The sequence below is a fragment of the Cucurbita pepo genome, chromosome 12 (assembly GCF_057944985.1).
Source record: "Cucurbita pepo subsp. pepo isolate OVF chromosome 12, ASM5794498v1, whole genome shotgun sequence".
Classification (NCBI taxonomy): domain Eukaryota; kingdom Viridiplantae; phylum Streptophyta; class Magnoliopsida; order Cucurbitales; family Cucurbitaceae; genus Cucurbita; species Cucurbita pepo.
Window position 1 is genome coordinate 8,287,028 of NC_141809.1, and position 72,089 is coordinate 8,359,116.

General features: G+C 34.2%; 1 protein-coding gene and 3 pseudogenes across 1 annotated transcript; all 4 read left to right on the forward strand.

The window, feature by feature from the left end:
* The first annotated feature begins 27,142 nt into the window (after positions 1 to 27,142).
* On the forward strand, positions 27,143 to 28,770 carry LOC147789943 (exopolygalacturonase-like; annotated as a pseudogene).
* A 17,941-nt stretch (positions 28,771 to 46,711) lies between these two features.
* LOC147789944 (polygalacturonase-like) lies at positions 46,712 to 47,253 on the forward strand. The gene is made up of 2 exons (XM_087129414.1): positions 46,712 to 46,858; positions 46,945 to 47,253. The coding sequence occupies exons 1-2, from the start codon at positions 46,712 to 46,714 to the stop codon at positions 47,251 to 47,253; spliced, it is 456 nt and encodes a 151-aa protein (XP_086985540.1).
* A 368-nt stretch (positions 47,254 to 47,621) lies between these two features.
* On the forward strand, positions 47,622 to 48,383 carry LOC147789945 (exopolygalacturonase pseudogene; annotated as a pseudogene).
* Positions 48,384 to 69,018: 20,635 nt separating this feature from the next.
* Positions 69,019 to 70,473, forward strand: LOC147789946 (exopolygalacturonase pseudogene; annotated as a pseudogene).
* Positions 70,474 to 72,089: the final 1,616 nt, after the last annotated feature.

Here is a 72,089-nt window from a genome sequence, read left to right on the forward strand (position 1 = left end):
AATCTCATACCTAAAATTTGGACCTTGGGAATCCAAATTTGGCATCTGATGGCCCCCACAATTTCTTGCATCTTCAATGATATGGTCACATTAGTTACTTGTTTTGAATTGCTCCTAGGAGTGAAAACTATCTCTAAAAATCATGTTGCCTACTTTGGTGCTTCAAGCATAAGACTCAAAAGTTAAACGTGTTTAGTTTCGAACAATATTATGTTTGGCTACCTCTTGAAATTTTCTTAACAAACATGTGGGTAAAGACAAAATATGCTAAAAACAACTCATGTTGATCGGTAAGAATAATCACCCTGCTTAGAAACACTTCATGAGGAGTAAATAATGTGGTCATATTCCAAAAGATGTCACGAAAATGCTAGAGCCATTGGGTGTCAAATTCATACTAAAAAATTTGGTTCAAATCTTGTTCATGGAACATTACATAAATCGGTTTAAGAGGTTCTTGCTTTTTTTTTTTTTTTTTTTTTTTTTTTTTCTGGAGATGTAATCCATTTCATGCCTCCTAAGATGTACTCGGTTTCGAGAATTTTCTCGAGATGTAATCCGTAACACAGTCCCCTTTTCCGATTTTCATATCTTTCAATCTGTAGATCGGATCAATATGATTTCTTAGGCAAAATTCTAGATCATGTTACGGGGTACATCCTAGTATTTTTTTTGTAATTTTTTCTTGACTACCGGACGAGTTAAGAGCGTCGAAAGTTCACTCACCATTCTCAGACGATTCTCAGATCTCCGCCTTCGGGTTGAGGTCTTGGCCAAACTTCTTCACTGATCGTGCATAGAGTTGTTCCTAGGTGAATATTTCAGCATTTTAGGACTTGATTCACATAGGAAAAGCTCAGATCTGAGAAATGTCGTTCATAACCTTACCTCGCGAAATGTTCTTGGGTCTTGACGGAGCGTCGGCCTCACTAACCTCTCAATCCTTGTACAAGTCTCTTCCGAAGGTGGATTCCGACGGTGGTCCGTTAAACTTCACGGCTGACTCCTCTCAAATTTCTCTCTAACTCTTTTTTTCTTTTGCAGGGGGTGTGACGGGGTTCTCCTTGGACCCCTATTAGGAATGGAGGGGCAAAATGACATTTTTGCCCCTCAGTTGACTTAGCCCCCCCCCCCCCCCCCTTTTTTTTCTTTGTGTTACAAACTCTCCCCTCCTTAGGAACTTTCGTCCCCGAAAGTTCCTATCTCTTGGAAGAGTTCGGGATAAGCTTTCCTCACAACCTCTTCTCGTTCCCAAGTTGCCTCTTCCTCACGACAGTTACCCCATGAGACCTTTACCAAGGGAATATCTTTGTTGCGCAACCGCCTAGTGTCTCAAGCAAAAATTCTGCTAGGCTTCTCCTCGTAAAACAGATCTTCCTGAAGGGGAAGCATCTCATGCTCGATTACATGAGTATGGTCTGGAGTGTACTTTTGCAGCATGGATACGTGAAACACATTGTGCACGACGGCAAGGTTCGGTGGCAGGGCAATTCTGTAACTAGCTTGCAGCCTTTTTTTTTTTGTACAAAAGATCATAGTCGATTGTACCTTTGACATATCTCAAGATCCGTCGAGCTGCATCCAAATGAGGCTTCTTTGGACTTTGCATGTACCGACTCATAACCCCAACTGCAGAAGAAATATCAGGCCGAGTTAAAGTTAGATGCACTCTACATAGAACACCATTTTAACTGCTGTTTATCTTATAAATAGAACACCATCACCATTGTTATCCAACAAGACACCCTTTGAAGCACAATACAAAGAACCACATACATTTCACCATCTTAAAGTTTTTGGTTGTAAGTGTTATGCAACTGTAGTACACACCCTAAGCAAAAATTTGAACCTTGGGCAATTCCTTGTGTTTTTGTAGGATATCCTTGTGGTCACAAAGGTTACAAGTTGTGTGACATGCAATCTAAGATTTTTTTTTATCAGTCGTGATGTTCAATTTTGTGACGATGATTTTCCTTTTTCATTAGCTTCACAAACTTTGACGTTAGCTCCTTCAACTCCCATTTTACCACTTCATGATTCATCCTACTCAAACATCCATTCTAGTCCTCCCCCACCTTCTATTCCATCACCTACTACCTCGTTGTCTCCTCCGCCTTCTATTCCTTCTCCAGATACACCCACTAATTCTAATCTTATCCCACCTGATACATCAGTTCCACTCTGACGTTCTACTCGTACAAAACAGCCTCCAACTTGTTATAATGATAATGAGATGTCTTCTGGAGCCAATCATTTAACCTCTAGCTCAAGTCTGAACACTGGCACCAGGTATTCCTTTCATGATTACTTTTCATTCTCTCATTTTTCTCCTACTCAACGTGGTTTTCTAGCTCTTATTACAGCCGAGACAGAACCTAAAACCTATGATGAGGCAGTTGGCGACCCATTATGGCAGCAGGCTATGAATGATGAAATTGCAGCCTTGGAACATAATCATACTCGGTCTCAAAGAAATTCAACATCTCAAGACTAGTTTACTCGAGAAATTCCTTATCAAAGATTTAGGGAATTTGAAATATTTTCTAGGCATTGAATTTTCTAGGTCTAGAAAAGAAATTTTTATCTCCCAAAGGAAGTATGCTCTAGACATTTTTCAAGACACAGGTCTAACAGGAGCACGTCCAGAAAGATTTCCTATGGAGCAAAATCTGAAACTTTCTTTAACAAAAGGGGAGAAGTTGAATGATCCAAGTAAATACAAACGGTTGATTGGCAGATTAACATATTTATCAGTTGCTAGGCCTGACATAGTGTATTCAGTTCGTATGCTTAGTCAATTTATGCATGAACCAAGAAAACCACATTTGGAGGTAGCTCTTCGAGTTCTGAGATACATCAAAGGTACTCCTAGTCAAGAACTTGTACTACCATCTGAAAAAAAACTTAAGATTACAAGCATATTGTGATTCAGACTGGGGCGGTTGTCGAACTTCCAGATGATCAATTTCTTGGTTCTCCATTTTCCTTGGAAATTCAATTATTCATTGGAAGTCTAAAAAACAAATCAATGTGTCCAGATCATCAGCAGAAGCTGAGTATCATCAAACCATGTTATTCATGAAAGTACGAAACACATAGAAATAGATTGTCATATAGTTCGAAGAAAATTACAAGCTAGAATCATCAAACCATGTTATGTTTCGACTAAAATGCAATTGGCGGATATTTTCACTAAAAATTTGGGAAGAAGTCAGTTCGATTTTTTGAAAGACAAGTTCGGTGTGATTGACAGCCACTCTCCAACTTGAGGGGGAGTATTAAGATATAATATTAGGAGAATATATTATAATAATTAGTGTTGGAATATATCTTATACATTCTTAATTAATATTTTTTTTACTTTATGATTTGATTAGTAGTATATTTTATTTGACTCTCAAGATTTAGTTAGTTAATATTTTCCCTTAATTTTAGGTATTCGTCGGTAGCTTGTATCCTATTTAAACATTGTGAATATTAATGAAGATGTAACTTTCTGTCCCAATTCTATTTCTCATTCTTAACATAACTCCAAGTCAGAAATAGAACGGGCCTAATTACTTACAAAAGAAACAAGAACAAGAAAAGAAAGAGTGTGGTGTCCTAGCTTATCAAGGACACGATAAAGAGCCTACAAGTAGGCTACTTGCTGAGTCTTGTACTCCTTCCTTATTTTGCATTTTTTTTTTCAGGTAATAAGGAGCTAGTCGAGGTTGGGAGCGGACTCCGAAGCAGGTGTCATAGACAAGCGTCACCCGTCGTCTTAAACCCATTTGTTTTGAAATATTTTGTGTTCGTTCCTTATTCGGTGTTTTAACCATTATGTTGTGTTTTAATTACTCATGTATGAACACTGTTTTGTTTTAAGTAATGTTATGTTTTAAATACTGTTTGTTTTATTTCGTGAAAGTTTACTCACCTTTTTGGAGTATCGAGTCAGACCGGTCCTTACATATGATGACCAGATAAAAGCCTCGTTGGGCTAGGTCATGAAACACTATGAAATTAGTCTAGGTGAAGGACCCGAACGACCATAACATAAAATTAATTTTCATATTATAGTTTTACTTTTTTAATTAAAAATTTTAGAGAGAAATAACAGTTTCAATCATATATTTTTCCATTTAAAAAATAACAGTTATCAATCCCGGTTCTATTTTTATTATAAACTATTTAACAACAGTAAAAAAAATAATAATAATAAAAGAATTAATTAATAATAACTAATCCCTTCCCTCTCCCAATAACTACCACCCTAAAATACTCAACTAACTTCTTCTCACAAAACCATATGTTACAAAAAAGAAAATAATGAATTAGAAATACAAACAAATGGGTTAGTTTATTTATTTATTTATTTTTGGGTTATTACCAGATCAACGGTTATCTTCCATTACACTCCTTTTCAACTATAAAGAGTGAAACAAATCATGCACAAACAAATGTGTTCATACCCATCTCTTTTTCTCTCCCATTTCAACCACATGAGTTTATTTTCAACACTTGCACTTTCTCTCTTAATTTCATTATTCTTTGCTAACCAAGTGACTACCATCGAAGGATCATTCCTCCAAAACCCAAAGATTATGGTCAAGATAACAAATGCTCTAAAATCTAAAAATCAGCTCGCTGTTCACTGCAAATCAAGCAATGATGACTTGGGAGTCCACATGCTGACTCCTTTGGCCAGCTACGACTTCAGTTTTCGTCCAAATTTATGGGGCACAACATTGTTTTACTGTTCCTTCCAATGGCCTAGCTCGTTCCATTACTTCAATGTCTACATAGATAAGAGAGATAGAGATAATTGTGAAAGTATGCTATGTTCGTGGCATATGAGTGAGGAAAATGTCTGTATGTTCAACTATAAAACCGATAATTATGATATTTGCTACAACTGGTCAGGCAAAAAATTCATGTATCCATAAATTTGAAAGTTTGATTTTAATATTTAAATAAATAAATATTTTTTATATGTTGTTTATCTGGGATTATTATTATTATTATTACTTTTTTTTTTTTTTTAAAGCTTGACATGATTAGTACGAGTGAAATATAAACGATGTTAATTACCTATCGACATAAATTATAATATGAACATTTGTTAACTTATTTTGGTCACGATTGATAATCAAAACAACTATATCAGATGGGACATTGCATTAGAAGGATTTTGAGGTAGGGCAAAGGTGAGGTAGAGCCTTAGGCTTGGCCTAGAGTAGAGGCAAGTCGGTTAGAGTTGTTACATGTATGATTGAACAAAGTTTAGTTTCTATATAAGTCATGTTCGGTTAGTGACCAACCTTGTCTAAAGTCTAATGTAGCCATAAAGTCAGGCAAAAAAAAGATTTTTCATGAGTGTGACAAAATCGTACCCATAAAGTCAGGCAAAAAAAAGATTTTCCATGAGTGTGACAAAATCGTGACGTTGTATGGTTGAAAATGTACGACTGTGACAATATTTGAAAATGCTAACACAATGTACAGGGAGGTCCATCGAATCAAGTTCACAACCAATTGTTATTAGAAGACAGTCACGGGGTAGTAGTCCCATTTATTTAAGTTCCCAACTTTGGGAGAAATTAATAGAAAATGTTGGGTTTATATAAGGAAATGATAAAACAAATATATGATACAAAAGGCACTTTACATCATGTCATAAGGTAATAATACATACATTTTCCTTGAGAAATGACATATTAGAGGAGGGAAATACGGACTTACCCTAAGAAGGCATTTCGCAACTCGATCGTAGACGGTAAAATAACAATTTAAAGGGTCATTATTTTTTTAAACAAATTGAGAACGAGGAGTTTCCAAAATTTCTAAACCATTTTGGATTATAAAGAACAATAAACGGGGTTTGTCAAATAGTTATCAAATTGTTGTGTCATTTAATGAAAGAAAGTAAGAACTATTTCAAATGAACCCTATGTAGCTGATCTGGATCTCTTCGTGGTGGTTTGGTTTAAGGTTTTGTTTACGATGCTTATGAATGAAATAATTATGTTTGGTGTAGTATGGAAAATGTTATAAGAAAGAGAGGACCAATTCATCTTAGGATCATGTATTCATGATACGTAGATGTACGACATAGAGACTAGTAAAGAGTTAACCAATTCATCTTGGGATCATGTATAAAACTGTGATTGATAAATACGATTTGGGGAGCCAAGTGATGAGATATGATGTAACGCCCAAAAAAAATAAAGGAAATTAGCTCCAAAAATAACAAGCGCCCCATGTAAGATCCAAAGGATTCAAGGACTTGAAATTAAGAGGATCAAGCAAGTATGCTCTAGACATTTTTCAAAGAAATTCAACATCTCAAGACTTGTTTACTCGAGAAATTCCTTATCAAAGATTTAGGGAATTTGTAATATATTATAGGCATTGAATTTTCTAGGTCTAGAAAAGAAATTTTTATCTCTCAAAGGAAGTATGCTCTAGACATTTTTCAAGACACTGGTCTTACAGGAGCACATCCAGAAAGATTTCCTATGGAGCATAATCTGAAACTTTCTTTAACAGAAGGGGAGAAGTTGAATGATCCAAGTAGATACAGACGGTTGATTGGAAGATTAATATATTTATCCGTTACTAGGCCTGACATAGTGTATTCAGTTCGTGTGCTTAGTCAATTTATGCATGAACCAAGAAAACCACATTGGGAGGCAACTCTTCGAGTTCTGAGATACATCAAAGGTATTCCTGGTCAAGGACTTGTAGTACCACCTGAAATCAACTTAAGATTACAAGCATATTGCGATTCAGACTGGGGCGGTTGTCGAACTTCCAGACCATTAATTTCTAGGTTCTGCATTTTCCTTGGAAATTCAATTATTCCTTGGAAGTCTAAAAAGCAAACCAATGTGTCCAGATCATCAGCAGAAGCCGAGTGTCGAGCGGTGACAAATACTTGTTTAGAGTTAGCTTGGTTAAGATACATTCTTCAAGACTTGAAAGTTCCACTGTCCGAACCAGCATTATTGTATTGTGATAATCAAGCATCATTACAGATAGCAGCCAATCCAGTTTTTCATAAACGTACGAAACACATAGAAATAGATTGTCATATAGTTCGAAGAAAATTACAAGCTAGAATCATCAAACCATGTTATGTTTCGACTAAAATGCAATTGGCGGATATTTTCACTAAAAATTTGGGAAGAAGTCAGTTCGATTTTTTGAAAGACAAGTTCGGTGTGATTGACAGCCACTCTCCAACTTGAGGGGGAGTATTAAGATATAATATTAGGAGAATATATTATAATAATTAGTGTTGGAATATATCTTATACATTCTTAATTAATATTTTTTTTACTTTATGATTTGATTAGTAGTATATTTTATTTGACTCTCAAGATAATATTTTCCCTTCATTTTAGGTATTCGTCGGTAGCTTGTATCCTATTTAAACATTGTGAATATTAATGAAGATGTAACTTTCTGTCCCAATTCTATTTCTCATTCTTAACATAACTCCAAGTCAGAAATAGAACGGGCCTAATTACTTACAAAAGAAACAAGAACAAGAAAAGAAAGAGTGTGGTGTCCTAGCTTATCAAGGACACGATAAAGAGCCTACAAGTAGGCTACTTGCTGAGTCTTGTACTCCTTCCTTATTTTGCATTTTTTTTTTCAGGTAATAAGGAGCTAGTCGAGGTTGGGAGCGGACTCCGAAGCAGGTGTCATAGACAAGCGTCACCCGTCGTCTTAAACCCATTTGTTTTGAAATATTTTGTGTTCGTTCCTTATTCGGTGTTTTAACCATTATGTTGTGTTTTAATTACTCATGTATGAACACTGTTTTGTTTTAAGTAATGTTATGTTTTAAATACTGTTTGTTTTATTTCGTGAAAGTTTACTCACCTTTTTGGAGTATCGAGTCAGACCGGTCCTTACATATGATGACCAGATAAAAGCCTCGTTGGGCTAGGTCATGAAACACTATGAAATTAGTCTAGGTGAAGGACCCGAACGACCATAACATAAAATTAATTTTCATATTATAGTTTTACTTTTTTAATTAAAAATTTTAGAGAGAAATAACAGTTTCAATCATATATTTTTCCATTTAAAAAATAACAGTTATCAATCCCGGTTCTATTTTTATTATAAACTATTTAACAACAGTAAAAAAAATAATAATAATAAAAGAATTAATTAATAATAACTAATCCCTTCCCTCTCCCAATAACTACCACCCTAAAATACTCAACTAACTTCTTCTCACAAAACCATATGTTACAAAAAAGAAAATAATGAATTAGAAATACAAACAAATGGGTTAGTTTATTTATTTATTTATTTTTGGGTTATTACCAGATCAACGGTTATCTTCCATTACACTCCTTTTCAACTATAAAGAGTGAAACAAATCATGCACAAACAAATGTGTTCATACCCATCTCTTTTTCTCTCCCATTTCAACCACATGAGTTTATTTTCAACACTTGCACTTTCTCTCTTAATTTCATTATTCTTTGCTAACCAAGTGACTACCATCGAAGGATCATTCCTCCAAAACCCAAAGATTATGGTCAAGATAACAAATGCTCTAAAATCTAAAAATCAGCTCGCTGTTCACTGCAAATCAAGCAATGATGACTTGGGAGTCCACATGCTGACTCCTTTGGCCAGCTACGACTTCAGTTTTCGTCCAAATTTATGGGGCACAACATTGTTTTACTGTTCCTTCCAATGGCCTAGCTCGTTCCATTACTTCAATGTCTACATAGATAAGAGAGATAGAGATAATTGTGAAAGTATGCTATGTTCGTGGCATATGAGTGAGGAAAATGTCTGTATGTTCAACTATAAAACCGATAATTATGATATTTGCTACAACTGGTCAGGCAAAAAATTCATGTATCCATAAATTTGAAAGTTTGATTTTAATATTTAAATAAATAAATATTTTTTATATGTTGTTTATCTGGGATTATTATTATTATTATTACTTTTTTTTTTTTTTTAAAGCTTGACATGATTAGTACGAGTGAAATATAAACGATGTTAATTACCTATCGACATAAATTATAATATGAACATTTGTTAACTTATTTTGGTCACGAATGATAATCAAAACAACTATATCAGATGGGACATTGCATTAGAAGGATTTTGAGGTAGGGCAAAGGTGAGGTAGAGCCTTAGGCTTGGCCTAGAGTAGAGGCAAGTCGGTTAGAGTTGTTACATGTATGATTGAACAAAGTTTAGTTTCTATATAAGTCATGTTCGGTTAGTGACCAACCTTGTCTAAAGTCTAATGTAGCCATAAAGTCAGGCAAAAAAAAGATTTTTCATGAGTGTGACAAAATCGTACCCATAAAGTCAGGCAAAAAAAAGATTTTCCATGAGTGTGACAAAATCGTGACGTTGTATGGTTGAAAATGTACGACTGTGACAATATTTGAAAATGCTAACACAATGTACAGGGAGGTCCATCGAATCAAGTTCACAACCAATTGTTATTAGAAGACAGTCACGGGGTAGTAGTCCCATTTATTTAAGTTCCCAACTTTGGGAGAAATTAATAGAAAATGTTGGGTTTATATAAGGAAATGATAAAACAAATATATGATACAAAAGGCACTTTACATCATGTCATAAGGTAATAATACATACATTTTCCTTGAGAAATGACATATTAGAGGAGGGAAATACGGACTTACCCTAAGAAGGCATTTCGCAACTCGATAGTAGACGGTAAAATAACAATTTAAAGGGTCATTATTTTTTTAAACAAATTGAGAACGAGGAGTTTCCAAAATTTCTAAACCATTTTGGATTATAAAGAACAATAAACGGGGTTTGTCAAATAGTTATCAAATTGTTGTGTCATTTAATGAAAGAAAGTAAGAACTATTTCAAATGAACCCTATGTAGCTGATCTGGATCTCTTCGTGGTGGTTTGGTTTAAGGTTTTGTTTACGATGCTTATGAATGAAATAATTATGTTTGGTGTAGTATGGAAAATGTTATAAGAAAGAGAGGACCAATTCATCTTAGGATCATGTATTCATGATACGTAGATGTACGACATAGAGACTAGTAAAGAGTTAACCAATTCATCTTGGGATCATGTATAAAACTGTGATTGATAAATACGATTTGGGGAGCCAAGTGATGAGATATGATGTAACGCCCAAAAAAAATAAAGGAAATTAGCTCCAAAAATAACAAGCGCCCCATGTAAGATCCAAAGGATTCAAGGACTTGAAATTAAGAGGATCAAGCAAGTATGCTCTAGACATTTTTCAAAGAAATTCAACATCTCAAGACTTGTTTACTCGAGAAATTCCTTATCAAAGATTTAGGGAATTTGTAATATATTATAGGCATTGAATTTTCTAGGTCTAGAAAAGAAATTTTTATCTCTCAAAGGAAGTATGCTCTAGACATTTTTCAAGACACTGGTCTTACAGGAGCACATCCAGAAAGATTTCCTATGGAGCATAATCTGAAACTTTCTTTAACAGAAGGGGAGAAGTTGAATGATCCAAGTAGATACAGACGGTTGATTGGAAGATTAATATATTTATCCGTTACTAGGCCTGACATAGTGTATTCAGTTCGTGTGCTTAGTCAATTTATGCATGAACCAAGAAAACCACATTGGGAGGCAACTCTTCGAGTTCTGAGATACATCAAAGGTATTCCTGGTCAAGGACTTGTAGTACCACCTGAAATCAACTTAAGATTACAAGCATATTGCGATTCAGACTGGGGCGGTTGTCGAACTTCCAGACCATTAATTTCTAGGTTCTGCATTTTCCTTGGAAATTCAATTATTCCTTGGAAGTCTAAAAAGCAAACCAATGTGTCCAGATCATCAGCAGAAGCCGAGTGTCGAGCGGTGACAAATACTTGTTTAGAGTTAGCTTGGTTAAGATACATTCTTCAAGACTTGAAAGTTCCACTGTCCGAACCAGCATTATTGTATTGTGATAATCAAGCATCATTACAGATAGCAGCCAATCCAGTTTTTCATAAACGTACGAAACACATAGAAATAGATTGTCATATAGTTCGAAGAAAATTACAAGCTAGAATCATCAAACCATGTTATGTTTCGACTAAAATGCAATTGGCGGATATTTTCACTAAAAATTTGGGAAGAAGTCAGTTCGATTTTTTGAAAGACAAGTTCGGTGTGATTGACAGCCACTCTCCAACTTGAGGGGGAGTATTAAGATATAATATTAGGAGAATATATTATAATAATTAGTGTTGGAATATATCTTATACATTCTTAATTAATATTTTTTTTACTTTATGATTTGATTAGTAGTATATTTTATTTGACTCTCAAGATTTAGTTAGTTAATATTTTCCCTTAATTTTAGGTATTCGTCGGTAGCTTGTATCCTATTTAAACATTGTGAATATTAATGAAGATGTAACTTTCTGTCCCAATTCTATTTCTCATTCTTAACATAACTCCAAGTCAGAAATAGAACGGGCCTAATTACTTACAAAAGAAACAAGAACAAGAAAAGAAAGAGTGTGGTGTCCTAGCTTATCAAGGACACGATAAACAGCCAACAAGTAGGCTACTTGCTGAGTCTTGTACTCCTTCCTTATTCTGCATTTTTTTTTTCAGGTAATAAGGAGCTAGTCGAGGTTGGGAGCGGACTCCGAAGCAGGTGTCATAGACAAGCCTCACCCGTCGTCTTCAACCCATTTGTTTTGAAATATTTTGTGTTCGTTCCTTATTCGGTGTTTTAACTATTATGTTGTGTTTTAATTACTCATGTATGAACACTGTTTTGTTTTAAGTAATGTTATGTTTTAAATACTGTTTGTTTTATTTCGTGAAAGTTTACTCACCTTTTTGGAGTATCGAGTCAGACCGGTCCTTACATATGATGACCAGATAAAAGCCTCGTTGGGCTAGGTCATGAAACACTATGAAATTAGTCTAGGTGAAGGACCGGAACGACCATGACATAAAATTAATTTTCATATTATAGTTTTACTTTTTTAATTAAAAATTTTAGAGAGAAATAACAGTTTCAATCATATATTTTTCCATTTAAAAAATAACAGTTATCAATCACGGTTCTATTTTTATTATAAACTATTTAACAACAGTAAAAAAAAAAAATAATAATAAAAGAATTAATTAATAATAACTAATCCCTCCCCTCTCCCAATAACTACCACCCTAAAATACTCAACTAACTTCTTCTCACAAAACCATATGTTACAAAAAAGAAAATAATGAATTAGAAATACAAACAAATGGGTTAGTTTATTTATTTATTTATTTTTGGGTTATTACCAGATCAACGGTTATCTTCCATTACACTCCTTTTCAACTATAAAGAGTGAAACAAATCATGCACAAACAAATGTGTTCATACCCATCTCTTTTTCTCTCCCATTTCAACCACATGAGTTTATTTTCAACACTTGCACTTTCTCTCTTAATTTCATTATTCTTTGCTAACCAAGTGACTACCATCGAAGGATCATTCCTCCAAAACCCAAAGATTATGGTCAAGATAACAAATGCTCTAAAATCTAAAAATCAGCTCGCTGTTCACTGCAAATCAAGCAATGATGACTTGGGAGTCCACATGCTGACTCCTTTGGCCAGCTACGACTTCAGTTTTCGTCCAAATTTATGGGGCACAACATTGTTTTACTGTTCCTTCCAATGGCCTAGCTCGTTTCATTACTTCAATGTCTACATAGATAAGAGAGATAGAGATAATTGTGAAAGTATGCTATGTTCGTGGCATATGAGTGAGGAAAATGTCTGTATGTTCAACTATAAAACCGATAATTATGATATTTGCTACAACTGGTCAGGCAAAAAATTCATGTATCCATAAATTTGAAAGTTTGATTTTAATATTTAAATAAATAAATATTTTTTATATGTTGTTTATCTGGGATTATTATTATTATTATTACTTTTTTTTTTTTTTTAAAGCTTGACATGATTAGTACGAGTGAAATATAAACGATGTTAATTACCTATCGACATAAATTATAATATGAACATTTGTTAACTTATTTTGGTCACGATTGATAATCAAAACAACTATATCAGATGGGACATTGCATTAGAAGGATTTTGAGGTAGGGCAAAGGTGAGGTAGAGCCTTAGGCTTGGCCTAGAGTAGAGGCAAGTCGGTTAGAGTTGTTACATGTATGATTGAACAAAGTTTAGTTTCTATATAAGTCATGTTCGGTTAGTGACCAACCTTGTCTAAAGTCTAATGTAGCCATAAAGTGAGGCAAAAAAAAGATTTTTCATGAGTGTGACAAAATCGTACCCATAAAGTCAGGCAAAAAAAAGATTTTCCATGAGTGTGACAAAATCGTGACGTTGTATGGTTGAAAATGTACGTCTGTGACAATATTTGAAAATGCTAACACAATGTACAGGGAGGTCCATCGAATCAAGTTCACAACCAATTGTCATTAGAAGACAGTCACGGGGTAGTAGTCCCATTTATTTAAGTTCCCAACTTTGGGAGAAATTAATAGAAAATGTTGGGTTTATATAAGGAAATGATAAAACAAATATATGATACAAAAGGCACTTTACATCATGTCATAAGGTAATAATACATACATTTTCCTTGAGAAATGACATATTAGAGGAGGGAAATACGGACTTACCCTAAGAAGGCATTTCGCAACTCGATCGTAGACGGTAAAATAACAATTTAAAGGGTCATTATTTTTTTAAACAAATTGAGAACGAGGAGTTTCCAAAATTTCTAAACCATTTTGGATTATAAAGAACAATAAACGGGGTTTGTCAAATAGTTATCAAATTGTTGTGTCATTTAATGAAAGAAAGTAAGAACTATTTCAAATGAACCCTATGTAGCTGATCTGGATCTCTTCGTGGTGGTTTGGTTTAAGGTTTTGTTTACGATGCTTATGAATGAAATAATTATGTTTGGTGTAGTATGGAAAATGTTATAAGAAAGAGAGGACCAATTCATCTTAGGATCATGTATTCATGATACGTAGATGTACGACATAGAGACTAGTAAAGAGTTAACCAATTCATCTTGGGATCATGTATAAAACTGTGATTGATAAATACGATTTGGGGAGCCAAGTGATGAGATATGATGTAACGCCCAAAAAAAATAAAGGAAATTAGCTCCAAAAATAACAAGCGCCCCATGTAAGATCCAAAGGATTCAAGGACTTGAAATTAAGAGGATCAAGCAAGTATGCTCTAGACATTTTTCAAAGAAATTCAACATCTCAAGACTTGTTTACTCGAGAAATTCCTTATCAAAGATTTAGGGAATTTGTAATATATTATAGGCATTGAATTTTCTAGGTCTAGAAAAGAAATTTTTATCTCTCAAAGGAAGTATGCTCTAGACATTTTTCAAGACACTGGTCTTACAGGAGCACATCCAGAAAGATTTCCTATGGAGCATAATCTGAAACTTTCTTTAACAGAAATACTCAGGCCACTTACTGAGTATTCTTTGAAATACTCAGGCCGTGTGCCACATCATTTTTTAGGTAAAGGCAAGGCGCACTTGTACGGAGGACGGCGGCATCGCGAGCAGAGACTGTGGCACGTGCATAGGGTAGATTCATATTTAAATTTCTAGTCTTAAGTTAGAATAGGTTGTTTTGCATTTCATTGTTTTAAATTATTTTGTATTTGTTTTTGTTCTCTAAATTTCAGTTTTCCAGAGAAGTTGTTTTAAACGTTTTTTTTGAAGTTAACGTTATCAACTATGTTCATGTAAGAGTTATATTTCCGCATTATAGATTAGCATGAGACGTTAGTAGCGACTCTGAGTATGTGGAAATTTAGGGTTGTTACAAAGACCACGTAAGAAATCATCAACCTCGCAGCAAACTAGTATTAAGTGAGATTTCTAAAGAAGCTACTTATAAAACAACAAGAGTTGTTGATTAAGCTGGTCCTTCAACAAGAGTTGTTGATGGAGCTGACACTTCTGATCAATCACATTCTTCAAGAGTTGAGAATGCCTCGACGTAGTGGGAGGGTTATAACTCAACCCGATCGTTACTTGGGTTTGGTAGAAACTCAAGTCATCATACTTGATGTTGGCGTTGAGGATCCATTGACCTATAAACAGGCAATGAATGATGAAGATAGAGATCAGTGGATTAAAGCCATGAATCTTGAAATGGAGTCAATGTACTTCAATTCAGTCTGGGAACTTGTAGATCAACTAGATGGAGTAAAACCTATTGGTTGCAAATGATTCTATAAGAGGAAACGAGACCAAACCAGTAAGGTACAAACCTTTAAAGCTCGACTAGTAGCAAAGGGTTATACCCAAAGAGAGGGGGTGGACTATGAAGAAACCTTCTCTCCTGTTGCTCTGCTTAAATCGATTAGAATACTCTTGTCTATTGCCACATTTTATGATTATGAAATTTGGCAAATGGATGTTAAGACAACCTTTCTAAACGGCAATCTTGATGAGAGTATCTATATGGCTCAACTAGAGGGGTTCATTGAACAGGATCACGAGCAAAGGGTTTGCAAGCTTAAAAGATCCATTTATGGGTTGAAGCAAGAATCTCGATCCTGGAATATAAAGTTTGATACTGCGATCAAATCTTATTGCTTTAAACAGAATTTTGACGAACCTTGTGTTTATAAAAGGATAGTCATCTTTACAAGAGCTTTCCTGGTGTTGTGCGTTGACGATATCTTACTTATTGGAAATGATGTGGGATTTCTGACTGACATTAAGCATTGGCTAGCGACACAATTCCAAATGAAAGATTTGGGAGAGGCTCAATTTGTTCTTGGAATCCAAATTGTCCGGAATTGCAAGAACAAAACACTAGCATTGTCTCAGGCATCGTACATCGACAAAATGTTGATTCGATATAAGATGTAGGACTCCAAGAAAGGATTATTACCTTTCAGGCATGGAGTTCATTTGTCGAAGGAACAAAGTCCTAAGACACCTCAAGAAGTTGAGGATATGAGACACATTCCCTATGCATCAGCGGCCGGTAGTCTGATGTATGCCATGCTATGTACCCGACCCAACATATGCTATGCTGTGGGAATTGTCAGCAGATATCAATCCAATCCGGGACGTGCTCATTGGACTGCCTTTAAGAATATCCTCAAGTATCTTAGGAGAATGAGGGACTATATGCTAATGTACGGTGCTAAGGATCTGATCCTTACAGGGTACACTGACTCACGGCTGAAGTGTTTGAAGGGCACGTAGTTAGTCTAGGACTACGAGTTATGTAATCTAGGGCAAGTGGGAGAAAAGGCATGAGAATGTGATACGCTAGTTTATTGTATTTCTCTCTTCTCAACGTTATAAAACCCCATTAGAGTTTTAGTCCAAGTGGGAGTTTGTTGGGTTTTATGTCCTAAAACTCATAGTTTGTAAACAAAAACATATTCTATTTTCAATAAAGTTATTATTGTTGTTTATTCAATAAAGATTGTTTTTGAATAAAGTGAACTTTACGATCATTAATCTAAATCCAATAAACTAAGAACACTCTGGCTATAGTATGAATACTTGAACTATATGTAGAGACATAAGAGTGGATCAAGTTCAAGTATATAGTCAAAATGATCTATAGTATAAGGATAAGGCTGAGTACCTTATTCTGGGGACACTATGGATGCGGCCCACTTTTGTATATGATATAAACAATGTGATCACTAAATTGTACATGTGGAGATATGTGAGTGGGGGCGTCCTATGCAATGAGTATTGCATAAGATCGGACCATGAAGAAAACCACTCTCACTTTATAATGTCGTTTACTGTTGAGACTGATTTTCTTTTCATTCGATAACCTAGGTAACTCGGTTTTAATCCTGAGCTAACCATAAACTCCTGTTTATTCGGAATTATCCTTAGATTTGCATGGGTGAGAGTGGCTCTAGTTCGCCGATTCAATAGGCCTCCCATTTCAGGGGTAAGACTGGGTGAATGGCTGGGGACGTGGGGTGCAAGATGGAATTCACTCCTACCCGCTTTCAGGGATAGAAGAGAGATAGTTCCCTTAAGCACTGACTCCAAGTCTTGAACAAGGGGCCCCACCCTCTCATTGGCCTAAGAGGGATTCGGTTTACTGGTTGGACCACAAACCAATTGTTCATTAGAGGATTAGTGAGACATAAGGAACAAGAAGTAACTTTAGGGGTAAAACGGTAAATTGACCCAGCTCTAGTTACGAACAACCTGTGAAGGATCGACTTACTAATCATGGTTATATCAAATGGACAGAAATATATCTATAGTGAGGGGAGTGCAACTACTAGGCTATAATGGAGTGTCCTAGTAGTTAACGAATGTTGGTTAAGCAGGTTAATGAGTTTAACCGGTTAATCTTGGATCATTGGAGCCCATGATCTATAGGTCCATTAGGTCCCTCTGCTAGCTCATATCGGACTAAACCATAGAACAGTGTGACGAGTGAGTTTGAAATGTTCGAATTCAAATTAGGGAATATGCGCTACATATATACGATATATTTAACCGCATTTTTGTTTTATTTACGAATTAAACAAAAAGAGAGAATCTGAGATATTTAATTAAGTGTCGGAATTGTTATGTGTCGAAATTGATTGGGATTGGCATTTGAATTAATATTAAATATTAATTAAATAGTTAAACTAATTATTCAAATTAATTGTTGAATTAAAATGAAGAAAGTCAAAATGTTGACTTCATTTAATGGAAAAATACATGTTAGTGGTATTTTGAGGTGTCAAAATTTGGTTTAACCAAACTTGCATGCTTGCCAAATAAACCCACACATTTGAGTGGAATTTTGAGTGTCAAAATTTGGTTAACTCAAACATGCATGCTTGCCACATAATCCCAAACATTTGAGTGGATTTTTGAGTGTCAAAATTTGGTGATCTCAAATTTGCATGAACATGCAAACATGACTCTTTAAATAGAGTGATCATGATACATGGAAGGTATTCTTCTTCTTTGTGAAAAACCTTGAGAAAAACCTCTAACAAACACTCTCTTCATATATACAAAATCTCTCCCAAGTTTAGTCACTTACCGGATTCAACAATTCCGTTCTAAGGCCGGAGGATAGTGGAGAAGACACTAGAGGTAGTTCGAAACCGGTTCGTGAGGAAAAAGGAATTTGAACTATAAAAGGTTAGTATTCAAACTCTTAAGTTTTAATACTTATGAACATGCTAGTTATTTACTATAATTGATGTTCTAAAAGTGCCTAAGATCCAAATTGCTTCCGCATGTGTTATATTAACACCATCAATCGGAAAAATCTCGAACCCTAATTTTATTAGATTTGGAATTGGTTACAATAGGAAAGATCTTAAAATCTAGTTTTATTAAATTTGGAATTGTTCCAAACATAAAAGATGTTGAAAATCAAGATATGTCTTCCATCTAAATTATTGTAATTTAATTCATTTTCAATTTCTAAGATATGCTACACATGCGGGTCAATTTTGATTTTTTTTTTTAATTTAATTATGCATATGATGTATGTTTTAAATTGATTGATTAAATACATCTGGTATGTCATTTAGTTTAAAATCCCATTATAGGTTAAGCATAATCATGCATTTTAATTGTTTTTTTTAAATATAAATGTTATATTTGAAATTTTTTTTATTAGGTTGTTTTCTTATATAAATAAGATGATTTCTTAATTAGGATGTATTTTCCATATGCATTTGAGTATAATTGTTATGCTTGAAAATTAAATTAGGATATTTATTTCTTAAATTGAATGCATGCTATTTACATAATACGATTATGGTTTGTTCTAATATAATTAGAATTTGAGTAATCTATTAAATTTAATTTTAAAGGGTTTAAAATGCTAGATTTTTAAGATTATTCTAGAAGGGAATTAGTTTTCAATAGGATCCTAAAGACAGTTTAATTCATTCACTAATCTTGTAATTAATAGTTAATTAAAGAGGAATGAATTTTAAATAAAAATTGACTACAAGGGAACTCTGTCTAAGGAAGGTTTTGGCTAGGCTGAGGTATTTAAGCTGACAGAAATGGAACACTTGTACCTCGGAACGGACTTGGGAGTTGAATTAGTCAAATTTTATTTAATTTCATTAAGCAAGCTCACGATGTGATTAGTTTTCTTTAATAGTTTAAAAACTTTGCAATTCACATTAAAAGCAATCCAACAAACATGAGGGTTATGAAAGGGTAGATTGAAAACTTAGATAAATGAGATTAGTCTAATTTGTCTGAGTAATAGAAAACCCTATTTCAAAATACTTAGGTGGAGAAGGACATCGGAAGATATTAAGGACACATGTTAGGATATCCTACGTTCTCTATTATTGATTCACACCGTGAGATTCATGCGGGACCTCGTGGCAGCTTTTAGACCATCCCCATGGAAGGTGTTTGCATGAGTAAATATCAACGTGAATCTTGAGAAAGTATTTATAGTAAATTTGAGAAGGAAATGTGTCAACATATCCTATGGTCTCCATTATTGGTTCATAACGTGAGATCCATGCGGGGCCTCATGGCGGCTTTTGGACCGTCCCCATACGGAAGGTATTTGCATGGGTCAATATCAGGGTGAACTCTTGGGAATGATAAGATAGTAATTATATTTCCAAGACTTGACCTACCCTACAGCGGCACTTGTTGGTATAAAATTACAAGATCTAAAATGATGGGTTACATTTACGAATAGATCATTAAGGTTGTTAATGATGTTCTCGATTGAACTAATGGTAATTAAATATTATAGGAATAAGAGTTATTTTGATATAATGTTTGGTTGAGATTGTATCAGTTTAGTGAAGGAACACTTGACCTACCCTACGGCTGCACTTGTTCTAAATCACTAAAGTACCATAGCATTAGAAATGATTTATAGGGTTCATTTTATAAAATTGTTTGTTCTCATGCTCAAATTGAATGGATAGTTGATGGTTTGTAATTAAATAATATTTTATATTTGAACTTTGTAATTAAATAATATTTTATATATTTCAAATATAATGTTCAAGATCTCTCCATTGTTAATTTTCACTACTGTGTTGAGAAAATTTTAATACTTGAAAAAATAATATTAGCACTATGACGGAAGTGTATTTTTTTTTTTTTTTTTTTTTTTTTGTCTTTATTTTGAAATGTTCTCAAGACCTATTGTGAATCGAATTATTCGAAGAGCACATGATTGATGAATCAAAGGTGATGAGAAAGCTCTGTTCATATCTTCTAGTTAATATGTTGGATGTCATGACTAAAAGATAAGAAAAAGACAAAAAACATATGAGATGATTAAGTCCATAGAAGTTAAATTTTATTTAAATAATCTGAAATTAAGTATTATAAAAATCAAGAAAAATTTTATGACTGAAGCTATTGATAGGAAATAGTTCCTAGCTTATAGTGAAAGAAATTTTCCAAATTACTCTATGGAAAAAAAACTAAATGAAAGTAAATTTGATTTACTAGATTTTTTGTGGAGACTAGATGACACCCCTTATAGCTGATATAAGATCTACTACCAAGATTTGTTTTTCATTACACTTGATATGTAATTCTTGAAAAATACTTGATGATGTAGATGTTAGAATTTAGTGCAACTTCTTTCTAGTTTGAATTAGTTATGGAATATAGGTAATCATTTAATATTTGAAGAATATATTAGTTAGGGAATATATATTAGATATTTTAAATTTGAAGAGTAGTATATTTTATTTTATTCTCTAGATTTAGTTAGTTTATATTTTCTTTTTCTAGTTTTAATTAGTTATGGAATATATGTAATCATTTAATATTAGGGTTTAGGGTTTAAGGTTTAGTTGATAGTACGAGAAGGACATCTGTCAATAGTCCGAGAATATCGTGTACTAAAATTAGTTGATAGAAGGTGGAATTTATTTCCAACTCTCAACATAATACAATTTTGTAAAATTGTGATGTAAGAGGAGAAAACAATACTATATTAGATATAGTCACGTATTAAAAAAAAATTATACACTATTATTGAACTCTTGTTAGGATTTGCAATCGAGATTGCACAGTGAACATGATTGCCTTCAAAATTGTCTATGAGACAATTTTTGGAATTACGGAAATGTAGTAAACTTAGTTTACAACACTTCAATAATTGTAATCAAGCATATATGCTAAGACAAATATGTTCAAAATTATGCCTAACTGTAGGCTACTCCTAAAGAGAAACAAAATAGTCCTTTATTTAATTCTAAATAGAAAAACATATTGGTATGACAAATGTAATTTTCTAAAGAAGTTCATAGAAGGACATACACTTATAATAAGGTGAGATAGTGTTAATTAAATAGTTCCAAGTGGAGCCCTTAATAGTTAACCAAAGTTGTTAATAATTTAATTTCGCTTGAGAGTCAAGTGGATCCTAGTCATTAATTCAATAAGTCTCATTGTAGTGGAGAAATTATGAGATGATTCAATCCTACTAAAATTCAAATTGTCATGTTAGATGACCAATTTAAGGACTTATTACCCTCAAAATAGTTATAAGGGATGATGACGAAGGATAAATATTTTAAAGTCATAAAATCCAGAGATTTGTAGATATTCTTGATGAGGTTAAACTCATACGATATGAATTGACCTACAAAAGAAAAATTATGTATAGATAAGAAGATATAGATCTTCAAAACAGGATTCATGACAAAGAGTTGAACTTAATGGGAGAAAGTAGCTAGAAGTAGACTTTCTCTCCTGTTGTAATTCTAGAGTCTATTATTATTATTCTCTCCTGTTGTAATCATTTCTTAAACATTTGAAAGGTGTTTCACATGTGATTTAGTTTGTCACTTTCATTGTGATGATAGTGATACAAAGACTAATATGAAGGAAATTTAAAAGATCAATCTATAAAAAATGATATTGAGAGAGAAAGCATCGTGGCTGTGACCAAAATGACTTTTAATGATAATTATTTTGTTTTATATAAAATGACTCTCTAGGCTAAAGTGTTTGAGGGTCATCTAGAATGTCTAGGATTACTAGACATGTCTCATCTTCTCTAGGGCAAGTGAGAGAAGGTGTTGGGTATAGAGCAAGTGGGAGATTGTTGAGATTTATGCTCTAAAGCCTCTTAATTAATTATTTACTTTTTAACTATAATTTTTATTATTTTATTTGTAATTTAATTGTTATCCATGGTATGAAAATAAAGGTTATTAATGTAATCTCGAACAATATGTGGTTGACATAGTAGAGAATCGTGTTCAAGTAATAACCTAAAGAGTCTATAGTATATGGATAAAGTTGGGTGCATACAAGAGAATCGTGTTCAAGTAATAACCTAAAGAGTCTATAGTATATGGATAAAGTTGGGTGCTTTATCCTGGTATCACTATTGATACGGCTCACTTTGTAATCGTTACAAATGATTTTATCCAAATCGTTCATGTGGAGATATGTAAGTGGGGGTATCATATACAATGAGTTTGTATAAGACAGAACCAAAAAATATTTAAAATTTCTTTATAAATCCGTTAATTGAGAAGATTAATATTTCACATGATGATCATATGCGACTTGATCTTAATCCTGAGTGAGTTATGAACTTCTGCTTGTGAGAGCTTGTCCTTTAATTTACATGGGTGAGAATGACTCTTTTAGCCGATTCAATATATCTACCATTTTAGGGACATACCTGTAAAGATCGGGCTGACTCGATGACTCTAAAAAGACGGGTAAATTTTTCAACAAAATAAAACAACCAAAACTTAAAACATATCAAACAAAAATAAAGTTTATACAAAGTATTTTAAAACACAACATAACAGTTAAAACACAAGTTAAGGGACGACACAAAAGGGTAGAAGGACGATGGGTGAGGTTTGTCTATGGCACCAGCTCCAGAGTCCGCTCCCGACCTTGACCAGCTTCTTATTTCCTGAAAAAATGGAGAATAAAGAATGAGTACAAGACTCAGTAAGCAGCCTACTTGTAGGCTCTTAATCGTGTCCTTGATATGCTAGGGTACCACACTTTTTGTTTTTCTTGTTCTTATTCTTGTTCTTGTTGTAAGTTCTTAATTCGTTCTCCAAGACACTCCCCTTATGATTTACGGTACTAGACATAAACTTGTCAACCTGTGTCTGAGGCTTCATACATTCCAAGCGACACAGTCTTAATACCTACGCTCAAGGCTTCTTACGTTCCAAGCAACGTAGTCTAAGTCATACACATGACGTACCATGGGAGGTCTTAGGAGAATCTTAATTCATGGCTAGGGTAACTTACTCTCTTCTTGCTCCATTGTGGCCATAGGTTCTCCCCATGATATACCATAAAGGTCACGTGATCGATACATGCATGAACATGGCATAGACCATAAAGGTCACGTGATCGATGCATGCATGAACATGGCATAGACCATAAAGGTCACATAATATAACATAGACCATATAGGTCGCGTGATCGGTGCATACATGAACATGGCATCCTGCAAATCATAACATGGCGTAGGGCATCTCATCTAGGTGAGGGGAATGAGGCCAAACGTGACATCCTGCAAAGCAAACATGGTGCAGGGCATCCCACCTAGAGGAGGAAAAAATCCTCCTTAGAAAGCACCGCATGGTGGGAGTTATGGGCCACAATTAGACATGCTTAGATTAATACCTAGCATTCTTGAATTTTGAGTCTTGTGGACTTTGGTCCCTTATGTTTGAGTGGTACCTAACATTCTTCTTGTCTTGGTGGTTGTATAACTTGTTCTTGGTTCTTAATCTTATAAGTTGCTAAGATTCTTATCTTCTTTAGGCGTAAGTCGTTATATACATTCGTGATCATATGAACCCATCGTAATAACTAGCTTGAATTATTCTAGAAGGTCATAAGTTCATAATGGGCTCCTTAGAGGATTCTAGAAGGGTCTTGAATCTTGACATGTTTTCTTTAGGCGTTTCTTTAAGTTCCATCTTGGCTTATATTCCAAACTTGCTCCAACCAACTTGAAATCTTGAGCTTATTCTCATGTCATATAAAATAAACCTTATAGGACATGGTTGGTGATTTGGAGCATATTTAGACCTTGAGCTAGGATATGACTTCTTGTTTCGTTTTCAGGAACTAATCGTTAGAGGTTGTCATGTCATATATCGTGTTTTAGTCCTGAAAACACTTTTAAAGTAACCCTTAGTTTTCTCCCCATGAGTGCATAGGTGACATTATCACAAACGTGGCATCCTGCTAGCATATCGTGTTGCAGAGCATCTCATTTAGGTGAGGAAAATAATAAGTCCATCATGACAACCTACTCGTGGTACATATAGCAGGGCATCTCACCTAAAGAGGAATAGGAATCTCGTGGTACACTTCGTGATGGGAGATAATGGTTACTCCGAGCATGGATCCTAGCAACTTGTTAAGCATACCATCTACATTAATCTAGGTGTTTCCTTGTACTCTTGGGGATCCTAGGTTTATGCATAACGTCTTGGGTCAAGGTTGGAACCTAAAGGTTCTTCTTAGGAATAGTCCAACGGAACCTTGTACACTTAGAATCTTATTAGCAACCAAGGATACCTATGGGAGAATTTCTTATTTCATGGGTACCTCGTTAGTCATCCTAGGAGGTAAAGTCATGTGGATCGTGATGTACATTTTTTCCAATATCTTGGTTTCGCTATCTAACGTTTCCCAATGATTCCCAAACTTCATTACCTTATACAACATCATGAGATAAAGATTCATACAACATTTCATAATGTTGGGAGGTCATTTAGGACTTAACCCGTAGGTAGTCTTCCTTATGGGCATTATGGTCATTTTACCCCTAAGTCTTGGTTTTGGTACTTAACGAGTTCCAGTGACTTTCAAACTTCACCACCTCATCAATCATCATACAATAACATCTACTGTGGAGTTTCATAGTATTTGGAGGTCATCTAGCTCATGAACCGTAGGTAGAGATCCTTAAGGGCATTATGGTCATTTTGCCCCGTTTCTTGGTTTACCTAATTATCCTTATCCATTGACCACTAAATTTCACATATAACCTAAACATGCTATAATAGGCTCATCATTAAAGTTTCATAGACATCAGGGCTCATTTAGTGGGTTACTTTAATGTTCCTTAAATCCCGAGCAATTTGGTCGGTTCAGCGCCTTAACTTACGGTTCTTTGAGTTTTTTTTTTCATAGATCCTTGTGTAATACTTGGTTTATGGTTCATATGAAAATCCAAGCGATTCCTACATGTATTTCTTAAGAAAAGTCCAAGGTGGCTACTTACCTCATTGTTGATGTTCAGGACCTCCGTTCTTGAGCTTCCGGTATTTGAATTACTTCACTTTTCCTTCTATAGACTCCTTATTGTGTCTAGTTTCTAGAACCATAAAGGTATATCATGAGAACTAGCCTGGAAGGGGGTTAAAATTGAAAAACACTGAGGGAAGACCAAATTTTGGGCTTACTTGGCCGGTTCAACTGAACCGGCCACGTCATCGTCTTCTTCCTCTGGACAGGAAGAAGACACGTTCGTCCTTTGCGCCGCCGTCTGGAAGTGGCCTTCCACAGCCCCGATCTCTTCGTTTATCCCCTCGATTTCTTCATGAAACTTAACGATGATATTACAAGGAAGAGCTTGGGATTGATTTCATACCTTTTGGTGGATCATAGCCTAAGATATTAGCCTATTACAAGGAAGAGCTTGAGATTGATTTCATACATTTTCTTGGATCATAGCCTAAGATATTAGCCTCCAAAGTTCGTCCAAAATCATTTTCCTCGCCAGAGCTAAAACAGGGGATTTCTTATCGGGTAGCCGATTCTAGGAGTTTTCAAGGCTCGATTTCTTCATGGAACCTCTTAAATATCCTTTCATCAAGCTATAGGAATTGATTTGGAGGAATGTCTTTGAGTGTGGAACCTTAATTTTCAGAAATCGTTCTCGGTATGCAACTCACTCGAAACGCCGGATTTCCGATATCATGGGTATCTTGTTCTACGACGTTTCAGCTCTCAATTCCTTCATATAACTTGTGGGTAATCTTGTTTGGAAACTATTGGAATAAGTTTAAGGAGGAATGGTGAAGAATTGCTCTCAAATTTGGAAGAAACCCGAGAGTAGGAGACCCACAAACTAAACTCTCATAACTCTCGAATGGGTGCTCGACCTTGCTCGAGTCTTATTCCATATTGTTTCTCATACTCCAGACTTTATAGGCAAGCTTAAACCGACATTGAAAGCTCCAGAATCGTCGTGAATTGGCAGTTAGATTTTCTGGAAAATCCGCCCGAAATATCTACTTCAGTCAGAGCCTCACCGACTTTGGTTTTGCAAAATAGCCGTTTGATGTGATGATCTGTCCATCTTCTAGATCATATCCAAATTTGGGGAAGATCCAACGGCTGGGATTTGAGTTTCGTGAGATATTTCTCAGATGGTCACTGTAGATGCATCAGAGGGCCATTTTCGTAATTATACATTCTTCCAGGGGTATTTGGGTCATTTCCCGCTTTCCGAATATTTTAATATTATATTTCCTGAAAAATCCATAATTTTTCTAAAAATCTTTTATCTCATGTTGGTCATTTTTTCTTGAGCATCTCTAAATTCTTTCTAGATAAGCAACTAAAAATTCGGGAAGGTCCTTAATAATTAGTAAAATGACCTTTTTGCCCTTTTCACTTACTTTTACTTTCCAATCCTTTCTACATAGGTCTTAAACACCTTAACATTACTTGTTAGGGTATAAAAATGACTTGCTTGAGATCATCATCCTTCCTTAATCCTTTAATTCCTCCCCTTTTGATCATTTAGGTCTTACATGGGCGGCTTATTCTTGTTAGATCTAATTCCTTTCATTTTTTGGTGTTACAATACCATACTTTGAGACAAGTGATTTTGTTGCTTTATTATAGTCATACAAGTCATTTTAAGCGTATGCCTACCATAATATGCCTACAATTTTAAGCGTGTTTAGTTTCGAACAATATTATGTTTAGCGTCCTCTTGAAATTTTCTTAACAAACATGTGGGTAAAGACAAAATATGCTAAAAACAACTCAATTTGATTCCTATTTTTCAATTTGTATTAAATACATAAAAAGTTCCAAATCTAAAACGAAATATCATTGTCTCTCACTAGTTTTCAAATGATATACATAAAAAAAGAAAAGAAAGCAAAGGCTTCATGAGTACGATCAAATCAAGTTTCTTGGCCGCTACAATTTTGATGTTACTATTGTTAGCTCCTACCGTCGATGCTCAATCTAGTGCCGATGTTGTTTTTTCTTTGAAAAGATATGGTAACATAGTGTCTGGTACTGACATCATGAAGGTAAATATATAATATGAACATCAATATTATCACTAGTTGAGCTGATCAATTGTTTGCTATAAGTTTTTGTTAGTTGTGAAATGTAGGCTTTAGCAAATGCATGGAGGGATGCATGCACGTCCAATCGTTATAGTGCAATTTTTATTCCAAGAGGGATATTTAGAGTAAAGCAAGGGAAGTTTGAAGGACCTTGTAATAGCCCAATTGACTTTCAACTTGGAGGAACATTGTAGGCACTAAAAAGTCTTCCCAGAGATAATTGGATCACTTTTGCACGTGTTGATAGATTGACATTATCAGGTGAAGGAGTTTTTGATGGCCAAGGAAAGGCAGCTTGGAAAAGGAACGATTGCCACAAATGCATAAATTGTGCCCAACTCCGGGTTGTAAGTAATATTCCTTTAGCTTTCCTTCTCAATCTCATGCATCTTGTTGTTTTTGAAAGAGCCTCTTACATGTCTTGACATTTACGATTTGGTCAATGTTCTTCATTTTCTAGAGGATAATCTTTAAACAATCCACGAAAAAAGTAAATTTTTTTTGAGTTTTCAATTTTATTGGGTTCTATTCAAATTTTTAGCATCATTACCGACTCTCACAAAATATTATTTGATTATACAAAATGTTTAGAGTTTGAGGTTCAACTTCATCACCAATTCAACCGTTAAGAGAATAACATCACTTGATAGCAAGAACTTCTATATCAACATCATCGGCTGCAACAACCTCACATTCCATAATATCAATATAATGGCACCCGAAAACAATCCCAACACTAATGGAATACACATCGGTCGATCAAATAAGATCACAATCACAAAGTCCAAAATTGCAATTGGAGATGATTGCATTTCTCTTGGAGATTGAAGCAAACTAATTGAAGTCACCAATGTGACGTGTGGACCAGGACATGGAATAAGCATCGGAAGTCTTGGAAGATACACTAACGAAGAACCTGTTGAAGGTGTCATCGTAAAGAACTGCACGTTAAATAACACCACTAATGGTATCAGGATCAAAACGTGGCCAGCTTCTGCGGCTAGCGGCACCGCCACCAATATGCACTTTTTGGACATTATAATGGTCAATGTTAGCAACCCTATTCTAATAGACCAAGAGTATTGTCCGTGGAATCAGTGCAATCGGTAGGTATAGATCGCATTCTCGAACCTTTGATTCATTTTTTCATTACAACTTCACAAATAAACCATTTGTTGTCTCATTTTAATTTTCAGATTCCTTAAAAAATTAAGATGAGTATAGTGAGCTTCAAGAACATTAGAGGAAGTTCTGCAACTCCGCTGGCAATCAAACTTATTTGCAGCCGTCACTTACCATGTGACGATGTAAAAGTAAGCAACATTGACCTCACTTACAATGGAATAAAATGTCCTATTTCCTCCCAATGCACGAATGTGAAACCTATCATTTCATTAAGGCAGAACCCCAAGATATGCTCCTCTCCTTATGTTGTCCCTTGAATTGTTCATTGCCAGAGAACTTCAAAATAATAGACAGCCTTAATTAAAAAAGTAGACTGCCTCTATCCATTTGACTCTCATTCTTTTGAGTTTCTTTTGTTGTACTTTTCGAAATAAATAAGATGGTCGAATGTTTGAAGGAGACTTTGTGTCGTGAACAACCTAATGTTTTTAGTACCTCGACCTTATATAATAAACTGGTTACAGTCTTATTTTTTTGTTCTAGATTTGAATTTGAAATAAGACAATGTAACTGTAACAACCATTATTAAAAAAAAACTAATCCATAACTCAAGGAAAGAATCTTTAACCAACAAAAACATCTAACTCCTCTTTCCCTTTACCCTAAACAAATCAATTACCATTAGAAATCTTTTAGACAGAATCAATAAGTTAGATCGAATCTCCTAACTATATCCGTCCCATATGGCACACATCCATCATTATCGTTAAAGAAGAATTGACATTAGAGGTGACTAATCTAGCAAGTCGTGTCCTTAAATCTATCTTTTTCGTCAATCATGTAATTTTCGTTGCAACTTTTGGATATGACTTGAAAAAATTTAGGTTTCAGATTAGAAAATTAAGTGACAAGTATTAATATGTATTTTAGGAATTTACATTTAATATTGAATTATCTACCTATTTATCCCGACCAAGTTTAGTTTTAGGAAAAATGTCGATAGTCCTAGAAAAATTAAATAACAAAAGTAGCTAAATGTTCTAGGAGTTTAATGTAGAGGAACTCATCAAAATTGGCCCAAATCCGTGCTAAATAAGGCCAAAAAAACAACATAAATCACAAAAGAGAGAAAATAAAAACAAAACTTGGTCTCGATCCATGATGCTATGTTTTGTGTTTTCAAGTCTTAAGATATTTGTTGTTCGTGAGTTTAGCTGGGTCGAGTTGAGATATCTTTGAGGCCTAAGTAAGTTAATTGGATCATAAATTTATTCAACTCAAACAACCCTTATTACATAATTAAATCTTTTGATTTTTATGTTTAGAATAATATCTAAAAAAAAAAAAAAAGGAACTAAGCCATTTGGAAATGGCAAATGGTACCCATGCTAAGATTTGGACCACGATTTCAAATTTGGATTCAGCAACTAGCAACTGATACCCTTGACGTTCCCCTGCATCTACCATGACATACCTACATTACCAACTTATCTTGAATTGCTTATAAGAGTGAAAACTATCCACACAAACCAACACCAATTTTTGTAGCATGCTTTTTCCTTACTCACATGCCTCCTAAGATGTAATCTCATGCCTAAAATTTGGACGAGGATTTGGAATCCAAATTTGGCATCTGATGGCCCCCACAATTCCTTGCATCTTCAATGATATGGTCACATTAGTTACTTGTTTTAAATTGTTCCTAGGAGTGAAAACTATCTCTAAAAATCACGTTGCCTACTTTTGGTGGTTCAATCATAAGACTCAAAAGTTAAGCGTGTTTAGTTTCGAACAATATTATGTTTGGCTACCTCTTGAAATTGTCTTAACAAACATGTGGGTAAAGCAAAATATGCTAAAAACAACTCATGTTGATCCGTAAGAATAATTTTCCTTGTTAGAAACACTTCATGAGGAGTAAATAATATGGTCATATTGCAAAAGATGTCGAAAAATGCTGGAGCCATTGGGTGTCAAATTCATACTAAAAAATTTGGTTCAAATCTTGTTCATGGGACATTACACTAATCCGTTTAAGGGGTTCTTGTTTTTTTTTTTTTTTTTTTTTTTTTTGAGATGTAATCCTGTTCATGTCTCCTAAGATGTAATCAGTTTGGAAAAATCTCTCCAGATGTAATTTCATTCTCCAAAGAAAGGGGGAGAGATTGGTCTGTTATGACTCTGAGAATGTTTGCAAATAATATAATTACATATTTAATATTATTAGGATATAATACCTCATCTAAACTATATTTAAATATTATAAGATATCCTAATATATATTAAATTAATTTGAACTTGATTCAAATTTCAAATATATTTTTATTTAATGTATCATATTTAATGGTATCATATATAATAAATATATTTTTCTTTTTAAATATATTTAATATATTAAATATTAATTTGAAACCTTCAAATTAAATATATTTATCTAATATATAAATATTAGTTTGACACTTCAAATTAAATTTATTTTCCCCTTTATATTTAATATATCTAATTATTTTAAATATCAATTTGAACACTTCAAATATTCTTTCAAATAAATTGAACCTTTAACGTTGCTATGAGCTAGCAAGAAAACCTTATGGACCTACCGATTATAAGCTCCAGAAATACAAAATTAATTAATTAAACTCTTTAATTAATCAATTTCCATTCATTAACTATAGGTCACTCCACTATAGACCTAGAGTTGCACTCTTATGTACTGTAGGACAAGTTATTTCCATTGATATAATCATTACAAGCAAGTCGATCCTTCATGAGTTGTTCATAATTGTAGCTGGGTCAAAAGTCCGTTTTACCCCTGTAATTACATTTTTCAACTTAAGTACCACTGATTCTCTAATAAACAATTTGTTTATGATCCAATCATAAACCAAGTCCCTCTTGGGCCAGAGAGAAGGTGGGGCCCCATTGTTCAAGTCCCGAAATCAGTACTTAAGAGAACAACTCATCTAGTTTCCTCATCTGGAAAAGAGTGAATTTCATCTCATGATATTATGTTTCAAACTCCCTGATTGGTCAAGTCCTTAAAATTGTAGGCACATTGAATCGGCCTAAAGAGCCATTCTCACCCATGTAAATTAAAGAACAAGCCCTCACTGGCAGGAGTTCATAACTCACTCAGGATTAAGATCGACTCGCATATGATCATTGTGTGAAATATTAATCTTCTCAATTAACGGATTTATAAAGAGAGATTAAACATTTATTGGTCCAGTCTTATACAAACTCATTGTATAGGGTAGCCCCACTTACATGTCTCCATATGAACGATTTGAATCAAATCATTTGTAACCATTACAAAGTGGGTCGTATCAATAGTGTTACCAAGATAAGGCATCCAACTTTATCCATATACTATAGACTTTTTAGGTTATTACTTGAACACGATCCTCTTGTATGTCAACCAAATACGGTTCAAGATTACATTAATAACCTTGGATTTTCATACCATGGATAACAATTAAATTACAAATAAACTAATAAAAATTATTGTTAAAAACTAAATAATTAATTACGAGGCTTTAGGGCATAAATTCCAACAAATATGACATGTATTAAGTGACAACTATATGTACGTAGTCTAGAAAAACTGATATGAACCAAGAGACATCAATCATACAATATACTTCAATGAAGATATGAAGAGAAGGTTGTCAAAATTATCAAAAGATTTTTCAATTCATGCTACATTGAAGAAGAATGAAGTTTGATTGTTGTAAATTTTGGGTGGGTTGCAATTTAGAGTAATTTAGAGTTATTGTATGATTGATGTCTCTTGGTTCATATCATTCTATGCAACTCTATGTAGTTTAGGTTGCATGTAGAATCATTCAAGCTCGACATGATCAATCTTGCTTGTGGAGTGATTCGAATCTCAATCAAGTGTTCTTGTCTTGAGATATTTGATCAACAAGAATCATTGAAGCTAGACATGATCAATCTTGCTTGTGGAGTGATTCAAATCTCAAACAAAGTGTTCTTGACTTGAGATATTCGATCAACAAGGTAATCCAAATCTTACTCCCCTTGTAGTTGATTCCTTATCATATCATTTGGTATCAGAGCTTCAGGCTCAAGATCGGATATATGTTTCCTTTGCGTTTATTTTCAATTTGTTTTTATCTTTATAGTTTTTAATCGACCCAAAATAAAAAAAATCCAATCTGGGCTCTACTAAAAAAATTTGAGAGGTGAGAATGAGAGCTTCATTTGTGTAAATGAGTGCAAACAGAGTGGCCTAAAATTCCTTGAGTGTATACACGTGAGAGAGTGTTGCGAGGTCGTCTATAATTCCATATCTTTTTTTTTTTTTTTTTTTTTTTTTTTTTTGCAGCAAAGTTTCACAAATAGATTCGAGGACGAATCCTCTTGAAGAAGTGGAGAATGATATGAACCGAGAGACATCAATCATACAATATACTTCAATGAAGATGTGAAGAAAATGTTGTCAAAATTATCAAGCAATTCATGCCACATTGAAGAGGAATGAAGTTTGATTGTTATTTAAGACTTTTAATTTACTTTAGGTTACAATTACATAATGGTTAATTATCGCCATTAAGTATGAATGTTACAACTCTTGGAATGTCTTTAATAGTTTCATTTTGAGGCTATATAAAGCCATGTATGTTGTATTTGTAAGTAGACTTGGGAAATGTAGAAAGAAGCATTTGTGCTTTTCTTTAGCCAATGGCTAAGTTTCTTTGCAATTCTATGTAGTTTAGATTGCATGTAGAATCATTCAAGCTCGACATGATCAATCTTGCTTGTGGAGTGATTCGAATCTCAAATAAGTGTTTGAGATATTTGATCAACAAGAGTCATTCAAGCTAGACATGATCGATCTTGCTTGTGGAGTGATTCGAATCTCAATCAAGTGTTCTTGCCTTAGGTTGTCAAAATTATCAAAAGATGTTTCAGTTCATGCTACATTGAAGTATATTGTATGATTGATGTCTCTTGGTTCATATCAAAAACACCTCAAGTCGACAATTCCTCTGTGACTTCTAAGCTCCCGAGAACCTTATCGCCACGATCTGTAGCTTCACGGACCTGAAAAAGAAATGTAAATAGGAATGAGTATAAATATATTCAATAAGCAACATACTTATAGGCTCTTATCGCATCCATGTCAGAGTAGGGAACCACCAGCTTACTCTATAGGCTCTAGAGTTTCACAGTCTTGGTACACACACTTGGGCAGAAGATTTAACCTTCATAGCGGTATCCGACATCTAAGGATGAGGCGCTACGACATATAACTTTGTACCAGGTGAGGAACATGGTGAGTGTCAGCCTGCTTGTCGTCGATGGAGGAGTGAACTGGCAAACCCGTCGCACAGGCCATGAGATCGCCCAAGGTTGGGGCGTGCTACTTTTCGATACAAGCCAGCTCGAAAAGTTATTGATGATGTTAATATAACACATGAGGAAGCAATTTGGATCTTAGGCACTCTTAGAACATCAATTATAGTAAATAACTAGCATGTTCATAAGTATTAAAACTCAAGATGTTTGAGTACTAACCTTTTGTAGTTTAAATTCCTTTTTCCTCACGAATCGGTTTCGAACCACCACTAGTGTCTTCTCCACTATTCTCCGACCTTAGAACGGGATTGTGAAATCCGGTGAGTGACTAAACTTGGGAGGGATTTAGTATATATGAAGAGAGAGTTTGTGAGAGTTTTTCTCATGGTTTTTGGAAGGGAGAAGTTCATGTACCTTGATCACTCTATTTATAGAGTTATGTTTGCATGTTGATGCAAATTTGAGATCACAAAATTTTGACACTCAATATTCCACTCAAATGTTTGGGATTATGTGGCAAACATGCAAGTTTGAGTTTACCAAATTTTGACACTCAAAATAATACTCAAATTTGTTTGTGGGTTTATTTGGCAAGCATGCAAGTTTGGTTAAACCAAATTTTGACATCCCAAAATTCCACTAACTCAAACATGGATTCTTCGATGGAGTGAAGCCAACCTTCTTACTTTCTTCATTTTAATTCAACAATTAATTTGAATAATTAATTTCAAATTAAGTAATATTAAATGATTAATTAAACCATTTAATTAATATTTAATATTAATTCAAATCCCAATCCCAATCAATTTCGACAAATATTTGATTAAAATATTTAAATCTTATTTAAATATCTCAGATTCTCTCTTTTTATTTAATTCATAAATAAAACAAAAAAAGGGTTAAATATATCGTATATATGTAGCGCATATTCCCTAATTTGAATTCGAACACTTCGAACCCACTCGTCACACTGTTCTGTGGTTTAGTTTGATATGAGCTAGTAGAGGGACCTAATGGACCTATAGATCATGAGCTCCAACAATCCAAGATTAACCGGTTAAATTCATTAACCTTGTTAACCAACACTCGTCGTAACTAGAGCTGGGTCAATTAACTGTTTTACCCTTGAAGTTACTTCTTGTTTCTTATGTCCCAGTGATCCTCTTATGAACAATTGGTTTGTGGTCCAACTAGTAAAACGAATCCCTCTCAGGCCAATGCGAGGGTGAGCCCCTTGTTTAATACCTAGAGTCAGTACCTAAGGGAACTACCTCTCTTCTATCCCCAAAAGTAGGTAGGAGCGAATTCCATCTTGCACCCCACGCCCCAGCCATTCACCTAGTGTTACCCCTGAAATGGGAGACCTATTGAGTCGGCGAACTCGAGTCACTCTCACCCATGCAATTCTAAGGATAATTTTGAATAAACAGGAGTTCATGGTTAGCTCAGGATTGAGATAGAGTTACCTAGGTCATTGAATGAAAAGAAAATCCGTCTCAACAGTAAACAACATTATAAAGTGAGAGTGATTTTCTTCATGGTCCAATGTTATTCAATACTCATTGCGTAGGACGCCTCCACTCACATATCTCCGCATGTACAATTTAGTGATCACATTGTTATGTCATATACAAAAGTGGGCCGCATCCATAGTGTCCCCAAGATAAGGTACTCAGCCTTATCCCTGTACTATAGATCATTTTGACTATATACTTGAACTTGATCCACTCTTATGTTTCTACATATAGTTCAAGTAATCATACTATAGCTAGAGTATTCTTAGTTTATTGGATTTAGATTAACGATAGTAAAATACAATTTATTCAATAACAATCTTTACTGAATAAACATCAATGATAACTTTATTGAAAATAGAATATGTTTTTATTTACAATCTATGAGTTTTAGAACATAAAACCCAACAACCTGCATGATCAACATCCTCCCATAGGAAATCCTCCGATAGGAAGAATCTTATGTGCAGGTTAACCTCTAACTACTTGCGTGTTCAATGTTCTACCATAGGATGGACCCACCATGCAGAATAGTCAATCTACCACTGAGTATCACAATCCTAACCAATGTAACACCTCGCTTGATGGTATCGTACAAGAGTGGAAAGGTGAGTGGAAACTAGTTGAACGCCATACCAGCTACTATCGGTTTAGAAATCTTTCTTCTACATCCTGAGGTACTAAGGTGGCCTTCTAGGTCTCAAGGGTGGTTAGGCGGTCTTGGTAGGGACTCAAGTCTCCACTCTCATAATTCCTGACTCCTTGAGTCTTTCATGGTTCAGGGTTGTAGGTTCTCACCATTTAATCATCCCTCATGATTCCACTTTACGACAACCATGTTTATGCACTCTACGTATATATCAAATTTTGTGTCATGTGCTGACCATGGAACCCTTCACAATCTTTCACGAACTTTTTCCAAATTCTGGTGCATAACATGTGCTATCCAACTAATTCATAGAGATTATATTCTTCTTGAGACCAGAAATATATCTAAACTTCTTTAATGTCCTGATTTCTTACTCGAGTTTGTTTGCAGACATCTCCATTCATTTCAATCATCAAGGTTTTTGTTGTCGGCAAGATACACCTTAAAAAAAAATTCGGATTTGAAATTTTGAAACAATTTCTTACTTAGAGTAGAATGGAATAATGCGCCTAAATCCAAAATCCAAGATTCAATCGAGCTGTCCACAATAAGAATTATTGCAACACGTTACGTTTAGCATGTTTGGAGATTTTTTTCGGTTCTTTGATTTTCATCGTCCTTGTTTGTTTGGGCTCTTTCATTTACTTTTTCCCCTTTGATCAACACTAAGAGCATTGCCTTAAGAATCTCCAATTTAATTTTCCGTTTTCAAATACTTTCGCTGAGAACTAAATCTCAAATTTAATTAAACTTCAACTTATTAGATATTTGGGAACGGTTGTTCGCGACAACAACAGTATCCCACAACTGTAAAGAGGACATCAAAATCAGTTCTTTAATTTAATCTTCAAAATTAATTTCCACCGAACTCAGTTGACTTAAAATCATATTGAATTCATTTATATGATCCACAACAGATCTACCTTCAGACATTTGTAGATTGAAAAATCTTCGAATCAAATACACCTTGTTCATACTCAACGGTTTTTCGTACCTATTTAATAGCGCCTTCAATAGAACTTACATTATCTTCTCCTTGATAATGTGAAACGCCACATTTTTGGACAGTGTCAACCAAATAAACCCTAAGGCCTGCCGATCCTTGAGCTTTCGCTGCTCTGTGGTTATGATATTCGGTTTCACCCCAATAGAGATTCATGGAGATCTTTCTGGTACAGAAAATCTTCCATCTACATCTTCTAGAAACCAAAATTGGATCAATTGAACTTCTCAATTCCAATCTTTGAGCTTTCCATCTTCACATATGTTATAACCAAGATCAAATTTGAGTCATACATAATTATGCGTCTGTCATGTTTTCATTATGTTTTCAGGCATCTCCGCTACGAGAGAAGCATCAAGGTCTTGCATGGCCAACAAATCAGTAACTTTGCGCCAAACACCAAAATTATTGATTCCATCAAATTTTTCTACTTCAAGATTAAAACTCAAAATTCTCGATCCACATCCTGATTTAATATCAGATGATTCTGCCATTTGTAACAAGTAATCTGGATGAAAGTAGAAAAATACAATTCTTGAAAATTGATTTTCAAGAAAATAAGCACGATTGTGAGCATGTTTTGTAGTTGATGGGGTCAAAACTTTTAGAATACCCCAAATATCACAACCATGCTTTGATACCACTTGTACAAAAATGATACAACCTTCAAAGCTCTGATACCATTTGTTATGCGCCGAAATGCTACAACCACAAAACTATGATATCAATTGTTGTACCAATAGTGGAAGCAAGATCAAATGTACTCACAACACCAACTAATAAAATTTAAACAAAAAGACAAAGATTTATGTGGTTCAGAGACAAGAAATTCCCCTACATCCACGTATAGCCACCAATCACTAATAATCAAAGTGTTTACAAGTGAATACTTCACTCTCACGCTACAAAGTCTCTTACCAAAAAGTTTCTCCAAAATGTCACTCAAAATACAATGTGACACACAAACTCAATCAAATTCCGATATCCTCAATCTCCTAGACAAACCCTTTATATAGGGATAATTCATGTAGAATATGAATGTTATATATATACTAAATGAGGATTAATAACCAAAATAAATAAGATATTACTTAAAATGGTTAAAGATTAAATAACTAAATTAATATTTTTATTTAACCAAAACATGTATAAGAGTTAATAACTAAATTAAATAAAAAAAAATTATGACAATTTACAACAAGTTCATAATTTGCTTAATCGATGGAGATGATTACCAATTTAACCTTAAGAGTTAACTTTTAACAACGGTAACGACCCTAATTTTCTTTAACCTAATTAGTGACGTCACTCATGTATACATAACTGATTAAGCGTAAGCTCTGTTGGATGATGGAAGTCCCACATCGACTAATTTAGGGAATGATCATGGGTTTATAAGTGAGGAATGCTAACTCCATTGGTATGAGGCCTTTTGGGGAAACCCAAAGCAAAGCCATGAGAGCTTATGCTCAAAGTGGACAATATCATACCATTGTGGAGAGTCGTGTTCGTCTAACATGGTATCAGAGCCATGCCCTAAACTTAGTCGTGCCAATAAATTGGTAAATCCTCAAATCCTCAAATATCGAACAAAGAACTCCTAAAGAAAAGGAGTCAAGCCCCTCCTCGAAGGCAGTCAAAAATGACTAAGACTCCAAAGGAGTCGAGCCTCGATTAAGGGGAGGCGCACTTTGTTCGAGGGGAGGTGTTGGATGATGGAAGTCCCACATCGACTAATTTAGGGAATGATCATGGGTTTATAAGTGAGGAATGCTAACTCCATTGGTATGAGGCCTTTTGGGGAAACCCAAAGCAAAGCCATGAGAGCTTATGCTCAAAGTGGACAATATCATACCATTGTGGAGAGTCGTGTTCGTCTAACAAGCTCATCATAAATAACCTTCTATTTCGTAATCATTCATAGATCCAAAACATTCTATTTCGTAAGCTCATGTGATCACTAAATTGTACATGTGGAGATATGTGAGTGGGGGCGTCCTATGCAATGAGTATTGCATAAGATCGGACCATGAAGAAAACCACTCTCACTTTATAATGTCGTTTACTGTTGAGACTGATTTTCTTTTCATTCGATAACCTAGGTAACTCGGTTTTAATCCTGAGCTAACCATAAACTCCTGTTTGTTCGGAATTATCCTTAGATTTGTATGGGTGAGAGTGGCTCTAGTTCGCCGATTCAATAGGCCTCCCATTTCAGGGGTAAGACTGGGTGAATGGCTAGGGACGTGGGGTGCAAGATGGAATTCACTCCTACCCGCTTTCACGGATAGAAGAGAGGTAGTTCCCTTAAGCACTGACTCCAAGTCTTGAACAAGGGGCCCCACCCTCTCATTGGCCTGAGAGGGATTCGGTTTACTGGTTGGACCACAAACCAATTGTTCATTAGAGGATTAGTGAGACATAAGGAACAAGAAGTAACTTTAGGGGTAAAACGGTAAATTGACCCAGCTCTAGTTACGAACAACCTGTGAAGGATCGACTTACTAATCATGGTTATATCAAATGGACAGAAATATATCTATAGTGAGGGGAGTGCAACTACTCGGCTATAGTGGAGTGTCCTAGTAGTTAACGAATGTTGGTTAAGCAGGTTAATGAGTCTAACCTGTTAATCTTGGATCATTGGAGCCCATGATCTATAGGTCCATTAGGTCCCTCTGCTAGCTCATATCGGACTAAACCTTAGAACAGTGTGACGAGTGAGTTTGAAATGTTCGAATTCAAACTAGGGAATATGCGCTACATATATACGATATATTTAACCGCATTTTTGTTTTATTTACGAATTAAACAAAAAGAGAGAATCTGAGATATTTAAATAAGTGTCGGAATTGATTATGTGTCGAAATTGATTGGGATTGGCATTTGAATTAATATTAAATATTAATTAAATAGTTAAACTAATTATTCAAATTAATTGTTGAATTAAAATGAAGAAAGTCAAAATGTTGACTTCATTTAATGGAAAAATACATGTTAGTGGAATTTTGAGGTGTCAAAATTTGGTTTAACCAAACTTGCATGCTTGCCAAATAAACCCACACATTTGAGTGGAATTTTGAGTGTCAAAATTTGGTTAACTCAAACATGCATGCTTGCCACATAATCCCAAACATTTGAGTGGAATTTTGAGTGTCAAAATTTGGTGATCTCAAATTTGCATGAACATGCAAACATGACTCTTTAAATAGAGTGATTATGATACATGGAAGGTATTCTTCTTCTTGGTGAAAAACCTTGAGAAAAACCTCTAACAAACACTCTCTTCATATATACAAAATCCCTCCCAAGTTTAGTCACTTACCGGATTCAACAATTCCGTTCTAAGGCCGGAGGATAGTGGAGAAGACACTAGAGGTAGTTCGAAACCGGTTCGTGAGGAAAAAGGAATTTGAACTATAAAAGGTTAGTATTCAAACTCATTAAGTTTTAATACTTATGAACATGCTAGTTATTTACTATAATTGATGTTCTAAAAGTGCCTAAGATCCAAATTGCTTCCGCATGTGTTATATTAACACCATCAATCGGAAAAATCTCGAACCCTAATTTTATTAGATTTGGAATTGGTTACAATAGGAAAGATCTTAAAATCTAGTTTTATTAAATTTGGAATTGTTCCAAACATAAAAGATCTTGAAAATCAAGACATGTCTTCCATCTAAATTATTGTAATTTAATTCATTTTCAATTTCTAAGATATGCTATACATGCTGGTCAATTTTGATTTTTTATAATTTAATTATGCATATGATGTATGTTTTAAATTGATTGATTAAATACATCTGGTATGTCATTTAGTTTAAAATCCCATTATAGGTTAAGCATAATCATGCATTTTAATTGTTTTTTTTTTAAATATAAATGTTATATTTGAAATTTTTTTTATTAAGTTGTTTTCTTATATAAATAAGATGATTTCTTAATTAGGATGTATTTTCCATATGCATTTGAGTATAATTGTTATGCTTGAAAATTAAATTAGGATATTTATTTCTTAAATTGAATGCATGCTATTTACCTAATACGATTATGGTTTGTTCTAATATAATTAGAATTTGAGTAATCTATTAAATTTAATTTTAAAGGGTTTAAAATGCTAGATTTTTAAGATTATTCTAGAAGGGAATTAGTTTTCAATAGGATCCTAGATCCTAAAGACAGTTTAATTCATTCATTAATCTTGTAATTAATAGTTAATTAAAGAGGAATGAATTTTAAATAAAAATTGACTACAAGGGAACTCTGTCTAAGGAAGGTTTTGGCTAGGCTGAGGTATTTAAGCTGACAGAAATGGAACACTTGTACCTCAGAACCGACTTGGGAGTTGAATTAGTCAAATTTTATTTAATTTCATTAAGCAAGCTCACGATGTGATTAGTTTTCTTTAATAGTTTAAAAACTTTGCAATTCACGTTAAAAGCAATCCAACAAACATGAGGGTTCTGAAAGGGTAGATTGAAAACTTAGATAAATGAGATTAGTCTAATTTGTCTGAGTAATAGAAAACCCTATTTCAAAATACTTAGGTGGAGGACATCGGTCAATATAAAGATATTAAGGACACATGTCAGGATATCCTACGTTCTCTATTATTGATTCACACCGTGAGATTCATGCGGGACCTCGTGGCAGCTTTTAGACCATCCCCCATGGAAGGTGTTTGCATGAGTAAATATCAACGTGAATCTTGAGAAAGTATTTATAGTAAATGAGAGAAGGAAATGTGTCAACATATCCTATGGTCTCCATTATTGGTTCATAACGTGAGATCCATGCGGGGCCTCATGGCGGCTTTTGGACCGTCCCCATACGGAAGGTGTTTGCATGGGTCAATATCAGGGTGAACTCTTGGGAATGATTAGATAGTAATTATATTTCCAAGACTTGACCTACCCTACGGCGGCACTTGTTGGTATAAAATTACAAGATCTAAAATGATGGGTTACATTTACGAATAGATCATTAAGGTTGTTAATGATGTTCTCGATTGAACTAATGGTAATTAAATATTATAGGAATAAGAGTTATTCTGATATAATGTTTGGTTGAGATTGTATCAGTTTAGTGAAGGAACACTTGACCTACCCTACGGCTGCACTTGTTCTAAATCACTAAAGTACCATAGCATTAGAAATGATTTATAGGGTTCAATTTATAAAATTGTTTGTTCTCATGCTCAAATTGAATGGATAGTTGATGGTTTCTAATTAAATAATATTTTATATTTGAACTTTGTAATTAAATAATATTTTATATATTTCAAATATAATGTTCAAGATCTCTCCATTGTTTAATTTTCACTACTGTGTTGAGAAAATTTTAATACTTGAAAAAATAATATTAGCACTATGATGGAAGTGTTTTTTTTTTTTTTTTTTTTTTTGTCTTTATTTTGAAATGTTCTCAAGACCTATTGTGAATCGAATTATTCGAAGAGCACATGATTGATAAATCAAAGGTGATGAGAAAGCTTTGTTCATATTTTCTAGTTAATATGTTGGATGTCATGACTAAAAGATAAGAAAAAGACAAAAAACATATGAGATGTTTAAGTCCATAGAAGCTAAATTTAGATAATTATTTAAATGATCTCCAAATTAAGTATTATAAAATTTAAGAAAAATTTTATGACCAAAGCTATTGATAGGAAATAGTTCCTAGCTTATAGTGAAAGAAATTTTTCAAATTACTCTATGGAAAAAAAACTAAATGAAAGTAAATTTGATTTACTAGATTTTTTGTGGAGACTAGATGACACCCCTTATAGCTGATATAAGATCTACTACCAAGATTTATTTTTCATTACACTTGATATGTAATTCTTGGAAAATACTTGATGATGTAGATGTCAGAATTTAGTGCAACTTCTTTCTAGTTTGAATTAGTTATTGAATATAGGTAATCATTTAATATTGAAGAATATATTAGTTAGGGAATATATATTAGATATTTTAAATTTGAATAGTAGTATATTTTATTTTATTCACTAGATTTAGTTAGTTTATATTTTCCTTCTTGGTGGTAGGTATTAGGGTTTAGGGTTTAAGGTTTAGTTGATAGTACGAGAAGGACATCTGTCAATAGTACGAGAACATTGTGTACTAAAATTAGTTGATAGAAGGTGGAATTTATTTCCAACTCTCAACATAATACAATTTTGTAAAATTGTGATGTAAGAGGAGAAAACAATACTATATTAGATATAGTCACGTATTAAAAAAAAATTATACAGTATTATTGAACTCTTGTTACGATATGCAACCGAGATTGCATAGTGAACATGATTGCCTTCAAAATATTCTATGAGACAATTTTTGGAATTATGGAAATGTAGTAAACTTAGTTTACAACACTTCAATAATTGTAATCAAGCATATATGCTAAGACAAATATGCTCAAAATTATGCCAAGTGTAGGCTACTCCTAAAGAGAAACAAAATAGTATTTTATTTAATTCTAAATAGAAAAACATATTGGTATGACAAATGTAATTTTCTAAAGAAGTTCATAGAAGGACATACACTTATAATAAGGTGAGATATGTTAGATGAACACGACTCTCCACAATGGTATGATATTGTCCACTTTGAACATAAGCTCTCATGGCTTTGCTTTGGGCTTCCCAAAAAGGCCTCATAGCAATGGAGTTAGTATTCCTCACTTATAAACCCATGATCATTCCCTAAATTAGTCGATGTGGGACTTTCATCATAGTCCCACCATCCAACAGATAGTGTTAATTAAATAGTTCCAAGTGGAGACCTTAATAGTTAACCAAAGTTGTTAACAATTTAATTTCCCTTGAGAGTCAAGTGGATCCTAGTCATTAATTCGATAAGTCTCATCGTAGTGGGGGAATTATGAGATGATTCAATCCTACTAAAATTCAAATTGTCATGTTAGATGACCAATTTAAGGACTTATTACCCTCAAAATAGTTACGAGGGATGATGACGAAGGATAAATATTTTTAAGTCATAAAATCCAGAGATTTGTAGATATTCTTGATGAGGTTAAACTCATACGATATGAATTGACCTACAAAAGGAAAATTATGTATAGATAAGAAGATATAGATCTTCAAAACAAGACTCATGACAAAGAGTTGAACTTAATGGGAGAAAGTAGCTAGAAGTAGACTTTCTCTCCTATTGTAATTCTAGAGTCTATTATTATTCTCTAATTCATTTTTGTATATATAAGATATGTTGAATAAATATTTAGAATTCTTTTTGTGAAAAGAAATCTAAGAGGATACATCTGCACATATTATTATATGGATTTATTATTCAAATTCAAAACCAAAATATTTGCTAAAGAAGTAAAAGTTGATTTATGAAATGAATTTAACCTATAGATTTTTTAATAGAAGGTTTGATAACCTTTAACTTTAAATAAATTGTAATGAGCTTGTGAAAACAAGAAAATTACTAATTGATGAGTGGATTTTCTCAATTTTTTTTTAAATTGGAGACATATTACTCCTTATGAATTGATGTGATCTTTCACTCTACCATAAATAGATTTGGAATAATTTTGTATCTCCTAAAAATAGAAATTTAAGGATAAATGTCAATATTGACTCATATATATTATATTGACAAAATTGTCAAATATTTGATGCAAGACTTCAAAGAATGATAATATCATTGAAATATGAAGTCAGAGGAATAGTATCCTAAGTAACCTCAAATGTTGAGAGTATGATTAATTATTTTTCCTGAGTGGGAGATAATTAATGCATAGATGAGAATTAACCTTAAATATATAGTTAATTAAATTATATTAGTTAAACTAATGTATGACCTGAAAAATTAAAGTTTTCTCAAAGTATCCATGGATAATGAGAATTTTTTTATTGTGTATGGAGTTAAAGATTTGATCTTTAAGTGGTACACTAGTTACATAAATTTAGAAAATTTAGGTTAAGATCAATTTTACCTTAGATTGTGAAGTATGGTATACGGAACATTTTTTACTTTTAAAGCAACAAAATGACTGGTATGACTATAATAATTTCTTAAACATTTGGAAGGTGTTTCACATGTGATTTAGTTTGTCACTCTCATTGTGATGATAGTGATACAAAGACTAATATTAAGGAAATTATAAAAGATCAATCTATAAAGAATGATATTGAGAGAGAAAGCATCATTGGTAATGACCAAAATGACTTTTAATGATAATTATTTTGTTTTATATAAAATGACTCTCTAGGTTTAAAGTGTTTGAGGGTCATCTAGAATGTCTAGGATTAGGAGACATGTCCCATCTTCAATAGGGCAAGTGAGAGAACATGTTGGGTATAGAGTAAGTGGGAGATTGTTGGGATTTATGCCCTAAAGCCGGGTAATTAATTTACTTTTTAACTATAATTTTTATTATTTTATTTGTAATTTAATTGTTATCCATGGTATCAAAATCCAACATTATTAATATAATCTTGAACCGTATGTGGTTGACATACAATAGAATTGTGTTCCAGTAATAACCTAAAGAGTCTATAGTATATGAATAAAGTTAGGTTCTTTATCGTGGTAACACTATTGATATGGCTCACTTTGTAATGGTTACAAATGATTTGATCCAAATTGTTCCTGTGGAGATATGTAAGTGGGAGTATACTATACAATGAGTTTGTATAAGACTGAACCAAGAAATATTTAATCTTTCTTTATAAATCCGTTAATTGAGAAGATTAATATTTCACATTATGATCATATGCGACTCAAACTTAATCCTGAGTGAGTTATGAACTCCTACATGTGGGAGCTTGTCCTTTAATTTACATGGGTGAGAGTGACTCTTTTAGCCCATTCAATATGCCTACCATTTGAGGGACATACCATACTTTGAGACAAGCCATTTTGTTGCTTTATTATAGTCATACAAGTCATTTTATGCGTATGCCTACCATAATATGCCTATAATATGCACAAGCCATTTTGTTGCTTTATTATAGTCATACAAGTCATTTTATGCGTATGCCTACCATAATATGCCTATAATATGCCTACCATTTTAAGCATGTTTAGTTTGGAACAATATTATGTTTGGCAACCTCTTGAAATTTTCTTAACAAACATGTGGGTAAAGCAAAACATGCTAAAAACAACTCAGGTTGATCGGTAAGAATAATCTCTCTTCTTTGAAACACTTTATGAGGAATAAATAATGTGGTCATAGTGCAAAAGATGTCGGAAAATGCTCGAGCCACTGGGTGTCAAATTCATACTAAAAAATTTGGTTCAAATCCTGTTCCTGGGACATTGCACTAATCGGTTTAACGGGTTCTTGCTTTCCCCCCCCCCCCCCCCCCCTTTTGTACAAGTCTTATTTCTAACGATTTTAGGTTGAAAACAGTCTCTAACCAATGTAGTCCAACAGTCTCTAACCAATGTAGTCATAAATAAAAATGTTTGTGGCCCCAAAGCTAGTACTTCGTTGGGTTTGGCCAATGCCCAGTTTATTTGAGATTCAACCATTCAAAGGCTAGTGAGAGAGATATTACAACACAACCATTAATGAGCAACTTACAGAAACGATAAACAACTTTTAGTTATCAATTTATGTTTGGATTAAGAGAGGGAAATGGATCCATAACTTCTTTTAGTTCCATCCCAACTTATGCCTATTTTTCAATTTGTATTAAATAAATAAAAAGTTCCAAATCTAAAACCAAATATCATTGTCTCTCACTAGTTTTCAAACCATATACATAAAAAAGAAAAGAAAGCACAGGCTTCATGAGTACGATCAAATCGAGTTTCTTGGCTGCTACAATTTTGATGTTACTATTGTTAGCTCTTACCGTCGATGCTCAATCTAGTGCCGATGTTGTTTTTCCTTTGAAAAGATATGGTAACATAGTGTCTGGTACTGACATCACGAAGGTAAATATACAATATGAACATCAATATTATCACTAGTTAAGCTGATCAATTGTTTGATATAAGTTTTTGTTACTTGTGAAATGTAGGCTTTAGGAAATGCATGGAAGGATGCATTCACGTCCAATCGTTCTAGTGCAATTTTTATTCCGAAAGGGATATTTAAAGTAAAGCAAGGGAAGTTTGAAGGACCTTGTAATAGCCCAATTGACTTTCAATTTGGAGGAACATTGCAGACACAAAAAAGTCTTCAGGGAGATAATTGGATCACTTTTGCACGTGTTGATAGATTGACATTATCAGGTGAAGGAGTTTTTGATGGCCAAGGAAAGGCAGCTTGGAAAAGGAATGATTTGCCACAAAGCATAAATTGTGCCCAAACTCCCTGTTGTAAGTAATATGCCTTTAGCTTTCCTTCTCAATCTCATGCATCTTGTTGTTTTTGAAAGGGCTTCTTACATGTCTTCTCTAATGTTCTGACATTTACGATTTGGTAAATGTTCTTCATTTTCTAGAGGATAATCTTTAAACAATCAAGTGAAGAAGTGAATTTTTTTTGAGTTTTCAATTTTATTGGGTTCTGTTCAAATTTTTAGCTTCATTACCGACTCTCACAAAATATTATTTGATTATACAAAATGTTTAGAGTTTGAGGTTCAACTTCATCACCAATTCAACCGTTAAGAGAATAACATCACTTGATAGCAAGAACTTCCATATCAACGTCCTCAGCTGCAACAACCTCACATTCCATAATATCAATATAATGGCACCAGAAAACAGTCCAAACTCTGATGGAATACACATCGGTCCATCAAATAAGATCACAATCACAAAGTCCAAAATTGCAACTGGAGATGATTGCATTTCTCTTGGAGATGGAAGCAAACTAATTAAAGTCACCAACGTGACGTGCAGACCAGGACATGGAATAAGCATCGGAAGTCTTGGTAGATACACTAACGAAGAACTTGTTGAAGGTGTCATCGTAAAGAACTGCACGTTAATTAACACCACTAATGGTGTTAGGATCAAAACGTGGCCAGCTTCTGCGGCTAGCAGCACCGCCACCAATATGCACTTTTTGGACATTATAATGGTCAATGTTAGCAAGCCTATTCTAATAGACCAAGAGTATTGTCTATGGAATCAGTGCAATCCGCAGGTATGGATCGCATTCTCGAACCTTTCATTCATTTTTTCATTATAACTTAACAAATAAACCATTTGTTGTCTCATTTTAATTTTCAGATTCCTTCAAAAATTAAGATTAGTACAGTGAGCTTCAAGAACATTAGAGGAAGTTCTGCAACTCTGCTGGCAATCAAACTTATTTGCAGCCGTCACTTACCATGTGACGATGTAAAAGTAAGCAACATTGACCTCACTTACAATGGAATAAAAGGTCCTATTTCCTCCCAATGCACGAATGTGAAACCTATCATTTCAGGAAGACCGAACCCCAAGATATGTTCCTCTCCTTATGTTGTCCAATGGATTGTTCATTGCCATAGAACTTCAAATATAATAGACAACCTTAATTAAAAAAGAAGACCGCCTCTATCCATTTGACTCTCATTCTTTTGAGTTTCTTTTGTTGTACTTTTCGAAATAAATAAGATGGTCGACTGTTTGAAGGAGACTTTGTGTCGTGAACAACCTAATGTTTTTATTACCACCACCTTATATAATAAAATTGTTCCAAGTCTTGTTTTTTTCGTTCAAGTTTTGAATTCGAAATAAGACAACGTAATTGTAACAACCATTATTAAAAAAAAAACTAATCCATTACTCAAGAAAAGAATCTTTAACCAACCAAAATATCTAACTCCTCTTTCAATTAGTTACCCTAAACAAATCAATTACCATTAGAAATCTTTTAGACAGAATGGATGAGTTAGATTGAATCTCCTAACTACTTCCCATATTGCACAGATCCATCATTATTGTTAAAGAAGAATTAAAATTTGAGGTGACTAATCCAACAAGTCGTGTCCTTCAATCTATCTATTTCGTCAATCGTGTAATTTTGGTTGCAACTTTTGGATATGACTTGTTAAAATTTAGCTTTCAGATTAGAAAATTAAGTGACAATGATTAATATGTATTTTAGGAATTTACATTTAATATCGAATTATCTACCTATTTATCCCGACCAAGTTTAGTTATAGGAAAAATGTCCATAGTCCTAGAAAAATTAAATATCAAAAGTAGCTAAATGTTCTAGGAGTTTAATGTACCAGAACTCATCAAAATTTGCCCAAATCCATGGTAAATAAGGCCAAAAAATAACAGAAATCACAAAAGAGAGAAAATAAAAACAGAATTTGGTCTTGATCGATGATGCTATGTTTCGTGTTTTCAAGTCTTAAGATATTTGTTGTTCGTGAGTTTAGCTGGGTCGAGTTGAGATATTTTTAGACCTAACACAATTAATTGGATCATAAATTTATTCAACTCAAACAACCCTTACCACATAATTAAATCTTTTGATTTTATTGTTTAGAATAAAATCTTAAGAAAAAGAAAAAAAAAAAGGGGAACTAAGCCATTTGGAAATGGCAAATGGTGCCCCTGCTAAGATTTGGACCACGATTTCAAATTTGGATTCAGCAACTAGCAACTGATACCTTTGACGTTCCCCTTCATCTACCATGACATACCTACATTACCAACTTATCTTGAATTGCTTATAAGGGTGAAAACTATCCACACAAACCAACACCATTTTTTGTAGCATGCTTTTTCCTTACTCACATGCCTCCTAAGATGTAATCACATACCTAAAATTTGGACCTTGGGAATCCAAATTTGGCATCTAATGGCCCCCACAACTTCTTGCATCTTCAATGATATGGTCACATTAGTTACTTGTTTTGAATTGCTCCTAGGAGTGAAAACTATCTCTAAAAATCATGTTGCCTACTTTGGTGCTTCAAGCATAAGACTCAAAAGTTAAGCGTGTTTAGTTTCGAACAATATTATGTTTGGCTACCTCTTGAAATTTTCTTAACAAACATGTGGGTAAAGACAAAATATGCTGAAAACAACTCATGTTGATCGGTAAGAATAATCTCCCTGCTTAGAAACACTTCATGAGGAGTAAATAATGTGGTCATATTGCAAAAGATGTCCGAAAATGCTAGAGCCATTGGGTGTCAAATTCATACTAAAAAATTTGGTTCAAATCTTGTTCATGGAACATTACATAAATCGGTTTAAGAGGTTCTTGCTTTTTTTTTTTTTTTTTTTTCTGGAGATGTAATCCGTTTCATGCCTCCTAAGATGTACTCGGTTTCGAGAATTTTCTCGAGATGTAATTTTATTTTTGAGAGAAAGAGAGAGAGATTGGTGTGTTTGGCTCAACCGGAGAGTCTATTTACAGAGACTCTTCAAGAATTTTTGCCAAGAATATATTTACATATTTAATATTACTAGGATATAATACCTTAAACAAACTATATTTAAATATTATAAGATATCCTAATATATATTTAATTAATTTAAATCTCATTCAAATTTTAAATATATTTTTATTTAATGTATCATACATTAATTGATTTAATATTTAATTGTATCTCATACAATAAATATATTTTTCTTTTTTTATATATTTAATATATTAAATATTAATTTGAAACCTTCAAATTAAATATATTTTCTCAATTTATTTAATATATCTAATATATTCAATATTAGTTTGACATTTCAAATTAAATTTATTTTCTCCTTTATATTTAATATATCTAATATATTAAATACCAATTTCAACCCTTCAAATTTTCTTTCAAATAAATTGAACCTTTAGCGTTACTATGAGCTAGCAAGGAAACCCTATGGACCTACCGATTACAAGCTCCAATGATACAAAATTAATTAATTAAACTTTTTAATTAATCAATTTCCATTCATTAACGGTAGGTCACTCCACTATAAACCTAGAGTTGCACTCTTATGCACTGTAGGACAAGTTATGTCCATTGATATAATCATTACAAGCAAGTCGATCCTTCATGAGTTGTTCATAACTACAGCAGGGTCAAAAGTCCGTTTTACCCCTGTAATTACATTTTTCAACTTAAATACCACTGATTCTCTAATAAACAATTTGTTTATGATCCAATCATAAACCAAGTCCCTCTCGGACCAGTGAGAGGGTGGGGCCCCATTGTTCAAGTCCCGAAATAAGTACTTAAGAGAACAACTCATCTAGTTTCCTAGTATAGGAAGGAGTGAATTTCATCTCATGATATTATGTTCCAAACTCCCTATTTGGTCAAGTCCCTAAAATGGTAGGCATATTGAATCGGCCTAAAGGGCAATTCTCACCCATGTAAATTAAAGGACAAGCCCTCACAGGCAGGAGTTCATAACTCACTCAGGATTAAGATCGACTCGCACATAATCATCGTGTGAAATATTAATCTTCTCAATTAACGGAATTATAAAGAAAGATTAATCATTTCTTGGTTCAGTCTTATACAAACTCATTGTATAGGGTACCCCCACTTACATGTCTCCACATGAACGATTTGAATCAAATCATTTGTAACAATTACAAAGTGTGTCGTATCAATAGTGTTACCATGATAAGACATCCAACTTTATCCATATACTATAGACTCTTTAGGTTATTACTTGAACACGATTCTCTTGTATGTCAACCAAATACTGTTCAAGATTACATTAATAACCTTGGATTTTCATACCATGAATAACAATTAAATTATAAATAAAATAATAAAAATTATTGTTAAAAACCTAAATAATTTATTACGAGGCTTTAAGGCATAAATCCCAACAAATATGACATGTATTAAGTGACAACTATATGTACGTAGTCTAGAAAAACGCCTTAAGTCGACAATTCCTCTCTGACTTCTAAGCTCCCGAGAACCCTATCGCCACGATCGGTAGCTTCACAGACCTGAAAAAGAAATGTAAATAAGAATGAGTATAAATATATTCAGTAAGCAACATACTTATAGGCTCTTATCGCATCCATGTCATAGTAGGGAACCACCAACTTACTCTATAGGCTCTAGAGTTTCAACAATCTTGGTACACACACCTGGGCAGAAGATTTAACCTTCGTAGCGATATCCGACGTCTAAGTATGAGGCGCTACGACATATAACTTTGTACCAGGTGAGGAACATGGTGAGTGCCAGCCTGCTCGTCGTCCATGGAGGAGTGAACTGGCGAACCCGTCGCACAGGCCATGAGATCGCCCAAGGTTGGGGCGTGCTACTTTCCGATACAAGCCAGCTCGACAAGTTATTGATGGTGTTAATATAAAACATGCGGAAGCAATTTGGATCTTAGGAACTCTTAGAACATCAATTATAGTAAATAACTAGCTTGTTCATAAGTATTAAAACTCAAGGTATTTGAGTACTAACCTTTTGTAGTTCAAATTCCTTTTTCCTCACGAATCGGTTTCGAACCACCACTAGTGTCTTCTCCACTATTCTCCGGCCTTAGAATGAAATTGTGTAATCCGATGAGTGACTAAACTTGGGAGTGATTTAGTATATATGAAGAGAGAGTTTGTGAGAGTTTTTCTCAAGGTTTTTCGAAGGGAGAAGTTCCATGTACCTTGATCACTCTGTTTATAGAGTTATGTTTGCATGTTCATGTAAATTTGAGATCGCCAAATTTGACACTCAATATTCCACTCAAATGTTTGGGATTATGTGGCAAGCATGCAAGTTTGAGCTCACCAAATTTTGACACTAAAAATAACACTAAAATTTGTGGGGTTTATTTGGCAAGCATGCAAGTTTGGTTAAACCAAATTTTGACACCTCAAAATTCCATTGACTCAAACATGGATTTTTCCATTAGTGAAGACAACATTTTGACTTTCTTTATTTTAATTCGATAACTAATTTGAAATTATTATATTAAAGGATTAATTAAATTATTTAATTAATATTTATTATTAATTCAAATGCCGATCCCAATCCCAATCAATTACGACGCATATTTCATTAAAATATTTAAATCTTATTTAAATATCTCAGATTCTCTCTTTTTGTTTAATTCGTAAATAAAACAAAAATGCGGTTAAATATATCGTATATATGTAGCGTATATTCCCTAATTTGAATTCGAACACTTCGAACCCACTCGTCACCTGTTCTATGGTTTAGTCCGATATGAGCTAGCAGAGGGACCTAATGGACATATAAATCATGGACTCCAACGATCCAAGATTAACTGGTTAAATTCATTAACCTTGTTAACCAACACTCGTTAACTACTAGGACACTCCACTATAGCCTAGTAGTTGCACTCCCCTCACTATATATATATTTCTGTCCATTTGATATAACCATGATTAGTAAGTCGATCCTTCACAGGTTGTTGGTAACTAGAGCTGGGTCAATTAACCGTTTTACCCCTGAAGTTACTTCTTGTTCCTTATGTCTCATTGATCCTCTAATGAAAAATTGGTTTATGATCCAACCACCGAATCCCTCTCACGCCAATGAGAGGGTGGGGCCCCTTGTTTAAGACCTGGAGTTAGTACTTAAGGGAACTACCTCTCTTCTATCCCCAAAAGTGGGTAGGAGCGAATTCCATCTTGCACCCCACGTCCCCAGCCTATTGAGTTGGCGAACTCGAGCCACTCTCACCCATGCCAATCTAAGGATAATTTCGAATAAACAGGAGTTCAAGGTTAGCTTCGAATTAAGATCGAGTTACCTAGGTCATTGAATGAAAAGAAAATCAGTCTCAACAATAAACGACATTATAAAGTGAGAGTGATTTTCTTCATGGTCCGATCTTATGCAATACTCATTGCATAGGACGCCCCCACTCACATGTCTCCGCATGTACAATTTAGTGATCACATTGTTTATGTCATATACAAAAGTGGACCGCATCCATAGTGTCCCCAAGATAAGGTACTCAGCCTTATCCCTGTACTATAGATCATTTTGACTATATACTTGAACTTGATCCACTCTTATGTCTCTACATATAGTTCAAGTACTCATACTATAGCCAGAGTATTCTTAGTTTATTGGATTTAGATTAACGATCGTAAAATATACTTTATTCAATAACAATCTTTACTGAATAAACATCAATGATAACTTTATTGAAAATAGAATATGTTTTTATTTACAAACTATGAGTTTTAGGACATAAAACCCAACAACCCGCATGATCAACATAGGATGGACCCACATGCAGAATAGTCAATCTATCACTTTGTATCACAATCCTAACCAATGTAACACCTCGCTTGATGGTATTGTACAAGAGTGGAAAGGTGAGTGGAAACTACTTGAACGCCATACCAGCTACTATCAGTTTAGAAATCTTTCTTCTACATCCCAAGGTACTAAGGTGGCCTTCTAGGTCTCAAGGGTGGTTAGGCGGTCTTGGTAGGGACTCAAGTCTCCACTCTCATAATTCCTGACTCCTTGAATCTTTCATGGTTCGGGGTTGTAGGTTCTCACCGTCTAATCATCCCTCATGATTCCACTTAACAACAACCATGTTTATGCACTCTGCGTATAAATTTCATATTTTGTGTCATGTGCTACTACCATGGAACCCTTCACAATCTTTCACGAACTTTTTCCAAAATTTGGTGCATAACATGTGCTATCCAACTAATCAATAGAGTTTATATTCTTCTTGAGACCAGAAATACATCTAAACTTCTTTAATGTCTTGATTTCTTATTGTAGTTTGTATGCTGTCGCAACCCCGTATTTTACTACGGACCGTGACTTACGACAACGCACAAATGCACAAAGTGATTTAAATATGAAATAAAGAAAATCCTTAAATTCCAATAAAGTTTTTGGACGACAAACAACAAAACACATGACAGTTTGGAAATAAAGTTTGAAAGTATCCAAACACAAAATAAAGACTAGATTGACGCCCCGGGACAACCCGTTCCTCTGTGACAATCCCCGTCTCCATCACGCCCGCCCTTGATCGACACCTCGCGCTCCTGAAAAAGGAAAATATAGCAAGGATGAGTATAAAAATTATACTCAGTAAGACACCTACTTGTAGGCTCTCTTCGAATCTTAACTTAACAGGGTCGGCCGGTCCGGTTCGGCTCGGCTCGGCTCACGTTTGCGGTTTGGCTCGGCTTTGCAAGGGACATGTGTTGTCGCCTCGCTGGAGCTGCGTTGCTCCAGCCAATGGTCGACGCGTGTCCGGTGCCTGTCACGCCACCCTTCGCCACTCGCCGACCGACCTCTTTTTTTTTTTTTTTTCTTTTTCTTCTCTGTCCTCTGAAATCCGTAACACAGTCCCCTTTTCCGATTTTCATATCTTTCAATCTGTAGATCGGATCAATATGATTTCTTAGGCAAAATTCTAGATCAATTTCTTAGGCAAAATCTGTAGATCGGATCAATTGACTGCCCCTCGGTAGCAGTTGCTCTAACTCACTAAAGTATCGTTGCAAATTAATAATTTTTGGGTACATTACATTTGCTAAAACTGATTGGATTCAACAGGATTAAGTCAAATCACTAATAGAATTTTCTTTATATCACAGCATCACAAACTCAATAGTACAATTACTCGCTTCTGAGAAATTAAACGGCGACAATTACGCAACTTGGAAATCAAACCTAAACACAATACTGATAATTGATGATTTAAGGTTTGTTTTAACTTAGGAGTGTCCTCCAAACCCCAGCTCAAATGCAAACCGAACAGTTCAGGATGCGTATGACAGATGGATAAAGGCAAATGACAAAGCCCGAGTGTACATTCTAGCCAGCATATCTGATGTTTTGGCTAAGAAACACGATGTTATGGGTACTGCTAAAGAGATTATGGAATCTCTAAAAGGGATGTTTGGACAACCGTCCTTCTCCCTTAGACATGAAGCCATAAAATACATTTACAACTGCCGTATAAAAGTAGGGACCTCAATTAGAGAACATGTCTTGGACATGATGGTCCATTTCAATGTGGTAGAAGAAAATGAAGCTATCTTTGATGAGAAGATTCAAGTCAGTTTTATCATGATGTCTCTTCCGAAGGGCTTCTTCAAGTTCTGCACCAATGTGGTAATGAACAAAATAGAATATAACTTGACTGCTCTTCTCAATGAGCTACAGACTTATCAGTCCCTCTTAACGAACAAGGAACAAATAGGAGAAGCAAATGTTGTTATCTCAAAGAAATTACTACGAGGATCGTCCTCCAAAAATAAGTCTGGACCTTCAACTTCTAAAAGTGTTTTGATGAAGAAGAAGGGTAAAGGGAAAAATAAGATTCCTACTAACCGCAAACACAAGATTCAAAAAGAAGATAAAGGAAAATGTTTCCATTGCAACGAAAATGGGCACTGGAAGAGAAATTGCCCAAAATACCTTGCAGAGAAGAAAGTCGAAAAGACACAACAAGGTAAATATGATTTACTCGTTGTAGAAATATTTTTAGTAGAGTTTGACAACTCAACTTGGATACTAGATTCAGGGGCGACTAATCATATTTGTTCTTTTTACCAGGAAACTAGCTCCTGGAGAATGCTTGCGGACGGCGTGATAACACTTAGGGTTGGAACAGGAGAGGTTGTCTCAGCAAGATCAGTAGAAAATTTAAAGTTGTTTTTTTTGGAGATAGATTCATTATATTAGATAATGTACTTTTTGTTCCTGAAATAAAAAGAAATCTAATATCTATCTCTTGTTTATTAGAGCAATTGTATAAAGTATCTTTTGAAATCAATGAAGTGTTCATTTGCAAAAGAGGTATTCATATTTGTTCTGCAAAACTAGAAAACAAGTTATATATGTTAAAACCGAGCGAAAAAAAAGCTATTTTAAATACCGAGATGTTTAAAACAGCTGAAACTCAAAATAAACGACAAAAGATTTCTCCTAATACCTATCTTTGGCACTTAAGACTAGGCCACATTAATCTCAATAGGATTGAGAGATTGGTTAAAAGAGAACTTCTAAATGAGTTAGAAGACAACTCTTTACCTCCATGTGAGTCTTGTCTTGATGGTAAAATGACTAAACGATCGTTTTCCGAAAAAGGTTATAGAGCCAAAGAAACCTTAGAACTCGTGCATACAGATTTCTGTGGTCCAATGAATTTCAAAGCACGAGGAGGGTATGAATATTTCATCAATTTTATTGATGATTATTCAAGGTATGGCTATCTTTACCTAATGCGTCACAAGTTCGAAGCTCTTGAAAATTTTAGAGAGTATAAGACTAAGGTTGAGAATCTATTAGGTAAAACTATTAAAACACTTCGATCAGATCGAGAAGGAGAGTACATGGACTTAAGATTTCAGAACTATATGATAGAACATGGAATAAGATCTCAACTCTCAGCCCCTGGTATGCCTCAACAAAATGTTGTATCAGAAAGGAGAAATAGAACTCTGTTAGACATGGTTCGGTCTATGATGAGTTTCGCTCAATTACCCGATCCGTTTTGGGGATATGCAGTGGAGACTTCTACATACATTTTGAACATGGTTCCTACTAAGAGTGTTTCAAAAACACCTTATGAGTTATGGAAAGGGCGTAAAGGTAGTTTACGTCACTTCAGAATTTGGGATGTCCAGCACATGTGTTGTTGCAAAACCCCAAGAAATTAGAACGTCGTTCAAAATTATGTCTATTCGTAGGATACCCCAAAGAGACGAAAGGTGGTTTGTTTTATGACCCTCAAGAAAATAGAGTGTTCGTATCAACAAATGCTACATTCTTAGAGGAAGACTGTAACGACCCGAAAAAAAAAAAGAAAATAATAATAATAAGTAAATAATAATTATAAAAAAAAAAAAAAAGTTATCGACCCTCTCTCCACCTTCCCCAAATATTTCCCCAACACCTCCAACTGCAAAATGATCTGCAAAAGAAAGAAACAAAACAGAAACAAAAAAATGGTAGATTTTGGGAAGGAGAAAAATGGGAGAAAGAAACAAAAGAAAGATAGAAGATTTTGGGAGAGAAAAATTGGATCGAATGGCTTCACTCCAAGGAGATTTGATAGGAAGGAAAAGAGAGAAAACTTATGGGTAAGTTAGATCTCCTCTTCTCTTATTTTTGCACGAAATAGAAAAGTTATTTTAGATCTCTTTTTTCAATTATTTAGATTTTTGGATATGTTGTCGAAAATCAAAATTGATTGAAAAATGATTTTGTCAATTGCATGGATCATCATTTTTAGGAAAGAGAAGAAAATCATAATTGATTGATGCATGGAAAGAGAAGAAAATCATAATTGATTGATTGAAAAATGGTTTTGTCAATAAGAATGGATTGTAATTGACTTATTTGATTGGATAGTCATTTGAAAAAGAGAAGAAAACGACTTATTTGATTGGATAGTCATTTGAAAAACAGAAGAAAACATAATAGATTGAAAATGGCTTCGGTTAATAATAGTAGTTTGTAGGAAAGAGAAGAAAACAGAATAGATTGAAAATATTTTTCTGTTAATTAGAGAGTGGAAAGAGAGGAGAACAGAACTGATTGAAATTTGTTTTATAATTGCATAATCATTTATAGGAAGAAAAAAAAAATACAGAGAGAAGAGAACAAAAGGTACAACATAAGAGAAGGAAAATGGAAGATGTGAAAAATTATTATTGTTTGCATCCAAAGAATATAATATTATAACAAACCATAGTTGGATTGAATGATTCAAAGAAGCATGAAATAATATTGACATATTTTCAATTTGAGTTTTAGAAAATTTAGAAACAATGAAAACTTGGAATTCGATTTTTACTGAGACCGTTTTAGAGCTGTATTTCACATTGTTAGTTGGATTATTAATTAAAATGTGAAATACTAACAAAATGTGACGAACGGTTGGATATGAAGCGAGCTCCAGCAACCTTTGGAGCAGCTCTCGAGGAACGGGTGCTTACGTTAATTAAATTAGGGAATACTTCGGCTGAGGCCAACCAGGTAAGTGGCCTTACTATAGGATAGGCTAAAAATTGTATGAGTTACGATGATGTATGAACTATGTCGTACGATGCGGTAGATGAGTTATGATAATGTATGATGTATGACTTTGATGATGTATGAGTTATGATGATGTGTGGGTTATGATACCTGATGATGTGCTCAGTATATATATATTTTCATGAATGTCGTACTTGATATGTTTGATGCACTTTGTGGCAATATGATGAGTATGATGATTGCGTGACGTTTACCTTAATATGATGACGTTTTCCATATTGAGCATGCTATATGATGATGAGTGCCATATTGCATCATGTCGTTAGATCGACATAGGACACAACCCTAAGAGCGTGAAAATGATATTAATATAAATATCCACGAATATGTGTTACCTAGAGTAACAAAGAGATGAGACTAGAGGGTTGTGTCAGAAGAGACATTATGATGGATTTAGAGGGACCTCATGCATATTGTATGTTCATAAGCATAGGGCTACTTCCCCTAGAGATGATGAGTGCGGACTCGAACCGTATGATGAGCGCGTATGCGCACAGGTGCAAAAGCACACAGATGAGGGCGTTCATGTGGTGCATGACACTATGGGGTTCCGCTGACCTCCGGACGTCGCTACAGATTAGCTTGACCAGAGGGTCCAGGGGGTGTGCGAGCGCCCTAGGGATTCACACTCGTACGTGTGAGTCGTGTGTAGGGAAGTACTACACATCCAATTTGTCCAAGACTGGAGGCCACCCCTAAGATGATTAGAGATAGGTCCCTAAATCATGATTGCATGTGTTTGCATTTGCATGGCCCCTATAGTGGGGCCACTTACTGAGTATTCTTTGAAATACTCAGGCCGTGTGCCACATCATTTTTCAAGTAAAGGCAAGGCGCACTTGTACGGAGGACGGCGACATCGCGAGCAGAGACTGTGGCACGTGCATAGGGTAGATTCATATTTAAATTTCTAGTCTTAAGTTAGAATAGGTTGTTTTGCATTTCATTGTTTTAAATTATTTTGTATTTATTTTTGTTTTCTCTAAATTTCAGTTTTCCAGAGAAGAAGTTGTTTTAAACGTTTTTTTTGAAGTTAACGTTATCAACTATGTTCATGTAAGAGTTATATTTCTGCATTATAGATGAGCATGAGACGTTAGTAGCGACTCTGAGTATGTGGAAATTTAGGGTCGTTACAAAGACCACGTAAGAAATCATCAACCTTGCAGCAAACTAGTATTAAGTGAGATTTCTAAAGAAGCTACTGATAAAACAACAAGAGTTGTTGATTAAGCTGGTCCTTCAACAAGAGTTGTTGATGGAGCTGACACTTTTGGTCAATCACATTCTTCAAGAGTTGAGAATGCCTCGACGTAGTGGGAGGGTTATAACTCAACCCGATCGTTACTTGGGTTTGGTAGAAACTCAAGTCATCATACTTGATGTTGGCGTTGAGGATCCATTGACCTATAAACAGGCAATGAATGATGAAGATAGAGATCAGTGGATTAAAGCCATGAATCTTGAAATGGAGTCAATGTACTTCAATTCAGTCTGGGAACTTGTAGATCAACTAGATGGAGTAAAACCTATTGGTTGCAAATGATTCTATAAGAGGAAACGAGACCAAACCAATAAAGATTGTTTTTGAATAAAGTGAACTTTACTATCATTAATCTAAATCCAATAAACTAAGAACACTCTGGCTATAGTATGAATACTTGAACTATATGTAGAGACATAAGAGTGGATCAAGCATATAAAATTACAAGATCTAAAATGATGGGTTACATTTACGAATAGATCATTAAGGTTGTTAATGATGTTCTCGATTGAACTAATGGTAATTAAATATTATAGGAATAAGAGTTATTCTGATATAATGTTTGGTTGAGATTGTATCAGTTTAGTGAAGGAACACTTGACCTACCCTACGGCTGCACTTGTTCTAAATCACTAAAGTACCATAGCATTAGAAATGATTTATAGGGTTCATTTTATAAAATTGTTTGTTCTCATGCTCAAATTGAATGGATAGTTGATGGTTTGTAATTAAATAATATTTTATATTTGAACTTTGTAATTAAATAATATTTTATATATTTCAAATATAATGTTCAAGATCTCTCCATTGTTTAATTTTCACTACTGATAAGTCATGTTGAGAAAATTTTAATACTTGAAAAAATAATATTAGCACTATGATGGAAGTGTATGATTTTTTTTTTTTTTTTTTTTTTTTTTTTTTGTCTTTATTTTGAAATGTTCTCAAGACCTATTGTGAATCGAATTATTCGAAGAGCACATGATTGATGAATCAAAGGTGATGAGAAAGCTTTGTTCATATCTTCTAGTTGATATGTTGGATGTCATGACTAAAAGATAAGAAAATGACAAAAACATATGAGATAAGTCCATAGAAACTAAATTTTATTTAAATAATCTCGAAATTAAGTATTATAAAATTCAAGAAAAATTTTATGACTGAAGCTATTGATAGGAAATAGTTCCTAGCTTATAGTGAAAGAAATTTTCCAAATTACTCTATGGAAAAAAAAAACTAAATGAAAGTAAATTTGATTTACTAGATTTTTTTGTGGAGACTAGATGACACCCCTTATAGCTGATATAAGATCTACTACCAAGATTTGTTTTTCATTACACTTGATATGTAATTCTTGAAAAATACTTGATGATGTAGATGTCAGAATTTAGTGCAACTTCTTTCTAGTTTGAATTAGTTATGGAATATATGTAATCATTTAATATTTGAAGAATATATTAGTTAGGGAATATATATTAGATATTTTAAATTTGAATAGTAGTATATTTTATTTTATTCACTAGATTTAGTTAGTTTATATTTTCCTTCTTGGTGGTAGGTATTAGGGTTTAGGGTTTAAGGTTTAGTTGATAGTTCGAGAAGGACATCTGTCAATAGTACGAGAACATTGTGTACTAAAATTAGTTGATAGAAGGTGGAATTTATTTCCAACTCTCAACATAATACAATTTTGTAAAATTGTGATGTAAGAGGAGAAAACAATACTATATTAGATATAGTCACGTATTAAAAAAAAATTATACACTATTATTGAACTCTTGTTAGGATATGCAATCGAGATTGCACAGTGAACATGATTGCGTTCAAAATTGTCTATGAGACAATTTTTGGGATTACGGAAATGTAGTAAACTTAGTTTACAACACTTCAATAATTGTAATCAAGCATATATGCTAAGACAAATATGTTCAAAATTATGCCTAACTACTCCTAAAGAGAAACAAAATAGTTCTTTATTTAATTCTAAATAGAAAAACATATTGGTATGACAAATGTAATTTTCTAAAGAAGTTCATAGAAGGACATACACTTATAATAAGGTGAGATAGTGTTAATTAAATAGTTCCAAGGGGAGCCCTTAATAGTTAACCAAAGTTGTTAACAATTTAATTTCGCTTGAGAGTCAAGTGGATCCTAGTCATTAATTCAATAAGTCTCATTGTAGTGGGGAAATTATGAGATGATTCAATCCTACTAAAATTCAAATTGTCATGTTAGATGACCAATTTAAGGACTTATTACCCTCAAAATAGTTATGAGGGATGATGACGAAGGATAAATATTTTAAAGTCATAAAATCCAGAGATTTGTAGATATTCTTGATGAGGTTAAACTCATACGATATGAATTGACCTACAAAAGAAAAATTATGTATAGATAAGAAGATATAGATCTTCAAAACAGGATTCATGACAAAGAGTTGAACTTAATGGGAGAAAGTAGCTAGAAGTAGACTTTCTCTCCTGTAATTCTAGAGTCTATTATTATTCTCTAATTCATTTTTATATAGATGAGATATGTTAAATAAATATTTAGAATTCTTTTTGTCAAAAGAAATCTAAGAGGATACATCTGCACATAAATATTTATTATTATATGGATTTATTATTAAAATTCAAAAGCAAAATATTTGCTCAAGGAGTAAAAATTGATTTCTGAAATGAATTTAATCTATAATAGAAGGTTTGATAACCTATAACTTTAAATAAATTGTAATGAGCTTATGAAAACAAGAAAATTACTAATTGATGAGTGGATTTTTTCAATTTTTTTTTAGGCTGGAGACATATTACTCCTTATGAATTGATGTGATCTTTCACTCTAACATAAATAGATTTGGAATAATTTTGTATCTCCTAAAAATAGAGATTTAAAGATAAATGTCAATATTGTCTCATATATATTATGTTGACAAAATTGTCAAATATTTGATGCAAGACTTCAAAGAATGATAATGATCATTGAAATATAAAGTAAGAGGAAGAGTATTGTAAGTAACCTCAAATGTTGAGAGTATAATTAATTATCTTTCCTGAGTGGGAGATAATTAATGCATAGATGAGAATTAACCTTAAATATGTAGTTAAATTAAAGTTTTCTCAAAGTATCCATGGATAATGAGAATTTTTTTATTTTGTGTATGGAGTTAAAGATTTGATCTTTAAGTGATACACTAGTTACATAAATTTAGAAAATTTAGGTTAAGATCAATTTTACCTTAGATTGTGAAGTATGGTATACGGAACATTTTTTACTTTTAAAGCAACAAAATGACTGGTATGACTATAATAATTTCTTAAACATTTGAAAGGTGTTTCACATGTGATTTAGTTTGTCACTTTCATTGTGATGATAGTGATACAAAGACTAATATGAAGGAAATTTAAAAGATCAATCTATAAAAAATGATATTGAGAGAGAAAGCATCGTGGTTGTGACCAAAATGACTTTTAATGATAATTATTTTGTTTTATATAAAATGACTCTCTAGGCTAAAGTGTTTGAGAGTCATCTAGAATGTCTAGGATTACTAGACATGTCTCATCTTCTCTAGGGCAAGTGAGAGAAGGTGTTGGGTATAGAGCAAGTGGGAGATTGTTGAGATTTATGCCCTAAAGCCTCGTAATTAATTATTTACTTTTTAACTATAATTTTTATTATTTTATTTGTAATTTAATTGTTATCCATGGTATGAAAATAAAGGTTATTAATGTAATCTCGAACAATATGTGGTTGACATAGTAGAGAATCGTGTTCAAGTAATAACCTAAAGAGTCTATAGTATATGGATAAAGTTGGGTGCATACAAGAGAATCGTGTTCAAGTAATAACCTAAAGAGTCTATAGTATATGGATAAAGTTGGGTGCTTTATCCTGGTATCACTATTGATACGGCTCACTTTGTAAACGTTACAAATGATTTTATCCAAATCGTTCATGTGGAGATATGTAAGTGGGGGTATCATATACAATGAGTTTGTATAAGACAGAACCAAAAAATATTTAAAATTTCTTTATAAATCCGTTAATTGAGAAGATTAATATTTCACATAATGATCATATGCGACTTGATCTTAATCCTGAGTGAGTTATGAACTTCTGCCTGTGAGAGCTTGTCCTTTAATTTACATGGGTGAGAATGACTCTTTTAGCCGATTCAATATACCTACCATTTTAGGGACATACCTGTAAAGATCGAGCTGACTCGATGACTCTAAAAAGACGGGTAAATTTTTCAACAAAATAAAACAACCAAAACTTAAAACATATCAAACAAAAATAAAGTTTATACAAAGTATTTTAAAACACAACATAACAGTTAAAACACAAGTTAAGGGACGACACAAAAGGGTAGAAGGACGATGGGTGAGGTTTGTCTATGGCACCAGCTCCAGAGTCCGCTCCCGACCTTGACCAGCTTCTTATTTCCTGAAAAAATGGAGAATAAAGAATGAGTACAAGACTCAGTAAGCAGCCTACTTGTAGGCTCTTAATCGTGTCCTTGATATGCTAGGGTACCACACTTTTTGTTTTTCTTGTTCTTATTCTTGTTCTTGTTGTATGTTCTTGTTATGTTTCTTAATTCGTTCTCCAAGACACTCCCCTTATGATTTACGGTACTAGACATAAACTTGTCAACCTGTGTTTGAGGCTTCATACATTCCAAGCGACACAGTCTTAATACCTACGCTCAAGGCTTCTTACGTTCCAAGCAACGTAGTCTAAGTCATACACATGACGTACCATGGGAGGTCTTAGGAGATTCTTAATTCATGGCTAGGGTAACTTACTCTCTTCTTGCTCCATTGTGGCCATAGGTTCTCCCCATGATATACCATAAAGGTCACGTGATCGATACATGCATGAACATGGCATAGACCATAAAGGTCACGTGATCGATGCATGCATGAACATGGCATAGACCATAAAGGTCGCATAATATAACATAGACCATATAGGTCTCGTGATCGGTGCATACATGAACATGGCATCCTGCAAATCATAACATGGCGTAGGGCATCTCATCTAGGTGAGGGGAATGAGGCCAAACGTGACATCCTGCAAAGCAAACATGGTGCAGGGCATCCCACCTAGAGGAGGAAAAAAGCCTCCTTAGAAAGCACCGCATGGTGGGAGTTATGGGCCACAATTAGACATGCTTAGAGTAATACCTAGCATTCTTGAATTTTGAGTATTGTGGACTTTGGTCCCTTATGTTTGAGTGGTACCTAACATTCTTCTTGTCTTGGTGGTTGTATAACTTGTTCTTGGTTCTTAATCTTATAAGTTTCTAAGATTCTTATTTTCTTTAGGCGAAGTCGTTATATACATTCGTGATCATATGAACCCATCGTAATAACTAGCATGAATTATTTTAGAAGGTCATAAGTTCATAATGGGCTCCTTAGAGGATTCTAGAAGGGTCTTGAATCTTGACATGTTTTCTTTAGGCGTTTCTTTAAGTTCCATCTTGGCTTATATTCCAAACTTGCTCCAACCAACTTGAAATCTTGAGCTTATTCTCATGTCATATAAAATAAACCTTATAGGACATGGTTGGTGATTTGGAGCATATTTAGACCTTGAGCTAGGATATGACTTCTTGTTTCGTTTTCAGGAACTAATCGTTAGAGGTTGTCATGTCATATATCATGTTTTAGTCCTGAAAACACTTTCAAAGTAACCCTTAGTTTTCTCCCCATGAGTGCATAGGTGACATTATCACAAACGTGGCATCCTGCTAGCATATCGTGTTGCAGAGCATCTCATTTAGGTGAGGAAAATAATAAGTCCATCATGACAACCTACTCGTAGTACATATAGCAGGGCATCTCACCTAAAGAGGAATAGGAATCTCGTGGTACACTTCGTGATGGGAGATAATGGTTACTCCGAGCATGGATCCTAGCAACTTGTTAAGCATACCATCTACATTAACCTAGGTGTTTCCTTGTACTCTTGGGGATCCTAGGTTTATGCATAACGTCTTGGGTCAAGGTTGGAACCTAAAGGTTCTTCTTAGGAATAGTCCAACGGAACCTTGTACACTTAGAATCTTATTAGCAACCAAGGATACCTATGGGGGAATCTCTTATTTCATGGGTACCTCGTTAGTCATCCTAGGAGGTAAAGTCATGTGGATTGTGATGTACATTTTCTCCAATATCTTGGTTTCGCTATCTAACGTTTCCCAATGATTCCCAAACTTCATTACCTTATACAACATCATGAGATAAAGATTCATACAACATTTCATAATGTTGGGAGGTCATTTAGGACTTAACCCGTAGGTAGTCTTCCTTATGGGCATTATGGTCATTTTACCCCTAAGTCTTGGTTTTGGTACTTAACGAGTTCCAGTGACTTTCAAACTTCACCACCTCATCAATCATCATACAATAAGATCTACTGTAGAGTTTCATAGTATTTGGAGGTCATCTAGCTCATGAACCGTAGGTAGAGATCCTTAAGGGCATTATGGTCATTTTGCCCCGTTTCTTGGTTTACCTATTTATACTTATCCATTGACCACTAAATTTCACATATAACCTAAACATGCTATAATATGCTCATCATTAAAGTTTCATAGGCATCAGGGCTCATTTAGTGGGTTACTTTAATGTTCCTTAACTTACGGTTCTTTAAGTTTTTTTTTCATAGATCCTTGTGTAATACTTGGTTTATGGTTCATATGAAAATCCAAGCGATTCCTACAAGTATTTCTTAAGAAAAGTCCAAGGTGGCTACGTACCTCATCGTTGATGTTCAGGACCTCCGTTCTTGAGCTTCCGGTATTTGAATTACTTCACTTTTTCTTCTATAGACTCCTTATTGTGTCTAGTTTCTAGAACCATAAGGTTTATTATGAGACCTAGCCTAGAAGGGGGTTAAAATTGAAAAACACCGAGGGAAGACCAAATTTTGGGCTTACTTGGCCGGTTCAACTGAACCGGCCACGTCATCGTCTTCTTCCTCTGGACAGGAAGAAGACACGCGCGTCCTTTGCGCCGCCGTCTGGAAGTGGCCTTCCACAGCCCCGATCTCTTCGTTTATCCCCTCGATTTCTTCATGAAACTTAACGATGATATTACAAGGAAGAGCTTGGGATTGATTTCATACCTTTTCGTGGATTATAGCCTAAGATATTAGCCTATTACAAGGAAGAGCTTGAGATTGATTTCATACATTTTCTTGGATCATAGCCTAAGATATTAGCCTCCAAAGTTCGTCCAAAATCATTTTCCTCGCCAGAGCTAAAATAGGGGATTTCTTATCGGGTAGCCGATTCTAGGGGTTTTCAAGGCCCGATTTCTTCATGGAACCTCTTAAATATCCTTTCATCAAGCTATAGGAATTGATTTGGAGGAATGTCTTTGAGTGTGGAACCTTAATTTTCAGAAATCGTTATCGGTATGCAACTCACTCGAAACGCCGGATTTCCGATATCATGGGTATCTTGTTCTACGACGTTTCAGCTCTCAATTCCTTCATATAACTTGTGGGTAATCTTGTTTGGAAACTATTGGAATAAGTTTAAGGAGGAATGGTGGAGAATTGCTGTCAAATTTGGAAGAAACCCGAGAGTAGGAGACCCACAAACTAAACTCTCATAACTCTCGAATGGGTGCTCGACCTTGCTCGAGTCTTATTCCATATTGTTTCCCATACTCCAGACTTTATAGGCGAGCTTAAACCGACATTGAAAGCTCCAGAATCGTCGTGAATTGGCAGTTAGATTTTCTGGAAAATCCGCCAGAAATATCTACTCCAGTCAGAGCCTCACCGACTTTGGTTTTGCATAATAGCCGTTTGATGTGATGATCTGTCCATCTTCTAGATCATATCCAAATTTGGGGAAGATCCAACGGCTGGGATTTGAGTTTCGTGAGATATTTCTCAGATGGTCACTGTAGATGCTCTGTTTCTGATCAGAGGGCCATTTTCGTAATTATACATTCTTCCAGGGGTATTTGGGTCATTTCCCGCCTTCTGAATATTTTAATATTATATTTCCTGAAAAATCCATAATTTTTCTAAAAATCCTTTATCTCATGTTGGTCATTTTTTCTTGAGCATCTCTAAATTCTTTCTAGATAAGCAACTAAAAATCCGGGAAGGTCCTTAATAATTAGTAAAATGACCTTTTTGCCCTTTTCACTTACTTTTACTTTCCAATCCTTTTTCCATAGGTCTTAAACACCTTAACATTACTTGTTAGGGTATAACAATGACTTGCTTGAGATCATCATCCTTCCTTAATCCTTTAATTCCTCCCCTTTTGATCATTTGGGTCTTACATGGGCGGCTTATTCTTGTTAGATCTAATTCCTTTCATTTTTGGGTGTTACAATACCATACTTTGAGACAAGTGATTTTGTTGCTTTATTATAGTCATACAAGTCATTTTAAGCGTATGCCTACCATAATATGCCTACGATTTTAAGCGTGTTTAGTTTCGAACAATATTATGTTTGGCGTCCTCTTGAAATTTTCTTAACAAACATGTGGGTAAAGACAAAATATGCTAAAAACAACTCAATTTGATTCCTATTTTCAATTTGTATTAAATACATAAAAAGTTCCAAATCTAAAAGGAAAATCATTGTCTCTCACTAGTTTTCAAACGATATACATAAAAAAAGAAAAGAAAGCAAAGGCTTCATGAGTACGATCAAATCGAGTTTCTTGGCCGCTACAATTTTGATGTTACTATTGTTAGCTCCTACCGTCGATGCTCAATCTAGTGCCGATGTTGTTTTTTCTTTGAAAAGATATGGTAACATAGTGTCTGGTACTGACATCATGAAGGTAAATATATAATATGAACATCAATATTATCACTAGTTGAGCTGATCAATTGTTTGCTATAAGTTTTTGTTAGTTGTGAAATGTCGGCTTTAGCAAATGCATGGAGGGATGCATGCACGTCCAATCGTTCTAGTGCAATTTTTATTCCAGGAGGGATATTTAGAGTAAAGCAAGGGAAGTTTGAAGGACCTTGTAATAGCCCAATTGACTTTCAACTTCGAGGAACATTGCAGGCACTAAAAAGTCTTCCCGGAGATAATTGGATCACTTTTGCACGTGTTGATAGATTGACATTATCAGGTGAAGGAGTTTTTGATGGCCAAGGAAAGGCAGCTTGGAAAAGGAACAATTGCCACAAATGCATAAATTGTGCCCAACTCCCGGTTGTAAGTAATATTCCTTTAGCTTTCCTTCTCAATCTCATGCATCTTGTTGTTTTTGAAAGAGCCTCTTACATGTCTTCTCTAATGTTCTGACATTTACGATTTGGTCAATGTTCTTCATTTTCTAGAGGATAATCTTTAAACAATCCAGGGAAAAAGTAAATTTTTTTTGAGTTTTCAATTTTATTGGGTTCTATTCAAATTTTTAGCATCATTACCGACTCTCACAAAATATTATTTGATTATACAAAATGTTTAGAGTTTGAGGTTCAACTTCATCACCAATTCAACCGTTAAGAGAATAACATCACTTGATAGCAAGAACTTCTATATCAACGTCATCGGCTGCAACAACCTCACATTCCATAATATCAATATAATGGCACCAGAAAACAATCCCAACACTGATGGAATACACATCGGTCGATCAAATAAGATCACAATCACAAAGTCCAAAATTGCAATTGGAGATGATTGCATTTCTCTTGGAGATTGAAGCAAACTAATTGAAGTCACCAATGTGACGTGCGGACCAGGACATGGAATAAACATCGGAAGTCTTGGAAGATACACTAACGAAGAACCTGTTGAAGGTGTCATCGTAAAGAACTGCACGTTAAATAACACCACTAATGGTGTTAGGATCAAAACGTGGCCAGCTTCTGCGGCTAGCGGCACCGCCACCAATATGCACTTTTTGGACATTATAATGGTCAATGTTAGCAACCCTATTCTAATAGACCAAGAGTATTGTCCGTGGAATCAGTGCAATCGGTAGGTATGGATCGCATTCTCGAACCTTTGATTCATTTTTTCATTATAAGTTCACAAATAAACCATTTGTTGTCTCATTTTAATTTTCAGATTCCTTACAAAATTAAGATGAGTATAGTGAGCTTCAAGAACATTAGAGGAAGTTCTGCAACTCCGCTGGCAATCAAACTTATTTGCAGCCGTCACTTACTATGTGACGATGTAAAAGTAAGCAACATTGACCTCACTTACAATGGAATAAAAGGTCCTATTTCCTCCCAATGCACGAATGTGAAACCTATCATTTCATTAAGACAGAACCCCAAGATATGCTCCTCTCTTATGTTGTCCCATGAATTGTTCATTGCCATACAACTTCAAAATAATAGACAGCCTTAATTAAAAAAGTAGACTGCCTCTATCCATTTGACTCTCATTCTTTTGAGTTTCTTTTGTTGTACTTTTCGAAATAAATAAGATGGTCGAATGTTTGAAGGAGACTTTGTGTCGTGAACAACCTAATGTTTTTAGTACCTCGACCTTATATAATAAACTGGTTCCAGTCGTATTTTTCGTTCTAGATTTGAATTTGAAATAAGACAATGTAACTGTAACAACCATTATTAAAAAAAACTAATCCATAACTCAAGGAAAGAATCTTTAACCAACAAAAATATCTAACTCCTCTTTCCGTTTACCCTAAACAAATTAATTACCATTAAAAATCTTTTAGACCGAATCGATAAGTTAGATCGAATCTCCTAACTATATCCGTCCCATATGGCACACATCCATCATTATCGTTAAAGAAGAATTGACATTGGAGGTGACTAATCTAGCAAGTCGTGTCCTTAAATCTATCTTTTTCGTCAATCATGTAATTTTCGTTGCAACTTTTGGATATGACTTCAAAAAATTTAGGTTTCAGATTAGAAAATTAAGTGACAAGTATTAATATGTATTTTAGGAATTTACATTTAATATTGAATTATCTACCTATTTATCCCGACCAAGTTTAGTTTTAGGAAAAATGTCGATAGTCCTAGAAAAATTAAATATCAAAAGTAGCTAAATGTTCTAGGAGTTTAATGCACAGGAACTCATCAAAATTGGCCCAAATCCGTGCTAAATAAGGCCAACAAACAACATAAATCACAAAAGAGAGAAAATAAAAACAAAACTTGGTCTCGATCCATGATGCTATATTTTGTGTTTTCAAGTCTTAAGATATTTGTTGTTGGTGAGTTTAGCTGGGTCGAGTTGAGATATCTTTGAGGCCTAAGTAAGTTAATTGGATCATAAATTTATTCAACTCAAACAACCCTTATTACATAATTAAATCTTTTGATTTTTATGTTTAGAATAATATCTTAAAAAAAAAAAAAAAAGGAACTAAGCCATTTGGAAATGGCAAATGGTACCCATGCTAGATTTGGACCACGATTTCGAATTTGGATTCAGCAACTAGCAACTGATACCCTTGACGTTCCCCTGCATCTACCATGACATACCTACATTACCAACTTATCTTGAATTGCTTATAAGAGTGAAAACTATCCACACAAACCAACACAATTTTTTGTAGCATGTTTTTTCCTTACTCACATGCCTCCTAAGATGTAATCTCATGCCTAAAATTTGGACCAGGATTTGGAATCCAAATTTGGCATCTGATGGCCCCCACAATTCCTTGCATCTTTAATGATATGGTCACATTAGTTACTTGTTTTAAATTGTTCCTAGGAGTGAAAACTATCTCTAAAAATCACGTTGCCTACTTTTGGTGGTTCAATCATAAGACTCAAAAGTTAAGCGTGTTTAGTTTGAAACAATATTATGTTTGGCTACCTCTTGAAATTGTCTTAACAAACATGTGGGTAAAGCAAAATATGCTAAAAACAACTCATGTTGATCCGTAAGAATAATTTTCCTTCTTAGAAACACTTCATGAGGAGTAAATAATATGGTCATATTGCAAAAGATGTCGAAAAATGCTGGAGCCATTGGGTGTCAAA

Coding starts and splice junctions, on each gene's coding strand:
- LOC147789944 (XM_087129414.1), top strand. CDS start 46,712: ATGAGTACGATCAAATCGAGTTTCTTGGCTGCTACAATTTTGATGTTA. Junction 46,859..46,944: donor CTGGTACTGACATCACGAAG/GTAAATATACAA, acceptor TGTGAAATGTAG/GCTTTAGGAAATGCATGGAA.